The 72,089-nt window shown below is 32.3% G+C and overlaps 1 protein-coding gene and 1 long non-coding RNA gene across 2 annotated transcripts; one reads left to right on the forward strand and one right to left on the reverse strand.

Annotated features, from left to right (window-relative positions):
* The first annotated feature begins 2,846 nt into the window (after nucleotides 1-2,846).
* Nucleotides 2,847-28,988, forward strand: LOC129292179 (uncharacterized). The gene is made up of 6 exons (XM_054929731.1): nucleotides 2,847-3,380; nucleotides 3,869-3,922; nucleotides 5,840-5,920; nucleotides 7,043-7,112; nucleotides 7,216-7,304; nucleotides 28,601-28,988. Exons 1-6 carry the CDS (start codon nucleotides 3,210-3,212, stop codon nucleotides 28,733-28,735), a joined length of 600 nt encoding a protein of 199 aa, XP_054785706.1. The 5' UTR covers nucleotides 2,847-3,209; the 3' UTR covers nucleotides 28,736-28,988.
* Nucleotides 28,989-41,346: 12,358 nt separating this feature from the next.
* LOC129293736 (uncharacterized) lies at nucleotides 41,347-47,413 on the reverse strand. The gene is made up of 6 exons (XR_008589201.1): nucleotides 46,575-47,413; nucleotides 44,777-44,877; nucleotides 43,921-44,077; nucleotides 43,727-43,809; nucleotides 42,152-42,238; nucleotides 41,347-41,946 (listed from the first exon to the last, which is right to left on the reverse strand). It is a non-coding gene; the product is annotated as an uncharacterized LOC129293736 (long non-coding RNA).
* Nucleotides 47,414-72,089: the final 24,676 nt, after the last annotated feature.

The following is a 72,089-nucleotide window of genomic DNA, read 5'->3' on the forward strand; positions in this document are numbered from 1 at the left end:
TGACATGAAACATAATGTGTTATCACAATTGTCCAACTCGTTCTTTTTTCACTTTAAAAATCATTGAATCATTTTAGTATTACAATCAATATGCATGTTTAACTTAGAAGAATGCATTGTAACATCTGTATTCTTGAATTATCAAACATGTTTTATTGTATAAGATTTAGCACATCTTATGCCTATCACTTTTACTTCTCTCTTTTCTTTCTCCAAAGGCTATTAGACCATATCTTATGCTATCAGCACAGCCCATGGTCAAGTCTGTCTCTACAGTATTGGGCTTCAAAACTTAAAATGGTCAGTAACTTTTCGGCCTATATATCTATAAACAAGCTTTTCTATTTATGCTTTCTTTCACAAAAGACAATTATTTTGTGCGAAAGGGGGAAATCCAAAGCAATAGTATGCTACCAAATAGTGCTTCCATGCTAAGCGTTTATTCATTCCATAACTTACAGCAGCGAAACATTATAAAAAAACTTATATATTTTCCTTCACCTTCCCTTACTTTCACTTTTTCTCTTCATGTTACAAGAACTTCATGTACAACTTGTAATTAATACTTAATATTTATTCACTTTATTGCTTAATTTATTATAATATATATTATGAATACTTTTCATTAAGGGAAAATATGAAAACTTGTCATTTTTCATAACTCCCCTTCTGCTTCACTTTTATAACATCGCTTCAATCATAATTAGATCTTTGACTTCTACTTCATTCCTAAATAATGCAATTATGCTATTTCTCTTATTAGTTTATGTTCCTGCCAATATTGCATACAATGAATCTTTTTCCCTCTGAAATTTTTGAATCACGAACAATTATAAAACTCCGTGAATGTGCAACACTTTCATCATAAGCTCTCAACCATTTCCCATATTCAACTATCCTATTGAAAACCAACCGTGTCTAGACGTTGTTTGATCAACTAGCTTCATGATGGCACTGATAGGTGGACTATTTCTACTCAAGTTTATAGAAAGTGGAATGTTTCCACAAATTATCACCCAATGAGCTCTTCTGCATTACTATAGTCTTAATTGATGCTGAGGTTTTTTTTTTCAATTTTCCCTTTGCCTTATATAATAATAATAAACCATGTCATCCGTGTTGTTGGCTTTTATTTTTTTTTCTATTCTTTCATTAGGGAAACAAAATTCAAGCAAATGTCTCGAGTCAGAGCCCTTATGATTAGTTTAGACTCTTTCTAGTTAAAGGAAATACATACTTTATTGCTAACTTTGTCATCTAAAAAAATGCTAACCAGTTTAGAGCAACACCATATCCTTTATGATTACTTTCACATAGCAAACATATATAAAGGAAAAGATAGTTACAATATCCGACCTCTTCTCATTTTTTTATTATAAGTGATCTACTAAAGGTCACTGAGGAAAAAATAGTTAACCGCCTTTTTGGCAAGAATTGTAATGTCCGCCTTGACATTACCACGACAATACTCACACATCATTGTGATAACTCAAATTAAATAAAATCCTCAGAAAAAGTTATCATAACTCAAGGGTTTAAAAATAATTAGTTAAAATATTGGGATCCCAAGAAAACCCTTTTTAAAATATAGTTTGAGCTCAAACTATGGTCAAACATCGATTAAGAGTAAATATGAAAGCATGGGAAACAACTACAATAAAATTTAGCTTAAATGCCATTTAACATTTTCAGTCTTTTGAGGTGTAATCATTGCTTTTTTTTCAAAAGTGCTCCTATTAATGATGACTTTATATTTAATGTAGGGTGTTTAATAGGGATAAATATGAAAAACTAAGGTTAGTTAAAAAGTAGATAACTACTTAATTTGAGGGTGAGATTCGGTTAAAAATATTTTATATTTTTTAACAGAGGGAGTATATATATATATATATATATATAAGACAATATAATAATATAAATAGGTAAGTTTGATAAGCTTATAAGCTAGACTTTAAAACAAGCTTGATGGTAACCTTAAGTCTAGGTTTTTTTTTTAAAATAAATCAGGCTATAATCCTCTAATGACCTACTCTTATGATCTATTTTCATTCAAACTATCACTTATGGATAATTGATTACTATTACTATTACCTATTAACTTTAAAGGGAAACTTATAAGCTTTATATGCTTAAGGTGTTGTTTCCAATTAAATCAAAATATATGTATTTTTTAATAGATGATTTATTTTATAACAAATTCTTATTATTAATATTATTCATTAAAATTTATATGCATTGATTTAGTTGGATAAAAGTATATTAAACACATACTCTCTTTGTTAAAAATGTAAAACATTTTTGAAGGATTAGATGTTAAAAAATATAAAATATTTTTAATATTTTAAGGTATAATCATTATTTTTTTTAAAATGTTCTTAATAAATAAATTATTTTATACTTATTTTAGAGTCAAATATCTTATTAAATAGGGGTAAATATGAAAAGATATAGTTAATTTGAAAATAATTAACTATTTTATTGGGATATAAAATTTTATTAAAAATATTTTATATTTTTAAATAAGTTTTATCCTAACTTTAATATTAATTGCTACCTCTAGTTTCATTTATAATACAAATAGAAAAATTAATTTTAATTTCATTTATATGATGCTTCACTAATTTTTAAATTCATTTTTATATTTATGTTTAATTATAAAAATATTTTTTGTCTTTATCAAAAATAAAAACTTATAAAATTTAAATACAAGACAAAGTTAATAAAATTTATTTTTTTAATTTTAATAAAATGTGGTTACAAGTTGAATTATAAATAGGAAAATGAATATGCTGTTGGCTGGTAAAAAAAAAAAAAAAAAAATCGTATCGTTGTCGTACTTTGTCTTTCCCTCTCCTACTTCATGGGAACCTTCCGGAAACGGCTCTGCACGATCAATAAGTATTTTTTTTCCCTTTTTATTGAACGCCGCTTTTCCAGCTTTTGTCCATCCATTGGGTCTCTCTTTGTTCCTCCTCAACCAGACGGCATCAGGAGCTGAGTCTGCTTCGCGGTTCCATAGATTTTGAATTGAATTTGGATCTCAAACTGTTTAGGGCTACGTACTAATTGATTAATCCTGAGATTCACAATTATTCGCCGCTTCCCAAGGTGCAGTTTATTTGTTTGCTCTTTCAGGGGAAAAAAAGAAAGAAAGAAAGCAATCTGTTGATTTGTTTGGAGGAAAAATAAAGAATACATTGAGAAGTACAATGGAGGGTGGAGCTGCAGAGAAAGAACAGCAACAAGGAGCATCGTACACTTATTGGGTTAGGAAGATCACGGATGGTGCCGCGCCTATGCCAGTACCCCAGAAGCTAACACCCGAAGATGTCCTCTCTGGTCAACCTCGTTCAAACACAGTTGGTTCTGTCTGGAATCGCGTATGAGCTTATTCTCATTCCTGCATTTTCATTCTCTGTTGAACCAATTGAACATGAAGATCGGTGGCTCCTATTTATATCTGTTGATACATCTTACTTAATGTGATTATGTTTTCAACAATGGTTGATGTTCGCATCCATTTATTTAAGCTATTGAATCATACTTCATGTGATTTTGTTTATCACTGAATAAATGACCACATTCACTTGTCTATTATTTGTCAATGATATTACTTCTGCGCACTAAGTTTAACAAGTCACTTGACTCTGTTTAATCAGTGGTGATTCTATGACAAATATATTTTTTGCCTTCAAATTCTTTTTGTGGTTTTTCATTCTTGCATATAATCATGAGCTGATGGATTTATGCTTTTTTTCTACCTGCAGCTAGAGAATATTTCGTTTCTTGAAGAATATAATGTATGCTTAGATGTGGGGCTTACTTGTACCAATTGATTTTGAAATTGAATGTTGTAATATTAAAACAGGCTGGGACATGGGAGGAGAGAAGCCTCAACAGTTGGGCAACTCAAAGAATGAAGGTTTGAGTCTCTATATATCCCTATGTTCCCTTTTTCATTTAAGCCTTTGCATTTGGAGAAACTAACTCTGCAGGTGATTTGTTGGTGACTTTCGAAGGCTTCTTTATAATCTTGCATCAATCATCATGAACTTACAGCACCTACATACATGAATCCGTGCATGCATATATTTTTGTGCATGTGCATCTCCAATGTGAGGAGTAAAAGCCCAGAAAGTGAAATGAAGAAGGAAAGAAGGAAGCAAAAGTTTTGAACTTTAAGAAAGTAACGATGCCACTGGATTCACATCTGTCAAAAAGAATCTTGTGAAACTATTTTGGACAGAACGCCTAAATGAAGCAAGAAATACAACCTTTTCCCATAAGCCATTTAGGGTTAACAGGTTATCCTTGCAAAATTTAGCATTCCTTTACCACAGTTAAAACCGCACAATACCACTATTCTTTGCCCTCTTTATTTCTTTTCAAATGATTATACTTAATTAATAAAAGTTGATTTGAATTATATGGGCAAACTCTGATCTAACCTAATATTCTAAACAGCTTGTTCTGAAGAAAAGTAGCTATACTACAATGTTAGAACAATTGTGTAGTTGTCTGAGTTATCCCACATAAAACGGACAGTGTTAAAGGGAAGTGCCATATTTGTCCTTTGAATTTGCATCATGTCCCAAGGGTTGATTCTGTTGAGTACTGCTGTCCACTCAAAAGATTTCACTTTTTGAAGTGCTTAAGATGGTCAAATAAAATTCTTGAGTAGAATCAGTGCTGCCCTCACTAGATGTCACCATCTCATCCCATCATCCTCATCTACGGACCATGATGCCTACTGCTGAAATTATGGATGGACATATGATATTAAAAGAACTTGGGCTGTGGAGCAACATTTGAGGAGAGGGTCTAGAGGTTAGAGAGAGAGAGAGAGGATTTTGGAGGTCATTTTTCAATTGAATTATTCATTCCAGTGTTAAAATCCTCATCCCTCCCGTTTTTAGAAGGAATGGTCATTCCTAAATTTATGGGAACGCGCTCTCCTATGGAATGTGTATGGCAGCAGCCAAATGCACAAAATAACAGAATGGAGAGGCTTATCCCATTCATAGGACCCGTTCCCAGGAACTGAATGGGCCTAAAGAGAGACAAACACCACCTAGAATGAACATAAGACCCTCGAGTTCATGAATTTTTTTTTTTTTTCATCAGAGGTATTTCTAGCACAATGAATATTACAAGAAAACCACCCTTAGAAAGGCCTAAGGTACTAGAAATGTTAGTTATACCGTGAGGAAAGATGATACGAATTCCATAAAGCTTTACAAAAGAGAGCATTTATTCTCTATAGTTCCTGTCATCCACTTTGAAGGTGCAAAACAAGTAATTTTTTTTGGGATGAATAAATTTTAATGGACTAGTAAAGTAGCAGAATATGCCAGCTCAGCATCCCACTATCCCAGTACAAAATGTATCCATACAATTTGATGTTAAAGAGGACATGTCCTTTGTGGAACCACTATAGCCATTTACTATAAAAGAAACACTTTTGAGCACCAAATTATAGGCACAGTCCTGTTCCCTTCTTAGACCTACACCAAATCCCCCAACTTATAAGGTGATTTCTACTTAACTGTCCCCACACTTGACCAAAGAAAATCTCTCAAATTTTTCTTCAGGCAACACTCTCTAGAATTATAGAAAGGGACTGTTAATATAAAGGAATAGTTGAAGAGATTGTGAATAATTATTGTGGCCACCTTAGGAGAAGAAAGACCCTTCCCAATTGTTTTGATTGTTTGAACAGCTAGTTCCCAGAAAGAAAACACCTTTTCATTGTGCAATATTCATGTTCTCTGTTATTATTTTTGAGGCTACGACTGTTGCTTCATACATACATTATATTTTTCTGAATTTTTCCTTGCAGGAGTTGCTAATGTCAGTAGGTTCCTTGCAGTTTTCTTCTGGGAGAGCAGAAATAGAAGATGTAACTAAATGTGTTGGTGATGTGAGTGTATTCTATAATTTACCACTAAGCTTGTTTACTTTTTCAGTCTAGACAAATTACATCTAATAGAAGATGTAACTAAATGTGTTGGTGATGTGAGTGTATTCTATAATTTACCACTAAGCTTGTTTACTTTTTCAGTCTAGACAAATTACATCTATAATAATTTTTGGTAACTTCATTGTTTTCTGTACGTTCCAGGTGTGAATTTGTATTGGACATTTTTGCTTTATAAACAATTGGTTAAAAATAAATTTATGTCATAACTTATAATTCTTCTGCAGCGGAATTAATATAATTGTTCAAGCTCACTGTATTATATAAACAATTGTTTATTATTTATTTGAAAGCAATATATAGAATCAATATTAAACGATACTAATTTAAAGTAATAACAGTGCCCTTTAGGATGACAAGGGAAGTCTTTTACATGAACTAATTAGAACCAAAGATCTAACGAACTAACATCCTTGTGTGTATGGCTAGGAAAATCTTCTTATCCTTACCACACATCAATTTATTCATTTATTTTTTCTTTTAATCTTTACAATTTCTCTACAATAAAGCTGAGTCAAAACGATTTCAATTGAATTATTTTGCCAACCTCTTTTATTGATGGCTGTACATTTATTAAAAATATTGAATTTTTAAATCAATAAATTTAAAGAATGAAACAGAAAAAAATAATTCTGTATACAGTCTGAGAAGAAAAGTACCAAGAATCTTATCAAAAAAAAAAAGAAAAGTACCAAGAAATAGGTCATGTTTGGAAGGTTAAGGTATGAGGGTCTGGGATAAAAAATTACCTACTTTTTTGACAGAATGCATTGTTAATGAGAAAGGTGGCGGAGAGTGATTTTTTTTTTTTTTCTAAGTTTCTGTTTAACCTCTATTAAACATTTTTTTCTGTACAGTTTGGGGTATAAAATAGTAAATTATCTGCTTTTTAAATTAAAGATGCTGGTGCTGCCTCCTCCCTCACCCTGTTCCTTTTACTGCTGCTAACTTGGATGAAGCAAAGTTTGGATGGAGATATTGGACGATCTTGGATTTGTCTACAAACTATCGGTTTTATATATTTTGGATTGATCTTTTTATTTTTTTGGGTCATGCGCTGCTTAGGCATTTGTGGTGATTGTTCGAAACAAGAAACGTGTTGGGTACAACTACGAGTTAACCTTAAAAGTTAAAGGTACAATTCTTGTTGGGCATTTCAAAGACACACACATGTTGGCTATTCTTTCTCTGCACTCTAATTAAATTTTATAAATCATGCCACATTAAAAATGAAACAGGGGAATGGCTTGTACGAGAAGATAAGAAGTTGGTCAATGGCCAAATTGATGTCCCAGAATTCTCAGTTGGTGAGCTGGACGACTTGAAGGTAACTTTCAATATTCATTATGAATGTTTACATTTACAAGCTGTAAGGAAAGTGGATAGTGCTTTCCAAAGGTTTTACTTTTCTACTATGTTTCAGCCAGTCATTGCAGCATGTCAATTGGGAAACTCTTTTTTCCTTCTTGCTTTTTGTTTATAGGGAACTTTGTTCTCCTTTTCCCTTTATTTATTGTTTTGTTCAAAAAGTATTATTTTATCTAAACTAAAATTAATATCATGGGTTCATTCTTGGTTGCTCAATAGGTAGATTTCTGGTAATGATGAAGGATTTTAGATCCACTGGTCTTGTTTCTAGTGTGCATTCATCATACGAGTATGGCAAAACTAAAATTCTTTTTATTTGGCTGTGTGTGATTAGGTAGTTTAACGTTTTATATGTTCAACAAATTGGAAAATGTGTGATAGCGGGAAGGATGAAGAATGAAGTAACTCTAAGGGGAACTTAAAAAAATAAAAATGTTACATTTTGATACTTTTGTCACGTAGAGATCTAGCAAAAGAAATTTGGATCATTTATTTCATTAATTAAATGGTTTTTCGAAAATTGAGGGTGAAGTGTGTGGCAATGTGCAGCCTTTGCATTTTAATGAAGTATTTTGATTTGGAGGCTTGCATTTTCCAAACATGTCTTGTTGCCTCTTAATTAGTTCTAGATAAAGAAATAATTCTAAGAACTATGACGTTTTGTGTAAAATATGTTAGAATTCCTACCCAAATAGAGATGGGTATAGGAATTGATGGACTAAGGTACTACAAAATGTTAAATCCTCACCTTTAACAATTCTCCTACACATCTAGAAGTGATATGGTTCAAGTGAAACGGAAATTGAAACCCATAAATTCAAATTCACAAATTAATCATTGGGTTACTGCTCATTTGATAAGTGTAGAATTTTTGCTGAGCTTTGAAAAATCATAACTAAATTTAGAAAAATCATATGAGGATGCTCTAAATTTCTTATGAAATCTATTCAAGTCCTTTATTTGATAAAAATACATTTTAAAACCTTATGCAGTCCAAATAGCATAGTTTATTTGTTTACATAAAGCTTTCCAGCATGTCCTAAACCAGGTCATTTGGACATGTAAACCTTGAGTTATGAATTTTTGAAGTTATGGCACAGGTAGCATACTCCTCTTAATTTCAAAGGCCATCTCTCCCTAATCATGCTAAATTCTTGCGTCCCTCTCTCTGATCTGACCCACAAGTCCATAACCTTCTCGATTTACTGCTCATTACAGCCTACTCTCTCTCTCTACCTTATGCTTCATGTGATGGTTAATTACAAATACTCTAGTTCCTCTTTTTCCTCCTCAATAACAGATAATGCAGCCTTGGGCTTTTTCTCTTCTCATATGTCATAAGCATACTTGGCCCTGTAGTTATGGCTTCACAGATCCGTCATCATCCAGCCCTGAAAGATTCCTCTTGCCATCTAGATGAGAATTAAAATTTAAATCTAGGAGGTTCTTTTTGGCAAGAATTGTTTAAACTTAGTGAAATTAACTATGTATGAGCACAACGTTTCACTCTCAATCGGACGAGCAAACAGAGGTTATCAAGTGCTGTTTAGAGACTTACCTGTGATGTTTTGCCTATGAACGACCCCTTTCATGGCACAGATTTCTTCCCTTGGCTGAATATTCTCACAACAGCAGCTCGCGGTAAGCTATATTTTATTTATCTAAGGATCGAACGGTACAGCTTGTAAGATACACACACACACACAAAGAAATGATCTCATGCAGCAAGGAGCATAGATTCATGGCTGAAACACAAGGCTGAAAAATAGAACTCTGTAATAAACTACCATAAAGAGAAAATATATACAATAAGTAAAGTGTTGGACGCACTTCCTATCAAGTTACTTTATAGATACTAATAATGTTCATCAATTTACTGATACAATCTTCAAAATATTTTCTGTTAAAACCCTTTGGTGAGAATGACTATTGTTTGATACTTGATAGGAACATAGGTTATGTGTATGATTCCTTCCTCTATGTTTTCATTGATGAAATTCCTATCCAGTTCAACGTACTTGATTCTGTTGCCAATTAATCAAATGCATGCTACATTCCTCGACCTTTTGTGTGGCCAAAACAATGCTATGTGACACTTCTCAATCTCATCACATAGGTCTAGGAAGCTGAGCAACCATCATAGAGTAGATAGGTAACGAGCCCAAAATTGACTTTGAAAGTATATGTCTAGCCATACTCAAACAATTAGCTTCCCATCCTGACAATCACCTTTTAAATTGTCCAAAACAAACTCAAAGCTTCTATTTTTTGATCTCCCATATGCCAGAGGTACAAGTCTTAACAATTCATTTTTATGTATCACAAGACATATTGCTAGAAAAAATAATTGCTGACTTATCCTCATTCATTTTTGACCGGATAAAACACCAAAATCCTTTAGACACTTCAACATGCATCTCATTTAGGGAGTTGAAGCTCCACCGAATATTAATAAATCATCAACAAACATCAAGTGCCAATGTGATACCTCTAGACCATCCCTTCTTACTTTATAAGATTTCTAGACACCGTGTGACCGAGCCCTTGTTTGAACTCCGTCCAAGATGTCATTGAAGCTCTAGTTTCGGCTCATTGAAACAAGTTTATGGCTTTCCCTTCTAATCCCACCACCGTAGGATCCATCTTTTCTGATTCCGGAATACTATTGATAGAAAAATACCCCTCTAAGAAAAAGGCCCAACCAATAGGGTCTTCTCCCTTGAATAGAGGCATCTCAAGGCATTTATATTTTTGGCTGTCTTTATCTCCAGCCTCCCCAGCTTCTTTGTTTCTTTCCCTATGGTTTGGGTGGTTCTTTGCACAAGTATTCTTAAGGATCATTGTTTTGTTACTCGTAGTTTCATTGCCTCTAGTCTCTGGTCCAACTTCAAGATTCGGGTTTCTCTTAGGTAATCCTTTGACGGAGTAAGGTAAGAATATTAGTGTTTTGTTGTTGTAATTGGTTAATTGTTCTTCGCAAAGCAGCTCTCTCTTCCCTATCCTCCATACTGGTTCTCTGCATCTCATTCACTGAGTTCTCCAAACTCTCCAACCTAGCCTCCATTCTTGTACTCACCATCCGCAAGAACAACTTGGCTTTGATACCAAGTTGATGGAACTAGGAAAATATCACTGATATTACTTCACTAAATGCTAGTTACAACCCCTTATTTAATAGAGGAATGGAAGAGGAAAATGGATGGAGTAACTAACTACAACTGAGGCAATGAGACAAAATAAGTAAGATAATTGCTGAAATAAAGAGCTTAAACAATAAAGAACCACTTCCTTGATGTTTGAGAGGTTGAGAGATCTCCTACCAGCAAACTATTGTTTGAACAATCCCCTCTTGAGGGCACACAACCCTAGGTAAACCATTTGCTCACTACCCTCCACAGTGTTATTGGGCTTTGGACCTAATCCCACTACTTCCTTTGGACTCTTATTACTATTTTGGGCTTAAGTGTCTTTGCAAACTGATAGTCTCTTATAGACTCGGTCCAAGGGAGGGTTGGTTACATCATCATCTCCTTCAAGAAATTACTCCTTGTAAAACTTCACAATCATCCTTTTTTATAGAGTCTTAACTCAATCCGAACTTTACCATTTCCAATTACACAATCAACAATACAATTACGAATCAATATCAAAGTAATAGCCCTTTATTTGTTTTCAAATTGTGGGATCCTGACTAATTAAAACACATATTCAAATAAAAGGGCTTGTGGAAGCGCAAACACAGTCATACGACTCAACAAAATATAACATCTCTATCCTGAAAAAGGATCATGCGCCCTGGCTTGTATCACATGTGCTGCGGCATGTGGTACAAAGTAACGTGCTCTGTTTCTGTTTGTACCATGCGCTGTAGTATGGTACACCACGTGTTGTGGCACATTTGCTATCATATGACAGCTCGGAAGACGAACTTTCGCCCCTCACCATTTCTACATTCGACGTCCAATTAGAGTGATTCAAGTGTCACATGCGGCTTACAACATATTCTAACTAATGGAATAAGTTTAAAATCAATCTAACGGTCCGATTTTAAATTGGATATGCGGGTGCAAAAGTCACTTTTTCTTTCAAAACTTGCACCCTAAGTGCTTAATTCTCATTCCTTGTCCCATTAGATTAATTTGGGCCTTGAACCAAATTTAAGAGGACCACATACACCTGACTGTCACTGCTAACCACATATATCACATCATTTACTTAAATTGATCTCTCAATGCCACATTACACACTTGTGAACTTATATGAGGCACAATACATGCAACACATATATTAAAGTAGACTTGTTTCACTTTCAACCCTTTGACTCTTACATATGGGACTCCACCTCACCATATGGTCGGGAATTATAATATACTCGACTCTTTCGAATGGGACTTTGCTTCATCATTTGTATTAAGTTCTCACATAAATACACAATTCACGATCAATTTCACATTCAACACACACACATATATACAATTGAAACAAGTAAGATAATGACATACACTTGCTTGGTTAGCATTTAGGCTTACCCACGTACCCTTTCATCGAGGCACCTTTGGCGAGATTAAACATCATATATATATATATATATATATATAAGCAAGTTTTCACAACACAATTCATATGTACATTCACTCATGCATCTTAATTGGTAATTCAAACTCTATACAACTTTATACATTCATTTATACATATGATAGTCATACTATTATCAAATGAAGCTACTCTTTCCTCACTTTTTTTCCTAGCCTTCTCTTGCTCTCTTCACTTGTGTGCAAAAATAATTGAGTGAGACATATGTTCCAGTAATTCGGAGGTAACCCCAATTAACGGTTAGTAAGCAAAATCATAAACAATAGATAAAATAGCATGTGTTTCTGTAAAAGCAATATCATATGCATATATAGGAATTTATTTTCATCAATCTCATTATGTTCATGCTCATGCATTCGTGGTTTCACCTAGTGTAGTAATCTTTATGCTTAGACCAGGACTTCCAGTCACATGAAATAAGGCCCATCATACCACTGCTCAGACTAGGTAATCCTCTTCGCATATGGGTGGTTTTCTAGGTCTGTCATGGCGGAGTTAAACTCTACGTTTTGGATTATCATGACTGCCTAGCCTTATATAGAGTAGGACCACGACCCCTTACTTTACTTTAGGATAACCTCATGGATCATTTCATATCCTAGGTCCATCATGGTAGAGTTAAGCTCTACGCTTTGAACATCAAGATTCTCCTAGGTCCATTTTAACGGAGTTAAATTCTATACTCTAGATTATTAGGACTTCCTCATAGTAGGACCATGCCCCTTACCATAATTTAGGGTATTCTCATGGATGTGTGTAGCAAATAGACCGAAAAACTCTTATTATAGAATCCCAGAGTATGTACACTGATTTATACATGTGAGAAGATGATCAAATCTCCAAGAAATCAGGAGATGGAATCAGGAGAGGATATTCGGGAATAGGATATCTACAAAATCCCTATTTTTACTCCTCACAGTATCCCCTTTATTAATAAATAATATTTACATTAAATATAGGTCAACCACACTCCCCCTCAAGTTGGATCATAGATGCTAATCATGTCCAATTTGCTTATACAACTATCAAATGCTGGCTTGTGTAATCCTTTGGTGAGTACATCAGCAGCTTGAAGCTTTGTTGGTATGTAGACAAGGCACACAATTCCTTCTTCAACCTTTTCCCTTATAAAATGTCTATCAATCTCCACATGTTTGGATCTTTCGTGTTGAACTGGATTTAGCGCCATACTTATGGCAGCCTTGTTGTCACAGTACAACTTCAGTGGAAGATCAGTCTTGACGTATATCTCATCTAGTACTCGCCTTACCCATAGTACCTCTGATATACCTTGGGCCAACGCCCTTAGTTCTGATTCTGCACTACTCCTTGAGACCACTCTTTGCTTTTGACTCTTCCATGAAACTAGGTTTCCCCATACACATGAGCAGTAGCCTGACGTTGATCTCTTATCCTTGTATGTTCCTCCCCAATCTGCATCTGTGTAGATTTCTATTGATCGTAGACTTTGCTTCTTGAACAATAATCCTTTACCTGGTGTCCCCTTCAAGTACCTTAGGATTCTGTATACATCTTCCATATGCCTTTCTCTAGGGTCACACATATACTGGCTTGCACACTTACTGCAAAAGTTATGTCTGGTCGAGTATGAGAGAGATAAATCAGTTTCCCAACTAGCTTCTGGTATCTTTCTTTTTCCACAGGCTCATTCTTCTCTCCTTCTTCTTCACAATCATTTTCCTCAGGTTCAACTTCATCTTCTTGATTTTCTATATCTTTTATTAATTTCTTCCCCTTCTTCTTCACAACAATAGGGGTCTCTACAGGTTTACATCCCAACATTCCTGTTTCAGTAAGCAAGTCGAGAACATATTTTCTTTGAGACATAAATCCCTTTTTGTGATCTTGCAACCTCCATGCCCAGAAAGTATTTCAAGTTACCAAGATCCTTCACTTCAAATTCCTTTCCAAGAGCCTTCTTTACTCTATCTACCTCTTCCTCATAGTCACCTGTGACAATTATATCATCAACATATACAATGAGAATACACCTCTTACCACCTTCCATTTTTACAAACATTGTGTGATCAGACAATCCCTGCTTATATCCTTCATTCTTCAAGACTTCCGAGAATCTGTCAAACCAAGCCCGCGGTGATTGTTTTAGGCCATACAAGGATTTCTTAAGCTTACACACTTGATTGTTCTTTCCCGCCTCAAAACCTGGAGGTAGTGTCATGAAGACTTCTTCCTTAAGGTCACCATTTAGGAAGGCGTTTTTAATATCTAGCTGCTGGAGAGGCCAATCCAGATTTACAACCACAGAGATTAGGATTCTGATAGTATTAAGCTTGGCTACAGGGGCAAAAGTTTCTTTGTAGTCCAAGCCATATGTTTGGGTGAACCCTTTTGCCACTAACCGTGCCTTTAATCTGTCCAACTTACCAGCAGCATCATATTTTGGGGTGAACACCCACTTGCAGCCCACAACCCTCTTCCCTTTTGGTAGCTCTACAACTTCCCATGTGCCATTTTTTGTTAAAGCATTCATCTCCTCTATCACAGCATTCTTCCAATCTGGTATGCTAAGGGCCTCATATACATCATTGGGAATCTTCACTTTATCAAGGTTAGTTACAAAAGTGCGGAATTGTGAGGATAGAGTCTGATAGCTCACAAACCTTTGGATGGGGTGCTGTGTACAAGTTCTGGGTTGTTTTCTGAGGGCTATCGGTAAGTCTGTCTCCGCTTTCCCAGCTTCAGGAGCCTCTTGTGGTTCGAATTCTGGTTGTGCTTCAGGTATAACAGTCTCCCTTTCTCGCCATTTCTTCCTAGAGTAGACTATGGGTGTCTTTTCCAGTGCATTTCCAGCAATTTCAGTGCAATCTGAAAGACTTTTTACTTCAGTTTCTGGCCTAGGAGATTGGACCCTGAATTCGGTGGACTGTGGGTTTAAGAGTTCAGACTCTATTTGAGAGTTTGTTGGTGCAAGAATGAAGGGATCAGAATCATGAATGGTGGTGATTTCTTTACCCCTTTGCCTCTCACTTTCACTTTCCAAAAACTGAAAGTCACTCCCCCTCTCCCCCTGACTTGAAGTGTTTGGGTAAAAGGACTCATGCTCAACAAAGCTAACGTCTCGGCTTATGTAAAGTTTCTTGGTATGAGGATCAAAGCATTTATACCCTTTTTGTGTAGAGGAATAACCAAGAAAGATACATTTGATGGCTTTAGGGTCCAGCTTTTGGGAGTGATGGGAGTGAACATAAGTGGAACAACCAAAAATTTTAAGTGGTAGGTTGGTGTCAAGATGAGTAATGGAGTGAGATTCTTTTAATTTCTCAAGAGGTGTGGTAAATGAGAGGACACGACTTGGCATGCGGTTGATTAAATATGTAGCGGTAAGAATTGCATCTCCCCAGAAATATTTGGGAACGTTATAAGTGAAGAGCAAGGCACGTGCAACTTCTAAGAGGTGTTTGTTTTTCCGTTCCGCAATACCATTTTGTTGGGGAGTGTTAGGACAGGTACTTTTATGGACAATTCCATGTTCTGTGAGGAACATATCCATGGTTTTATTAAAGTATTCAGTGCCATTGTCAGTATGGAGGACTTGGATTGTGGTGTCAAACTGGTTTTTTACCATTGTATAAAATTGAGAAAAGACAGAGGGCACAGCAGATTTATCTTGTAATAGGTAGACCCAACACATTCTAGTATGGTCATCAATAAATGTAATGAACCATTTAGTATTTGTACGATTAGCAATACGAGTAGGACCCCATAAGTCACTATGAATAATGGAAAAAGGACGGGTAGATTTATATTCAACAGGTTTGAACACAGATCTGTGATGTTTAGCAAGTTCACACTCAGCACAGTGAAATGAAGAAATTTTATTAACTTGAAATTCAGGAAACAAACGACATAAGTATTGAAAATTTGGATGACCCATTCTCCTATGCCATAACATAAGATCATTAAAGTCTTTATTTGCAATGTGACACTGGATTCGAGACCAAAGACTACTCACGGTTGATTCATCGAGATAGTAGAGACCGTTATGCTCCTTAGCACTGCCAATCATCTTCCCCGATAAGAGGTCCTGAAAAATACAATGAATAGAACAGAAATGAGCCCAGCAATTTGCCTCTTTAGTCAACTTACTTATAGACAATAAGTTACAAGCCAAGTAAGGTACATGTAAAACATGATTCAGTCTCATGACTTTAGAAATAACCACACTTCCTGTTCCTGCTATTGACGAGGAAGATCCATTAGCTGTACTTACTGTTTCATTCCCAGCGCTAGGAATATAGGTATTGAATAGTTTAACATTTGAGGTCATATGATCAGTTGCCCCAGTATCAACAATCCATTTGGGGTTACTATTAGAAGTAAGTAAGGCACATTTACCTTTGTGAGCCACAGATGCAGTAGGATTCAGTTTCTGGTTTTTCTCATTCTTCTGCAACACACTAAGCATCTCAAGTAGCTTACCTAGTTGCTCCTTATCAATTTCAGGTATTGAGTCTGGTTTATCTGGCGGTACATCATGAGAAGTTTGATAACTTCGTTGCTTGCCCTTTTTCGGCTTCCAATCGGCTGGCTTTCCATGTATATCCCAACAAGTGTCACGGGTATGCCCAATCTTCTTGCAATGTTCACAAGTGACCTTCCCCTTTTGGTTCTTATGATTTGAATCACTGCCCTTGCTCACAAGTGCAGCAGTGTCCAAGGAAGAAGTTGGTGCAGAAATAGCTCCAGGAGTCATTACCTTGCGTCTTGAAGCCTCTCGACGTACCTCTGAGAATACTTCTCTAGTGGATGGAAGTGGCATACGGCTCAGAACGCGCTCCCGTACATCATCTAGAGATTGATTCAGTCCTGCAAGAAACTGAAACACCCGTTCATTCTCGACTTGCTCCTTATAACGGATTGCATCATTACTGCTAGACCATTCCACTTCTGTCATCAAGTCTAATTCCTGCCAGATGGTATTCAGCTCCAGCCAGAAAGCCGTGACATCACGTTCTCCCTGCTGCAGTGACCATGCTTTTGTTTTAAGCTCATATATTCGCGCCAAATCCTTCCCATCAGAGTATGAATCTCGCACAGCTTTCCAGATTTCATGAGCTGATGGAAGAAATATGAAGCTCTGTTGAATTTCCGGAATCATGGCATTGATCAGCCACGATGATACCAACGAATTTTCGGTATGCCATCGCTGTAGCTCCTGCGTTCTGGACTCTTCTGGAATTTTTGATGAGCCATCGAGGTAACCCATCTTCCCTCGGCCTCCAATCGCAAGTCGCATAGCCTGTGCCCATACCCGATAATTCGAGCCATTGAGTTTCATGGTAACCACGAGCACCGATGATCCGTCATGACCAGTGATCGACCCGAGGGGACTACCGGCCTTATCTGGATCGATTTGCGAGGACCCATCACTCTTCGACATTGGAGAAGTGTGAATCGGGTGCAACTCTTGTGTCTCGTCTTCGGTGCTTTCTGTCTCAGAGTTTTCGGCGTCGATATCTGCTAGTTGCTCTGATACCATGTAGCAAATAGACCGAAAAACTCTTATTATAGAATCCCAGAGTATGTACACTGATTTATACATGTGAGAAGATGATCAAATCTCCAAGAAATCAGGAGATGGAATCAGGAGAGGATATTCGGGAATAGGATATCTACAAAATCCCTATTTTTACTCCTCACAGTATCCCCTTTATTAATAAATAATATTTACATTAAATATAGGTCAACCACAATGTGATACATGTTAATGCATATACTATTTCAAATTTATTTCAATCAATACTCACGCACCTGAATGCATATTCTTTCACAATGCTATTACTCTATCAATTCACAACACAATGTATATAGTTGTATAAAAGTACTTGTAAATAATTTCATAAACAAACAAGTAAAAGGGTAACTCTAATTATTTTTAACCCTTGCTACTAAGGGTTACCAATCACTATGGACTTCCAAGCATGTAGATTCCTACAAGCGATGTTACAGGTGCTCAATTTACACAAAACAGTGTCCCTTAGTCAATTCTTAACATTCCACATAAGCATTAATTCAGCTAAACCGAATCTCTTAATACATAAAACAGTTTAATTAGAATCCCTTTGAATCCATTTATTCACTATCTATAGTCAATGGTTCTATGGGCCATTCAAAGGACCATAACAATCTTTTAACTTATTTATTCAACTAATTTTCACCATTTTAACCTAACTTCTTAGGTTAAATGAGCCTAACTCCTCAAAACTTAACCATTTAATTCTATACTAGTTACAAAACATTATTTTCATATTTAATAGCTTGTTTTAAACCTTTCTTTTAAATTCCAATACCTTAAAACTTCGTGATTCAATTTCTCAACCGATGAAATTTAACAAAAATAGGATAGTAATAAAACTTAGGGTTGCGCGTTACTTACCCAACAAGTTACTAGTGGAAGCAAACTCCCGAGCTTCGAATATTGCTTGCCTTAGCAAAGCAAAACACCTCCTCCTCTCCAAACACGTTTTCCCCTCTTACTCTTTTTGTTTTCACAATCTGACTTAGCCTTTAAGTAATAATTCTGCAGAGTGCGCCACGGCGCATATAGCTTCTGCCGTGGCGTGTGACACAGTGAGCTTAATCTCACATATGCTCACGCATTATGCCTTAGATTGTCGTTCTACCCTTCAATCCTATCAATACAACAGTCAATCCACATGAGACATTAACTCAACATCCAAACCATAATCAATCCACTAATTACTAATTTATCTTTGATTAGCAATTAGTTTCTTGGATTAAAATTCAGGATGTTACATCTTCAACTCCTCTTAATCATCCACCCACTCACCACTTCCATCCTTCAACATTTCCACTCTATTCTTCTTGCTCTTTTTGATTGTGTTCAAGTAGTAATATCAAGTATTCCTATCACCATCCCTTATCCAATTCTTTATTGACCTTTAGAACCATAACATTTTTTCTTACTTCAGTGTATCTTCAAGCTCTTTATGGAATTGCTTTTTTAGCTTGAAGGAATGGATAAGGCCGAGACAAAATACATATCTTTTGCAATCTATCTAGCCTCTGTAACAGACTTCTCTTCCTCGCTTCAATATTTCTAAAACTCTCCTTGTTCCACTTACATATATCCAACTATAATCTCCTCAACCTTTTGCACATATCCCTTTTTGAATGCCACTTCTCTACCACAAATCTACTAAAGTCCTTGTGCAGCAACCATGCACCCTACACAACCTTGATACTAGCTTTATGAAATTTGGCCAACCATTACATAATGCTCTATCTAATCTCTTGGAAACTTGTTGATATCATGGGATTAAAGGGCCCTTCCAAGTGAATTGTTGTCTATAGCTATGCACATCCATTAGTGAACATGCATCAATTCTTTCTTGAAACAATACATTTTACAATATTGATTGGTGGACCTCCCTCATTTCTCCTCTTCTCCTTTAATATCATTAAGATCACCAATTAATAACCTTCCTCTTCCATATTCTTGGCCATCTCCAACATCTCACCCCACAATTCTCTTTCCCATCCTTTTGGCAAAACATACACAATTATAATCATCCACAGCCTCTTATTAGCATAAAAGATCCTAAACTACCCCTATTGCATATTCGATTTAACCAACCCTACTATCACCACATCCTCCTCCTATCCAACGCAAATGCCACGATCAAAAGCTTTTTCTTCAATAGTAACAACCTTATCAAAACCAAGCCTTCAAAAAAGAGCATTAACTCTTTCTTTGCTAACTCTATTTTCAAACAAACCTAGCAAATCAACCCTTTTGTTTGCAATACACTTCTTTCAAACTCCCTCCCTGTGCGCCTCTACAATTCCACCCCATAAAATTTCATTTTTCCATATTCATAGAAAAACCATATCAAATTAGTCAATGGTTTACTTAGCCTCAACACCTTCAACAACCACAAACTTCTCATTCTCCTCTCACTTTATCTCCATGTGACATGCATTGAAAAAAAAAAACTACTATTAGGAGGCCTCATCCTAATCGTTCCCTCTAAACTAGGAGGAGCAGACAGGGACTTCATCACATTGGGATCCAATTCTACCAATACTCTTTGCCCCTCACTACCATTGCTCTTAAATCCTTCAACATCACTTATTTGTAGCTCTTGGCTTCATCTATTCAAATCCTTAGCCAGAACCTTATTAGACATTGCCAAATTAATACATTCTCACCTTGTTAGTGCTTGGTAGATCCTTAGAGAGCACTAAGGCTCTTGCTTCCAACCCCTTCTATAACGTTACATGTACATCTTTGCTACTCCTTTGCTCTTTTTTCCTCTACCGGTCCTTCCTCAAGTTACTAGTCTCCACTTCCCCTACATTAGTATTCATTCCCCTTCTTCCCTCAACTTCCTTGCCATTTTCATTTTGAACTTCATTCACCAGCTCTTCCTTATGTGTTAAACTTCTAAATCTCGAGCCATCAAAACTGTTGTTTCTCCCCCTAACCTAAAAGCTATGACTATCACCTCCTAGCCTTCTCCCTCTTCTAACATTTTGAGCTAGTGACCCTTTGTCAAAGAACAACTCACCCCTTTCGCTACTTGAGTCTTCTAATAAAGCACTCCTTGTTAGCATGCCTAAACTTTCCACAATCAAAACATAGAAGATGCAGCGTAACTCCTACTTGAGCATATTGTCCCTAAGTCAACAATGTGGTAGAAAAATCCACCTCAATTGTCTTATTAATCCTATCACCCCTGTAAGATAGTATATCCTTATAATAATATTCAAAGATTAGGAAACTGTACCTAGACTAGCAGCTCTTCAATCGTTGGCTTTATAGGATCAAAATTCGGGTGCCACTGCTTGATCACTAGATAGCGATCCATTACCATCCATGGGTCTCCCTTCACAATCACATCATAGTTGTCCATATTGGAGAAGGTAACAACAAAGAAATCATTGCTCAAATTCACCACAAAAACTACTCCTACCTTCATCCACATCTTCTAAATCCAGTAAGTTTCACAATAAGACTGATTAAATGGCTTATGGAATCTGCTCTTTCTCCTTTTCAGACAGTACGAATTTTGGAATCGACCAATTACCCCTCTTATGCTCAACAGTTTTAATTTTGATCATCTATTTGCCCTTAACTCCATCACCTTCACCCTTCAGTTAACATTCCCCTCTTCCTAGTAGCACACCTTTTAGCATATGACTATACAACCTTGCCTCTAATTCCATAGTAGAACTATCACATAATAACTTCTTACTAGCTGCATCTGCCTCGTCCTTGCACCTTCCTTCATCCTCCTCTTACTTTGATGAAGAAAGACCTTCTTCCTCCGACGATTGTCGACCTTTACGAAGCACAGGAAAATTAGGAGCCAAGAGCATTCTCGAAGCTTTGACCCTTTGTTAATTTTAATGAATTGACAAATAAAGGTCATTTTCTCATTTATTTGAGTACTTGCTTCATATCCTTAGGTTTAGGATTTGTCATAGGTTTTGATTTTCTTGGTGCTTCAAACCCAAGGTTTTGTTCTTGATTTGGTTTAACTAGAAGTTCTTTGTCTTTCTTTTGTTCTACATCTACCCTTAAGTTTGATTTGCCTTCTACTTTAGGCAATTGAGGCGGTGTAAGGGAATCTGAAGACTGGGTAGATGTGGATGACAAAGGTCTATGCTCAATGGAGTCAATGGGACATCACTTGGGCTACTATTTTGCCTTACAATATTATGACCTTAACATGTATTAGGGATGTGGGCCACCTACAAATGGATGCTATAATTGTAGACGATGCCCTCATTATGTGTACAAGTTGGATCACACTTTTAGGTATTACTACATGATTGTCAAGCGAGGGCCCATGTTACCTTGATTGAGAATGTCGCCATCTCCTTAGGGATGGTCCTTCCTTAGTTACTGTGTTAGAAGCCAAGCACAATGCCCTCTTGTAATATCAAGCGCCCAAGCATGCTGTCTACTTCTGTTGTTAAGTGGTAATTCAATAATTTATCTCACTCAATCTTCATATTTTGGACCTTAGATCCTTGGTTCTAATACCAAAGAAAGGGCAAGAGAGTGAGAAAGAAGAGCAAGAAGAGAATGGGAAATGTAGTCAAAGTTTTGAGTCTCTTATTTATAGTGAGGGTACAACACATAATAATGACTAATAACTGCCAAATAATTAAAGAATAATTCCTCATTTATTACAAATCAAATCAATTAGCTAATTGTTCACAATCAAATCAACCTAATTAACCAATTGACATCATCTATCATATTTCATCAAAAAACATAATCAATCATAATCAAGTGGCTGGATGTAAAGTGGCAAAGCGATTGATTGGACTTGTAACCTTGCTTTGATATTTCTTGATGTAGAATAAAATAGATATAATAGATAAGAAGGGGTTGGGGAAGAAATAGAAATAATAGAGGGGAATGGGGAAGAAAGGGTGTGGATGTGGAGAGAAATAGACGGGGAAGGAGGAGGGCAAAGAGATTGCTAATCAGCTGAGATAACCTTGTGACATTCTGGATCAAGAATTCCTCAATAATATTATTTACATGAGACTATAAATATATATACAAATTACAAGGATTCCTATATAGGAAATAAAATCAAATGAAATAAAAATATTAACTCCTATAATCTCATCTAATCACATCCCAATATCTAAGGAGTAAATCTCTCTATGATAAATGCATTTAATATTAGTTTGACTATTTTCACACTCTCCCTTAAGTTGAATCATAGATACTAATCATGTCCAACTTGCTCATACAACTTTGAAAAGCAGATTTATGTAACCTCTTAGTCAACACATCTGTTACTTGAAGATTTGTTGGTAAAAAGGTTAGGCATATGACTCCATCTTCCACTTTTTCTCCTATAAAGTGTCTATCTATTTCCACATGTTTAAATCTCTCATGTTAGATGGGATTTAAGGCTATATTTATGGCAACCTTATTATCACAATACAGCTTTAGTGGTAAATCAGGTTGGAGATGGATCTCTTCCAATATCCTCTTCAACCATAGTTCTTTCATTATACCTTAAGCAAGGGCCCTTAACTTAGAGTCAGCACTACTTTTGGAAACCACCTTTTTCTTCTGACTCTTCCACGTAACAAGGTTTCCCCATACAAATGAGCAGTAGCCAGATGTCGATATCCTATTTGAGCGGTGTCCACCCCAATCTACGTCTATATATATTTCTATAGTTCTTTGTTTATGCTTTTGGAACAACAAACCTCTCTCGGGTTTACCCTTTAGATACCTTAGAATTTTGTATGTCGCTTAAGTGTGTTTTTCCTTTGGTTCACACATATACTAACTAGCTACATTCACAGCAAATGCTATCTCTAGTCTTGTGTGTGATAGATAGATGAGTTTTCCAACAAGTCTCTAGTTTTTTTCTTTATCAGCTGATTTCTCTTTTCCCTTATCATTTTCTTCCTCAATAGTGTCATCCTCTTCCTCAGAGCTTCCCTCCTTTCTTGGACTTCTGCTTCTTTGGAACAACTTTAGGGGTTTTAATAGGTTTACACCCCAACATGCCTGTCTCTTTTAAGAGATCAAGTACGTACTTACTTTGGGATACATAAATACCTGCTTTGATCTTGCAACTTCCATTCTCAAGAAATGCTTCAAGTGTCCAAGGTCCTTGACCTTGAATTCTCTTCCCAGAGTGGCTTTTACCTTTGTTATTTCTTTACTATGATCACCAGAGATAATTATATCATCAAGCTACATGATAAGGATACACCTCTTACTTCCCTCTGCTTTGACATAGTATGATCCAATGGTCCCTGTTTGTAGCCTTGTAGCTTTTAGACCTTTGAGAATCTATCAAACCAAACTCTTAGGGATTGCTAGGGGGTAGAGTCATATATACCTCTTCTTTCAATTCTCCATTTAGGAAAGCATTTTTTATGTCCAATTGGTGTAATGGTTATTCAAGATAGGTTGCTATAGACAACAGCACCTTGATAGTGTTCAATTTGCCACTAGTGCAAAAGTTTCTTGATAATCAATGCCATAAGTCTGTGTGAATCCTCTTGCTACTAAACAGGTCTTCAACTTATCATGACTCCCATCAGCCTTATTCTTTGGGATAAAGACCCATTTGCAACTTACTAGTTTCTTGCTCCTTGGCTTTTGCACAATCTCCATGTCCCATTTTCTTCTAATTCTTTCATTTCCTCTAACACAGCCTCTCTCCATCTTGTTGTTTTTGGTGCCTCAGAGATATTTTTAGGAATACTAACATCATCAATATTAGCAATAAAGGCTCAATAACTAGGAGATAAAGCTTCATACGACAGGTGTTTTTAAGTGGGATGTTGTGTACATGATTAGGGTTTTTTTCTAAGGGCAATTGGCAGTCCCAAGTCATCTTCTGAAATCGTCCCTATATCTAGATTTTCATTAATAATCTCATCTTCCTCTCTAAGACTTTCTTCCCCAAAATCTTCCATCGGTTTAGATTCTGGTCCTACCTTAGGTACGAGGGCTTATCTACCATGCTTAATCTTTCGTGTAAACTTTGATCTCTTTACCTTTAGCACCCGTGTTCTTGTCTCCCCCCAAACTTGCATTTTCTCTTTCTTCTGGAATAAAAGAGACAGACACGGGCTCAAGTCAAGTAGTTTTAGGGTGTTTATGGTCAAGAGAATCAATAGGAGAATACTCGTGGTCATGATCAAGGATTGATTGAAATTCACTCCAGCTCTCCCCTTGAATTGAAGGAGAGGGATGAAAGGATTCATGTTTAGAAAAGGTAACATCATGACTAACAAATAGGCGCTTGGAAGAAGGATCAAAGCACTTATAGCCTTTTTGGGAAGAGGAATAACCAAGAAGGCTCAAGTTTGGAAGATAAGTGAAGGTGAATGAAGGCAGAACACCCAAAATTTTTTAAAGGAAGAGTTGTCTCAAGATGGGTGAGAGAGTGTGTTTGACGAAGGCACTCAAGTGGGGTAGAGTCGGATAATATTTTAGGGGGCATGTGATTAATAAGGTAAGTAACTGTGAGAATGGCATCCCCCAAGAAGTATTTAGAGTCATTTGTGGTGAAAAGGAGAGCACAAGCAACTTCAAGTAAGTGTCAATTCTTTTGTTTAGCCACCTCATTTTGTTGGGGATTGTTAACACAAGAAGTTTTATGAATAATTCCCTTAGACTTAAGGGAAGTCACCTAAAGATTTGTTAACATATTCAATGCCATTGTCAGTCTAGAGGACTTTGATGGACGTATGAAATTGATTTAATATTATGGTGTAGAATTCGATAAAGATAGTGTCACATTAGACTTGCCTTTCATTAAATAGACCCAGCACACACGAGCATAGTCACCAATGAAAGTAACAAACCACTTAGTGTGAGTTTGATCAGGAACACGCAAATGACCCCACACATCACTATGAACAATATAAAAAGGTTGACAAGACTTAAGACTCCAAGTGTGGAAAAGAACAATAGTGTTTGGCCAATTTACAAATATCACAATGAAAACTAGAAATTTTATTAGATGAAAATTTAGGAAACAAACAACTTAAATACTAAACATTGGGACCCATGCTTTTATGCCATAAAAAATATCAACATTTCTAGAAGTAAACATAAGGTTGTAGCGGAAATGAGACCAGAGATTACTCACGGTTGATTCATCTAGGTAATAAGGCCTATCACACTTCTCAGCATTGCTAATCATCTTCCCTGATGAGAGATCCTGGAAAATGCAATGAGTGGAAAAGAAGCGAGCACTACAGTGAGCTTGTTTAGTTAAGTTGCTTATAGGCGACAAGTTAAAAACCAGATAAGGAACATGAACAGAATCCAAATGCAAAAATTTAGAAATAATAATATTGCCCTTTCCAGCAATAGAGGAAGAGGTACTATTGGCTGTATCAATTTTCTCCCACCCACTACATAGGAAATATGATGTAAATACTGTAGAATCCGCAGTCATATGATTCGAGGCTCTAGAATCAACAATCCATCTAGACTTAGTGGAACAAGCATTGATTACATAATGAAAATTACCTTGTTTAGCCACTGAAGCATTATGAGACAGGGAAGGTGATTGCCCAGATTGTAAGGACTTGAGCATGTCCATAAGTTTATTTAACTGGTCCTTATCAATAGCAGGTAGTGAATCGGCTTTGTTAGGAGGATCAGAGGTAACTGGTAGCCATGGGATTTACCCTTATGAGGTTTCCAATTAAGAGGCTTCCCATGAAGATCCCATCGCTTGTCTTTTGAGTGGCCTGTCTTTTTACAATGGTCACACACAATCTTCCCTTTTGCATATTTATGGCCCTAGGCATAATGCCTGCTTACTAAAGTAGAAGATTCAGATTGAGGAGTAGCAAGAGAAAGGGTAGATAACAGCACCTTGTGACGAGAGGCCTCTCAGCAAACTTCAGCAAATGCATCACTAGAAGGTAAGGGGGAGTGAGCCAATATGCAATTATGAACATCATCCAAGGATTAATGAAGACCAGCCAAAAATTGAAAGACCTACTCATCATTAATTCATTGCTTATACTTTACTGCATTGGTGGCACATGACCACTCCTCTTTTCTGTTGAGGTCAATTTCCTGTCAAATAGCAACTAATTTCAACTAGAATTCAGTTAACTTTCGATCTCCTTGTTTAACCCCGCCAACTTCGTGTCTTAAGATCATAGAGTCGTGAACCCTTTTCACCATCTAAATATGACTCCTTGACTGCTTCCTAAATATCTCGCGTTGTCGGAAGAAATATGAAGGAATGCCAAATTTGTGGTGTCATAGCGTTGACTAGCCATGAAGCTACCATAGAGTTCCCACTTTATCATAGCCTTCGAGTCTGATGCGTCTAGAGCCTTTAAGTGGCTAGTAATAAGACCTAGCTTGCCTTGCCCTCTGATAGCAAGTCGGATTGCCTGGGCCCATTCACGATAGTTGCAACCATTAAACTTTTCTAAGACGAGGAGAAAAGAGGATCCTTTGGTAGAACTTGACCCTTAAGGAGCTCCGCTGTGTGGGTGTAGGAGTGAGTCACCCTTTGCTCTAGAACCAGAACCCATCGTTGAAGGCTTAGGTAGGCACAAGGGCAACTCTAGAGGTAGGTGTGAGTGCAACTCTGGACAGCCACAACTGTCGCCTTAGTGCAACTCTAGACAATGGTCGTGAATGGCCAACTCATTTTTGTGCGACTTTGGACAGCGGGAAGCGTTGCCTACGTGCGACTCTATATAGCAGGAAGTGTTGCCTATGTGCGACTCTAGACTGTGGTCGTGCAACTCACCATCATGCGACTCTTGAACATACGACCTTGACATTGTGTTGTTGTCGTGCGAGTTCAATGTGGGTGAGGTGTTGATTGGAGAAGCAAAATAGAAGTCGTTCAAGTTTGATGCTGGTGTTGGATCATCGAAAGAATTTTCTAGCTCAGGTGTGCAAGGTGTTGATACCATGTGACATTCTGGATTAGGAATTCCTCCATAATATTATTCACAAGAGACTGTAAATATATATACAAATTATAGGGATTCCTATATAGGAAATAAAATCAAATGAAATAAAAATATTAACTCCCATAATCTCATCTAATCATATCACAATATCTAGGGAGTATATCTCTCTAAGATAAATACATTTAATATTAGTTTGACTATTCTCACAAACTTCAATAATTGTAAGGCTCCACACGTGTCATAGTGCTTCACCATGACGCTACTCTCTGAGGACATGGACTAATTGGAGCTATTTTTCCTAGAATGATTAGAATTTGATTGCCTATAGGCTCCATTAGTTCCCAAAGAAAAAAAAAGGAAAAAAAAAAAAGAAACTTCATTAGTAATCAATCCAAAGGCTTCCCAAAGCTTAAATACTAGGAACTATATTGCTTCCAAGAGATAGCTCCATTAAGATAAAAATTTTTTTTTTTACCACCATTAAGATAAATTGTTTTAAAATTTTAAAAATAATTAACAAATAGAAACCATTCGCCTTACAAAATGGTGATTGAAAAGATAATTACTAAAGACTAACAAAGCAATGATTGAATCCAAAATAAAACCAATTAAATATTAAAATAATTGATAATATATCCCCTATATTCTCTTTCCACTCCATTCCAATCTTGGGGAAAGGCGTACTTAGACTTGCTATTTTTGTTAAAGTTTCTCATCACACGGTGGCTGCCTTTTTCTTTCTTTCATTTTTAGAGACACTTAGAGGGACTGAGTAGTTTCATTGTGTTAATATTATTGTCTCTTATGGTTGTGGATTTTTTCCCCCTAAGGGAAGGGGGCGATGCCCATAACAAAAGATTTGCATGTTTGGCTGAGAGTGCATCGACACTTAGTGCTCTTATCATAATATAGAGGCCACCATGCCTGGTTGCTCCTAGAGGAACAAAACCGGAGGCAAGGTGACTTCCTCGTCAAAATCACTCCATCTTACAATTCTAAATGAGAGCACAAGTTTAAAAGAAAAGCTCATATCAAAAGACTAGCCTATTTAGAAAGAGAACCTCTTGAATTTAGAAACCTTGCTTCACTTGTGAGACTTCTTGGTGTGAAATTTAGACAGACAGTGACTTCTAATCGTATATGCTTGATTAGTTGTTCAATATTGATTTGGATTACTTACTATGAATTTCTGCCCTTTTGCAGATGGAAGTGAGGCTAAGCGAAGTGCCTGACCTCTTGCATCAAGATAAGATACGGATAGAGGAGGACTTGAAGCTATTTTTGCAGCCTGTAAGAGAGAAGTTGCTTCAATTTGAACAGGAATTGAAAGATAGGTAGAAAGAGATAGCTCCTGTATTTGTGATGAACTATATGTAGTTCGTCCCCATTTATTTGGGACTACTATTTCCGGTACGCATCCGTTTGAAAATATCTTGTTTCAATACTTCACCCAAAAAAAATATTAAAAGTCCTTTTAGATAACCAAGCACCATGCATGGAGAGGCTTAAGAATTCCTGGTCAATTATTGGGATTTATTGAACTTGAAGGTGTAACTGACTTTAGTGGACTATGGATCATGTGTTTTGCGGACCTTGGATTTTCCTTTTAACAAATTGTATTTCGTGTTGTCTAAAAGCAGATTTAGCCTACCAACTTCTTGTTAGAACTTGAAAAAGAATTGCATCAAACAGAAACTAATCACTAAAGCCTGAATCCTGTTCACTAGTGCAGATGTTCTTGCAAATCTGGGTCCTCCATAGAGTAATCATTAGAAATAGCAGCACGCTTATAAAGACGGTAAATTGAGCGTTTATCAAATTTTTAATACTTTTTTAAACTTCTCTGAAAAATATAATATACTGTGTGTTTGAATAAATTTAAGTTCTAAAATTTGTTAGCATGAATGTTATAGTTAAAATTAATTTACAAAGAAAAATTTTGAGCAAGAGCTTCTAAAATACTTGAAGTTTGGCTTTAACACAAAATAATGTACAAAATAGAATTGTTGAATGTAAAGAAATAAGGATAGGAAAAAAGTGTAAATTGGGATCCATCCCAATTTAATTTGTTTTTTGATTGGTTTTAGATATTCTTTTATTAAAGATAATCATGTTTGAGATACAGTCGGGTATTAAATGTGAGTACATTTTTTAATAAATATTTAAATTTTAGGTTGTCACATTGTAAGAGATTAAGCTCTTTTGTTAAATCTAATTCCCATTAGTTAATTTAATTCTATCTAGTTGAGCCAATGTCCATTTCTCAATAATTTATAAGTTTGAATTTTGCACTTGTAACAATTGTTGCAACTTTCATTTTCACATAAAATTTTTCTCTTAAGAAAAAAGTACTAAAAAATTAGACTGGTCATTGAACTAGTTAAGACAATGTGGGTCAAGGGTAGTAACACAATTAGAGATCAACTTGGAATCAAATTGATCTTAATTTAAATAATATAATATAATTTATATACATAAAAATATTCACATTTGAATGTGAAAAAAATAAATATTTAAATAAAAAATCTTTAGTTATGCTCAAAGGGTCATTGGTTTGGGGAGTTAAATGTTTGTAATTAAATTAATATATTTTTAATTTTAAGTTAGGTTAGATTATTTTAAATAAAGGGTTAAGGGACCCACTATGCAATATTTTATAATAAAAATATTAAAAAAAATCAAATATGGGGACTACATAATGGGAGAACATCAGAAGTATTGAGGTAGAGAATTTTTAATGTTGAATGATAATATTAACCCATAATTAAGTTTAAGATCTCCACAAATCCTTTGAGTAAAATTGAGAGCAAAATTGACCCTTAAATAGAAAAGCTAAAAATGATAATGTAAAACTCCAACAAATTAATAAAAATAATAAATATTCATTTAAAAAAAGTACAAATCTACCTTGACCTTTTAAAAAAGTACACTTAGTATTTTAATATTTAAAAAGGGCACGATATCACCCTCACCTTTTTCAAATTGGTATAATGTCATTTGATGTGACGATTTGATCATAGTGATTATTAGTTGATCATTTGTGCTTAAGTGGCATGCCCACATTCTTCCTCCTCTTGTCTTTCTGTTCTCAAGAAATCTTCATCAAATTTGGGCTTGAAACTGAAGAAATCAATATCTCATAATTAAATTGATGCTTGCAAGATTGAACTAGCAAGCCACGAGTTCAATAATTTCCCTAACCTTGCCATTAGATTTGAACAGCTCTTCCTCCCTCCTTTCTAAGTGCCTTGACCTATGCTAAATATAAATTGGAGTTAGAAGGTCAAGGCACCACTCTAGGTAGTAATTCAAGGGTCACTTGTTCAACTGAAGGTCAGATTAGAGTCAAACCAAACTCAATTCAAATAATAAAATTTGATAAATCAAGTAAATAATAGCTCAAGTCCAAAGGAAGCAAATTAAAATGTCTCAAGAAAAATAGGAAAGAAATCACAGAATCTCCATCTCAAGCCGTCATGATTCAAACTCTCCTTTAAGCAGCCCAAGAATCTCCAATGAATTAGAACAACGACAATCTTGAAGGTGGCTCCAAATATCCCCAAAACCCTTTTTTTTCTTCTATGACAAAATAAAATGAGACGTCTTGCTATGGTGAAAGTTGCAATTTTAGAGTTCAATCCACCTTCTATCCACCTTTGGAAGCCAAAACCATAAATTTAAGTGATTCTATCCACCTTCTCATTTTTGCAAAAATTGCCTTCTTTGTATTTTTTTTTAATTGAACTTTCTCATTTCTAAGAAGGGCTTCCAAAGCTTCTCCAAATGTTTAGAAATAAGATAACAACAATTAAACCTAAAATACCCAAAACCAAAACCTAAATATGTGAAAAGTAAGTAATGGTGGGCAATCCGAAACGAAATGCATGCATATATTCCTAACTCTTGAATATTTAAAATATATAAAAGTGTACCAATTAATTGTCTAAAAAATTCTAAAAAAATGTGTTGAAAACAACGCAAAATCCTAGATGTTAACAATATTGTATCTCTGGCAAAAAAAAAAAAGTATCAGTCCATATATGAGATAAGTGCTTAATTTCTAACTATGATTTGAAAACAGAGTAAGGTATTGGTGAGGAAGCAGGCCAAACAAAAATTGGGATTGAACAATAAACTGTAAATGAATAAAAATAAATAAATACAAATCATGAAAACTACTTTTTGTTTTCATAGCCTCTCTCTAGCAAACAATATCGATATTTCCAAAAAAAAAAATTAGACTTAAGGCATTCATATATTCCAACTAATTTCTCCAAAATTAATTAATATGAGAAATGCGGATATACAAAACAAATTTAAGTACATACAGTTGAGTTGAATTTTAAATAAACCCAAAAAATGCAATGTGAAAGCATGTTTTATCTATTGAGGTTCCCAAATTCTATATATCATAAATAGTGCTTCTTCCTTTTTAAATTTTTAAAAACTTTATTCCAAATCTAGCCTTTTATTATAGAAAAGGGAGACACACGCATTCACACACGCACACAAGCATGTCAATGTTAAATTTAAATTTAAAATCTCTTTTAAGTAAGGAATGTAGCACTGTCATTAAAATAAATGACAATTGACACCTACTTTTTAAATAAAATATTTTGCATTGTACATGTAAACACATGTCTAATCAATTTGAAATCCCAAAACAGTTCTTATAGTGCATGTGCGACTTTTGATTTTGTGATAAAACATTGACTTCAACTTAGAGTTATAGTGACAATTTTGCTTGTTATTAATCTCATCTTTGATTCAAACTGAAGAAACAAAAATACTATATAACTATCAATGTTTACGCTTAAATTAAAATTAAATCCCAAAAAGAGTACAATGCAATACATTAGATACTATAATTTTAAAATGTTAAAAATAAGTGAATGAGGCTATAAAACATTCAAAACATTTTAAATTTAAAATAAATATATTAATTAAATCACATACATATATAAACTTTTATCAGTATCTTTTATGGGTTTAAATATTATTTTTTGATACAATGGGTTTAAATATTTTGAAGTTGAGAACCCGTGGATTTCATAAATTTTACCTTTTAAATAAAGAATACTAAGATTTTATGTTTTTTATAATAAAAAATAAAATGAGCTAAAGTATTAGAAAGGAAATTTTCACATAAATTCACAAATAACAAACAATTTCATAAAATTTAAATACATCTTTTTTATTATTATGACTTGTACTATTTATTGAATATATATATATATATATATAATAGAAGAATAATAAGCATATGTTTATGGATGACATGTGTCCTATTTTTTCAAATATTGCTATTTCGTGAAGCCACTTAGGATCAGTTTAAGAAATTAAGTTTAATTTATATTTCTATTATATTTCTCAATTATTTTTTAATTCTCACTCTCATTATCTCCACTATTAACTTCCATTATCTTAACTCCCTTATTAATTTCATCATTTATCTCTAAAATACTGCTATGTTGTGAAGCCACGTAGGATCAGTATAAGAAATTAGTTAATTAAATTTTTAAATATAATTAAATATATATAACTTCCCAAATTATAATTAAATTTTAAAAATTCAATTTGAAACAATCAATATATCTTCTATCTATAAATCTCTATAAGTTATACCACTCCACGTCACAACCAGAAGAAGGATTTTATTGTGTGATATTAATTTTTTCTAATTTATAAGATTATAATTTGAAAATGTAACTTCTCTCCCATTATCTCAAAATCTCAAATATAATTTCCCAACTAATTCACAAGTTAAAATTTTATTTTTAAAAATATTAAATATATCTATATAAATAGTACATATTCCTATATAAAATTATTATTTTGAGACTCAACAAAAATTGCTTTTCTTTATCCTTAATATTCTCTTTCATGATCTCAAATATAACTTCCTGAATACTGTCATTTTGTGAATAACTTTGAATTGGCATAATAATTTTGTAAATAATGATTTAAATAATTTTCTTGTAAATTAAATTATATAAATACACAAATTAAAATTGAATTAAATTATTTTTTATTTTTTATACCAATGGTATTATAATCGTGTGAATTAATAGAAGAATTTTGTGACTAAATATGAATTTTTTTTCCAATTTATAAGATTGTAATTTGAAAATATAACTTATCTCCTGTGATTTGAAAATCTCAAATACAATTTAATACCTATTCCTATATAAAATTATTATTTTCAAAATTGACAAAAACTAATTTTCTTTATCTTTGATATTCTCTCCCATGATCTTAAATATAACTTCATGAATATTGCCATTTCGTGAATAATTTTGATTGGTATAATAATTTTATGAATAATAATTTAAATGATTTTATTACAAATTAAATCATAAATAGAAAAATTAAAACTGATTTATAAACGTATGAATTAATAAAATAATTATATTAAATTCTTTATATGTTTTAAATTAAGTAATTAATAGATATTAAGTTAAATTCTAATGTTTAAATTAAATATAATAACATAATTTTCTTGATACTCTAATGTGCCATCTTGTGCAAACATGTCAAGGATAAAATTAAACTGTTATTTATAATTATATTATCTAAAAATTATGAAAAAATTCTAGAAGCATAAAAACTGAAACATCGTTTGGGGTTTTTCTTTTAACTATCTCACCCCATGTTTTCACCCCCACTTTTCCCACTTCTTCATGCCTCTTCTTGCTAAACATGTAGTGTTGCCTTGAGATCATGGGGTCGTCCTTTCTTTCACATGTTCTAAACTTACATAGTATGCAAACTAGGAGAGGCATGTATAAAAATTGCATCACCACACATTGCAAGGCAAACCCATTCATTTGTAAAATGTCCAACATGATATTGTTCTTTCAAATGGCTGCAACATTTAATTGCATGTGTTCCATTAATTGATCTCACGAGGATTGGAAGATCAAAAGTGCGCATTGTTTGACTGTGGTTCATTGCTCCTCAAGCTATTCCAAACGAGCCTACATCACTTGAGATGGTTTTGTAGGATGAAGTTGTGTTGCTGCATTCTAATGTTTTGAATATTCTATGATTTATTTAATAGACTAATTGATTCCTTATAAAATCATATTTTTGTATTTTCTACTTGTATTTTTTTCAAGGTAATTGAATTGGAGCTTTTGTTAGGAAAGGAGTTGTTCATCACCATTCTCAATTTCTTGTTGAAGGTCATGCCTTTGTTCTTACCCAATTTGGCGTTGTTGAGAATTTTGGATTATACAGGACCAAATGCCATGCTTTTAAGGTTATGTTTTAGTATTCAACTACTGTGCGACCTGTGATGGATAATAAAAAGATCCATTCTTATGGATTCTGCTTTACCCCATTTGGTGATATCATCTGTGGTGATTCAAGGGAGGAATATTTAGCCAATAGGTCATTCTTTTATAATACATTAATATACATTCTCCTTTGTTTTCATTTTCATAATGTAAAGTTTATTCTTTTTGAATGTAGATATCATAGGGAGACTTGCTGCAGTCGGGGAGACTCAAAAAGTTCTTGTCAATGGACAACATGAGTAAAGGCTTGATATACTATTGGATGATGATAAGTATAAAAATATGCTTACCTTTATGTGTTTTTAGTATTTTGCAATGATTTTAGAGATTAATTTGATTATTTAATTGTTTTTGTGTGAGAATAAACAAGAGAAATTATTGAAGTTACTTTGTAGGGTGCCCTTGCAATGATAAGTATATTGTAATTATTTACTGTCTATTTAAATTTATTCACTACTTCTTTGAGTTTAGCCTTAAAGCTATTGGTGTCAAAATTGAGAAGAGGCCTATTCACCTTCCTAATCAACCTACTTTAACTGTTGAGGATGATATCCTACATTGTCCAAATCATATATATATGTATATATATATATATATATATATGTGTGTGTGCCAGCTTTGTGGAGGGCCACTTGTAATTTATTTCTCTCTTTTGTGTTGTATGAGACTTAAGTTTAGGGTCATCAACTAATAATCTTAATTTTTGGTGAATAATAGGATGTTGATTGTGTTATCACTGAGGTTGTTAGTGTTGACACCGACCGGGGATGATACAATATCAACTGCCAAAAGTGCACAAAAAGGTTCTTCCTGATGGTGATGGTTTTTTTGTGACAAGTGCAATGTTTGTCAAGTCTGTGTCTCCAAGGTATAAAGCTTATGTTACTTTCTATTTGTTTTATTGGAGCAAGTATTTTTGGTGGTTGATGTATTTAATGGTTGTTTATATTTTATATTCAGGTTTCATGTGTGGTGTCATGTTTATGATGCATCTGGCTCAACTGATGTTCTTATCTTTGCCTTTAGGAAATGCTCTGCTGCTAAACTACAATGGTCATGATTTTTTGGTTTCTAATTCTTATATATATTTAATTATATTACACATTACAATTTATATGATTGTGCACTATAGATGGATGTCACTAGTGTATTTGAAGGTAATGGTTTTGACAAGATAATAGGAGAAACGTTCCCTTTTTGTGTTAAAATTCTAGAAGATTATGCTAAGGGCCTCCCATATGGTATTATAGTAAATGGAACGATTGTTGATGAAAACACTGTGAAGAATTTTCTAGATGAATGGGATCAACAAGTGCCTTCACCTAAATGTGCATCACAAACACCCTCAATTGAGGAAACTCTATGTTTTCTTTTTGCTCTAAATAGAGACAATGAGATTTTTTTTTTCTTTTTTGGTTTCTCATGTATCATATCCATGCTATTTTTATTGAAGGAATCTACTGAAGATAGTTCCTCAACCCTTACTCCATCAAAATTCATTGAAGTGGATCTGCCAATGGTAGTGAGCATGTTGAAAGTCTCATATTGTGTACAACTTGCGCAAGGGGAAGACTAAAGTGGAGGCAGATGAGAAGTGATAGAAAATTGCTAATTTTGTGAGACTTTAGTTAAATTTTTCATTGTCAGGCTTTCCTTTGAACAAGCTTATTATTGTTTTATTTTATGCTGTTGAACTTAGTTTTTTTACATTGATTTTTTGTTTCTGATTTATACTTTACTTTAATGCAGTTTTTGGAGTCATATGTTATGGCATTGATTGAATTAATTTATTTTGCTCAAAATCATGTGGCCGTTGTTCAATTTTCTTTTATCTCAGCCCTTAGTCAATTTATTATTGCCTGTTATGTGAGGTTCTTAGTCAATTTATTATTGCCCATTATGTGAGGTTATTATATTATAATTTATCTTAAATATTAAACTTTGCACATTTTACTTTTGTACAATAATTTGAAATTTATTTTAAAACAAATAACTTTCACAGAATAAATTTAGGAATTCCGAGAGTGAAAATATATTTAAAAAAAATTTGAATTCATTGGATTATAATATTTTAAAATAGAAATTTTGGATAAAATTTCATTTAATTAATTTTAAATAAAATTAATAACTTAGGGTTTTATTTTCGTGTAAAATAATATATGATGAATATATATTGTATAAATTTTTATTATTCAAATATTAAAGGTCTTTTGGATATTGTATAACTTAATTTGAATTTTATTTTATTAAAAAATTTTAAGTATATATTTGAAATAATTTATCTCCTTTTTCTAATATATATTAGAGAAAATAACAGTAAAAAATGCAAGCTCTTATTATAATTTAACCCTTTTGTTAATTTATACTAGACTCATTAACTATAAAAAAAATATTTTCCAATTCTTTTGGGGTGTGAAAATAATCATGTTTACAAGATTCCTATCATTAATTTCTTCTTTTTTAATATTAATAGTGAATAAAATGTTGTCTACAATTACTTAGTATTATAACTTCCTCTCCATGGTCTACTATGATGTTTAATTTTTTGACCATGATGTTTTATGACTTTTCCATTTCCATAATATTGTCTATTACATCATTCTCTTAATTACTCCTCTACTCACGAATTTTAGATTTATATAATTTTGATTTAAATTATATTTACATTTCAAAAGTTTAATGAATTATTCACGCTTTAAAATTCCATTACCCTAATTTTTCTCGCATTTCAAATAGTAACTTCCTAACTCTCATTCCTATCTACATATCTATGTATTTAGGAAGAACAACAAGCATTTTTCTGTGGATAAATACTGCCTAATTTAGAAATATTTCAAATACCTCGATTCCATAAAGCCACGTAGGATTCTGCTTCCAAAACTAATTTTAGCTGTGAATGTAATTTTATTCCATTAATCCTTCATTCCAATAATATCCTACTCTGATGGTTATTTAAACTTCGGTTGGTAATATTTCAATCAATTCCTAACTCCACAATTCATATAGGATTTGGCTTAATTTAATTTTTAATTCTTATTTCATATATATGACTACATTTTATAATTTAATATATGAAGTTCTTTTTTAATTAATTCAAATTAACTTGAATGGATTCTATACTTTAAGTAGATTTAAATGTTAGTTGGTAACATCAGAATAAATTTGTTACTCTACAATGCAAGTTGGAGTTATTTTAATTTTTTTAATTTACATATATAAGTGCATTTTATAATCAATTAATGTCGGGATCATAGTGTTAAATTTTTATTAAATTAAATTAATTCAAATCACTTTGAATTATTGATTCTAAATTTTAGATTTTGGTTTATATGCGGCTGGTTGAATTCCAATAACTTCCTAGACTCCACGATTGATGTTTGATTCAATTTGGAGTTTTCCAAATTCATACATATTATCAGTTTTTATAAAAAAAAATTATCAATTTAATTTTATCTATTCCCTTCATTTAAAACTATAACGCATTTTTTGATGAGTTAGATGTTAACAAATATAAGGCATTTTTAGTCTTTTGAGATGTAATCATTATCTTTTTTAAAAAAATACTTCTATTGATAATGACTTTATATTTATTGTAGGGTATTTAATAGGAGTAAATATAGAAAGATAGAGTTAGTTGAAAAGTAGTTAACTACTTTATTAAAATGTAAAATTTAATTAAAAATACTTTACATATTTGAACGGAGGGAGTATAAAATTATCAATTTGGGAGTCAAATATAATTTATTAAATTAATGTATTTTATTAAAAATAATATAATACCATGATCTCCATGTTACTTGATTTAATATATACCATACCCTCCTAATAATAGTTATCCATATATTTGTGGAATTTAATTTGAGAAAGATTTTCCTAATATAAATTCGTTGTAACGACTAGGCTTTGGTGTAAATTTAAATTTTAAAAAAGTTTTATAAAAAAATTCTACCCATGTCATTTTAATATTGTTCAGAGAGAGTGCAATTATTATATCAACTTTATCTTATATAATTAATTAATTAATTAACTGTTAATAAATGCTTTTTTCTAGACGTGTATTGACATTTCACTAAAATTGGGTAGTTACATATTTATTTGATTATATTTTAAATTTTTTCCATTTTTGAGTCAATTATATATTTATTAAACGTGGTGCCTAATAGTTATTAATCTTATTAAACATAGTTTTATATACATAATTTATTTCTAATTTTATAATTTCTTTGACAAATATTTTTGACTATATAATTATATTATTTCTCATCATCAATCAGCTGCACATTTAAATAAAGTAAATTCCTCATGTTCCATTATCTCCCCACTCTCATATAGTTGTAAATAGGGGTGTTCACAAGATAGAATGGGATCAGGACACCCCTGTCCCATGTTCCATCTCAAAGAAAAGATTATGACTGAATATTTGTCTTGTGTCCTGTTCCGTCCTAAAAGTCCCATTGGAAATCGGGATGGGACTAGGATAAGATCAGGGTGTCCCATTGTACCGATAAATTGAATAATATTGAAGAAAGATATGGACAATAACATAAGTTAAAATTTTAAATCATATAATTTATTGAGTCTAAAATCAAAACAACACAAGTACATAAATTACAATAATTTAAAATTAATTATTGAATTACATTAATCAAAACTACACATTATAATAGTAATTACAAGTGAACCCTAGGCTATAAGAGCAGCAACAAACAGGTCAAACCAACACAACATCAAATCGTTATTCTTCTATTTTAGTTAAGATGTGCTAAGTTAATTACTCTTCCAAAAATAAAGCAAGAAATACTATATAAATAAAAGTTATTAAATAGATAGATATAAGAATAAATCATATTAATATAATTAATATATTATAAAGAAAGACATCGCCCTATTTAATCTATATATTAAAATTACCAATATAAAAAACTTTAGTTTTAAATAAGAATTTCATGTATTGAAATTATAATTGATATAATTAATATAAGTATAAATCATATTAATATAATTAATATATTTAATGTCTATTTTTAATTAATATATTTAATGTTTATTTTTAAAATAAAAAATAACATATATATATATATAATATTTGGGACGGGACAGAACGTCCCAATGGTAATTTCATGTTTCATTCTGTCCTAAACCCTTTTCCTGTCTCATCCCGCAAAGTCTCGTCTCAATTGTTTTTAGACTCAGACGAGATCCGTCCTGATATGATCAGGATGATACCGGGCCAATTGGCACGGGTACAAACTAAACACCCCTAATTGTAAACATGGGTGAATATGTGATCGTGTAGGTTACTAGAGATATGGATAGCAAATCTCATGTACAAAAATTGAGTGAGTACACTAATGATGACAAGAACTTATTATTCCTCAATCCTCACCATGAATCTATCATTTTTTGACATTGATGAGTTATTCGAGAAAGCTGCCTTGCTCGCCGTTGAATACTCCAGAGCATCTACCATATGGTGGTGTCCTCCCCCAAAATCTGTTGGCACTGTCATTGTGAAGAGGTGCTTAAACCAAAGTCAAAGACAGATTGGCTTCTCATCTCTTATAGCATCTAATGGAGTGCAGAGTGAGGTGGTAGAAGCAAGCAATGAACTTGACGATATTGGTGGCCTTATAGGATCTAATAGAGTGAAGAGTCAGGTGGCAGAATTAAGTGAGGAACTTGATGACATTGGTGGCCTTATAAGATCTAATACAAGCTGAGTTAAAAATTATTATAATTCTTATAAGAGGACCCATGCATTACATGGGTGAATTACTAGTTGTTTTTAATACTTGTGCTAACACGCTTAGGTGTTTCAGAAAAGATTGAATAAAAAATTAACAACATCAGTATTGCATTATATGATTATAATATACTCCTTCTAAACCACACTATTTATCATTATTAATTAATTCACGATTTATAAAAAATATTAGTTGAAATCTTATTTTCCTAAATATTTTCACATCTTTCCATTTGTGCTCTTAAATTTTCCTAGTGACATGTGTATAGTCTTTAAGATAGAGTTTTTAAAGACAAGAAATTAAAAAAAATAAATAGAAGCAAGGGTATAAATAGGGAAAACATAAAATTTACCCAACACTTTATATTTTGGACTAGGGTGCTTTTAGAAAGCAACTTATATTATAATTCGAAAGAAATATCTTATCAGTATATGCATGGGCAAGGTGAGGAGTGGGATATAGGTGTTTTGGCAACTACATTGATGAAAACAAGAATAGAATAAAAATAAAAAATAAGAACAAATAATTAATAATAATAACAATATATAATACCTCAGAAGGTGACATTTGAAGAGTAAAAGAAATGATTGGCATCATAACCCAAAAGAGGAAGCCTTTCTAAGCGAACACAAGACTTGAGAGCAGTGCACATAACATTGTTCATGGTGGTTTGAACAATTACCAAGTGTGTCAAAAATGTAAAGTTTTAAATGTAAATAAAGGATTCATGAGTTCTCTTAACTCAGTTTATCCAAAAGCGAAGATGCAAGAATGAATTGAAAAAAAATATAGTTTGATTATTGAAACTAAGTTACATTACAAGTATTGTAAAGATTACAATAGAATTGAAAAAATAACTATAACTAAATATGGAATACAAAGTAAATTTGAATAAAAGAATGGAAGTTTGTATATCATGAGCTTGCTGCTGCGATTTTCATCTATTGGCATCTATTTGTAATGCTTGTTTGAGTCTGTTGGTCCCACAGCATCCAAAGCCCATATGTCGAAATATTTGCTATACATGGCATGATCTGGCGAGATATGGGACATGCTGAGGTAATGGCCTCACGTCCAAATAAAGACCTTCCACGCTTAGTCATTTCGAGTCTTAAGGCTTTACTCTTGCCAACTCAGCACATGCTTAGCTTGGAAGCTCATCTCGAAGTGGACCAGGCCTTGTCTTAAATGGTGGCTTATTGGGCTTGACATTTTCTCTTTTGTTTCTTTGGGCTTCTATCAATCTACAGTTCATTTTAGGCCCAAACCAAAAAAAAAAAATGACATCATCTTCGTTCACCACCTCAAAGGTCCTGCGCTTCCCAAAATATTTACTCTGATCAACACTCTTCTTCCTTTATCAACATTCTTCTTCTTCCTCTGAGTCCCATATAGGGGAGGATAGGTTCCAATGTGGAATTCTCATTGATCTCAAGCTCCTCAACCTCATGAGCCAGCTTTTAAAGTGTGGTTCTTCCAACGTTCCGATTATTTATCTAGTCAACCACTGAAAAGAATCAACTATGAAAAACAAATATCTAGTCTAACTAATTCATTCAATATTTTAGAACATTGAGATGAAACTCAGACTCTTGAGAAATAGTCTAAACCCCAAACTTTTTATGACATGTAGAAACCCAGATTTCAAATTAAGAACAAAGTAAAAATTATCTGATATATTTAAAAAAAATATATCTGATATATGCACTGACCTGTCTTTTGGGAACTGATTATGCTGGTTGGCTTCACTAAGCTCCTATGAGCCATGCTCTTTCAGTATCAGCAAGTCGTGCTGCTATCTGTTTTGGGGGAAGAAAAGACAGATAAAAAGTAAAAAAAATATACAACAACAACAACAACAACAAGCCTTTATCCCACTAGGTGGGGTCGGCTACATGGATTGCAAGACGCCATTGTGCTCTATCATTTATTAAGCTTTTAGAAATATTATTAATTAAGAGATCACGTTCAACAACTTCCAAGAGTGTTCTCTTAGGCCTTCCTCTACCTCTCTTAATCGGACTCAAAGTTATATGTTCCACTCTTCTCACTGGTGCCTCCCTTGGTCTTCTTTGTACATGCCCAAACCATCTCAACCGATTTTCTACCATTTTTTCCTCAATAGGTGCCACCCTCACTTTTTCACGTATGTGCTCATTTCAAATTTTATCTTTACGTGTATGTCTGCACATCCATCGTAACATTCTCATCTCTGCTATTCCAACTTTATGCTCTTGCTGTCCCGTTAGAGCCCCGCATTCACTACTAAAAAGTAAAAAAAAAAATATAAAAGAAAAAAAAAATAAAAAGCACAATCAGGTATGTTGTGCATAGGAACTCAACCTTGTGAGAGGAGCTATAGATTCCTACCGTCTGCCCTTGCAGTGGACAGTAATAAAAAAAAAATTTAAAAGAAGAAAACCAAATATAATAATTCTCGTTATTATAGTCAATTATGATCAAGATATGGAACCCTTTTTTTTAAAAAAAAAATAAACATTTTTTGCACATTACATCAATATTTCCAACTGATTTTCCTTATTTTGTAAAGTGAAGACCTAACAAATGGCCAATGCAAGAGAGCCATCTAAAGATTACTGATGGATAATACATCTCAAAGTTATGCACTTCATGTCCTCGATTAGAGTTGCCCTCTACTTCAACTTTACAATTTACAGAACCCTGTGGACTAGGAGCATATTATAGATGCATCAGCTTTCATACATAAGATAACTAACGACCTTTTATTATATACATAAACAACACAAGCCATGAATGGAAAATGATTCAAATTTCGAACAGAAGTTAAAGTAATGATTTTTTTTTCCCATGGAAGACCAAGAGGCTATCAAGTGAAATTCAGAATTATTAGAGGCTTAATATGGTAGTAAAATAGAACTGAGAGAAGCTGAAAGTGATTTTAAGAATTTTAAGATATAATAGTTCCTGAGGAAGGAGCTGAGAATCATGTACTATATTCTGATATATATATTTTAACAAGCAAATGGTAAATCTATTTGTAGGCCTATAAGTAGCAGTAATTTACAAAAAGAACTCCATGAGAATGTTAGGAAGTTATCTAAGGCAATTAGTCCCCACTAATATACTAAAAAATTATTAAGGAAATTATTGGAAATTCAATAGCTCCCAGAAGTAGATTGACAGGAACAAGACAATCAATTAACAACACTTCCTTGCAAAAAACTTGAGAGCATCTTTGCAGTTAATTTGCAGTCATGGGATTTTCCTTAGACAATAGACATCCATGTATTAGGAATAGAAATTACCTGTTCTCTTGTCAGTAGTTGTGCAAAAAACTTTTCCTTGTGCCTGCAGGTGCATCCTCATCTTCATCAGAATTACCTGCAGACTATAGCCATGCAGACTCAGCCAAACTAGTTGCCATAGAACCTGCTCTACAGAGAAAAAAGGGACCCTTTTGAACATATTACATTAAATATTGGGTAGGAAGAGGCCAAACCTCGATAGCTGAACCTTGAACCCTGGGCAACCATAATATAAAACATTCTATGAGTGTTTTCCCCATCCTGATGTTCTTGAACTTACTAAAACAATATTGCTAGTGGCTTTGTTTCCAGACACAACACCTACTCAGACATTGATGAAGATCATAGTACCTATCATACAGCACCAGAGCATCCCATCAAACAACATATCAATATACTATAACAAAACAGAATCCTATGTTGTTGATCTGCTTGTTTAAATTCAGATCATATGCATTGCACGGGAATAATGCTAGTTAGACTAAAAAAACCAGAAGTTAGCAAACTGAAGATAATTAACATATTATGTGCAGCACCTTATAATGGTTGTAGAGTAAATAAAACAACCAGCCATTTAAAATTTCATATGCTCGCAACTAAACCAACTAAAAGAAAGGTAAAATAGATCTCAGAAAAGAGAAAGAAGAAAACCACTCATAACTAATGTAAAAATTGAAACTTTCAATTCAAGAGTTAAGAGATTTATGCGCATAATAGCAATCATATTTAAGGGGTTGAGCCATTTGTCAGCAATGATAACACAATTTGTATGTTCAACCCTGATCATCCAGGGGGGAAAAAAGCGAAAACAAGTATTAATTGGAATCCAATTGAAAACCATTTCATGTTGACAATAAGCACGTGAGAGACCAAAAATATCTGACTTCATTGCCAAATCCCAATAACAACAAATAAAGATATCAGCAATTGGCACAAGATTAGCAACACACACAATCACTTACCCTCAAAATCATTAAAAAAATAAGGGGAAAAGATTAGCATGGATACAAAAATTGTACTTTTCAAGAAGCACCATGTACAGAGCTTTACCAAAAGCAAGTTCCCAATTTTCTTCTAGATATTTTCCTTGAATCAATGTCCTTCTGCATCTTTCTAAACTGCTTCGGTGCATCGCAAGTAACAAACTCCCCCTGCATCACAAAGACATACAATATTATTTGGATAAATTTTATTTATATTTTTTAGGTGTTTGATATTATGCTCTACAAAAACAGAAGATGCAGGCATTTTTAATAATTCAATATCATATAATTGTTTATTTCAAAAATTCAGTAGCATGCCTTGGCCATTGATCAACGTTTATCACCAAATGAACCAGAATATTCCTCCTGTAACAGCAATCTTTGAGACAAACATGAGTTAGATGGTTTTCAAAACCCCCCTGCCTAAGACGTTTTTTCAGACTTGAGATTAATCAGGGGGGCTATATAATTTCACAAATATTCGAGGTGTGACCTGAGGGAATAGAATTTTCATCACCATATATAATCTCTAAAACATAGAAAATATGAGGGAAAATATCTCTACACCCTGTGCTACCCCTCCTATAAACAACTACAACTAGTGGATGTTTGAGAATAGCACACCACTATTCAACTATAACTATCCCATAAACAACTATAACTATCAATTAAACTCATAATCAACCACTATTCAACTACTAGGCCTCTACTATCCTTCATCATCCTTCAATTATCAATATTTGTCCATAATACTCACTAATTAACAACTGTTCAGCCACTAAACTTCAATTATCCTCAAAAATCCACCATTCCTAAATATACTCCACCACTGTTCAGCTAAAAAGCTTCTACTATGCTTAGTCATCCATGAACTATCAATATTTATCAACTATAACCCACTAATTAACAACTGTTCAGCAGCTAAACTTCAACTATCCTCAAAAATCCACCATTACTAAATATACTCTACCACTATTCAGCTACAAGGCTTCTACTATCCTTAATCATCAATGAACTATCAATATTTATCAAAAATACCCATTAACACTAGTATTCATTAACACTTGATTTCTTAGCCTCTATGCATCCGAATAGGGGGGTTCAAATAAAAAAAAATTTGAAATTAAGAGAGTATAATATTTTTTTTGTGAAATTATTTATAGAAAACACAATGATAATAAACTTTCTAAATCTCAACCTGATAGGGGAAAAAACTCAGAACCTCCAAAATTTGAAGCAAGAAAACATGAGTTTTAGTTGGAAGAAGATGTGGGTGTTTTTTAAGTGATAAATAAACAAGAAAATTTTGGTGTGAAATTATTTTCAAAACGTAACGACATTTTTAAAACCTCCACCTTCTGATTGGTGAAAACTGACAGGGAACCTCCAAAATTTCAACGAAAAAACCGTGAGTTTTATTTGGATGAAGGTGGAGTGTATTTATAAGTGATAAATAAATCGAAAATTAGCTATTAGTAAAATAATATTAGTTGAAATAAAATTGTGATTTGGCATTTTTACCACTTAAAAATAGAATAGTTTTAAAAGATTAGACCCCCTAAATTTAAAAATAGGCATTCATGAAGCAACTTCATATCAAACATAGGACACCTGCTGAACTAACTTATAATCGAAAGGACAAAGAAACAAAATTACTAATGCAACATTAACGGAAGACTCCAATAAGTCATCGTCACCGGCATACTGCATATCAACATTTGAGGCCTTGCAGGTATTAAAATGATGTAAAAACTAAAAAGGATAAAATATTGTAAGCATTAGCTTAAGGCCAAGTTCAAGAGATCAACAAGAAGAGCTAGCGCAATTGGTAAAACGATGCTGAAACATAAAATATAAAAGTATACCAGTAAAAGGAAATTCAGCCTCTAACTCATGGTACCATATTCAGCTGGACGTACCCGAAAGAAATTGTGAACTGTTGGACTTCCACACTCAAACACAATTCGAATATAGCTTTAAAGTTTGCGCATATTCTAGTGATCACATAAATGAATACTTGAACGCAACAGAAGGACTGATGATGGATGAGGTGAGAATCCGAAAGGCTCACTCAGCTCATCCAGAGGGACTTGTAACGGTAACGACATGGCTGTATTGGTGTCCCTGAATGTGGCAAAAACTATTATGGGCAACCCCTTTTTTTATCTCAATAAGGTAAAATGAGAATCCAAAAGGCTCACTCACAACAACCTACGGAGTACCGGAATGGTGACAAGGATATCCTGCCCCATAGCTACGACGAAGACTTTCTTCCTTTGTCTCGTTTTTTTTTTCTTTCTGTGCTGAAACAAACAAAGATTTGATTTTGTTGTAGTGTTGACCTAGTGAGACTCCAAAAGGCTTACTCACGCATGGTCAAGAGAGAATCGCAAGGGTGACATGGTCCAACACAGATTTCACGATGCCTAGCTACCTGCCCCACAGCTGCAATGAAGACTTTCTTCCTATATTGTCTCACGATTTTGTTGGCCAAGTGAGATTCCGAAAGGCTTACTCACCTTGGACCAGGAGAGAATCGCAAGGGAGACATGGTCCAGCACGGATGCATGTGCTACCTGCCCCATAGCTGCGATGAAGATTTTCTTCCCATATTGTCTCTCATTTTTTTTTTTTTCTTTAAGGCCGCGTGAGACTCCAAAAGGCTTACTCACGTTGGGCCCGGCGAGAATCGCAAAGGTGACATGGTCCAGCACAGATTTTGCGGTGCCAAGCTACCTGCCCCACAGCTGCGATGAAGATTTTCTTCCTATATTGTCTCTTCAATTTTATTTTTTTTTTTGACCGAGTGAGACTCCAAAAGGCTTACTCACGCACGGTCAAGTGAGAATTGCAAAGGTGACATGGTCCAGCACAATGTTTGCGGTGTCTAGCTACCTGCCCCACAGCTGCGATGAAGACTTTCTTCCTCTGTTGTCTCCCATTACACTAAAACAAAAACAAAATCATTTGATGGTCCAGCTTTGGCCGAGTGAGACTCCAAAAGGCTTACTCACGCAGGGCCTAGAGAGAATCGCAAGGGTGACATGGTCCAGCACAGATTTCGCGGTGCCTAGCTACCTGCCCCACAGCTGCGACGAAGATTTTCTTCCAACAGTGTCTCTCATGAATTTGACCGAGTGAGTCTCCAACCGGCTTACTCACGTAGGGCCAATCGAGAATCGTAGCGGTGACATGGTCCAGCACCAAATTCCGGCTGGCTTCGCCACATTGTCTCCTCTATGAAAATCCAAAAGATTTTGCCCAAAACAGTTTAAGCGAAACAGGAAATTTAAGCACCGCCTGCCCCAAATTACTTTCTCCCTGTAACCTTTGATTTTCTATTGACGTTCTATAATATATAAAGGATCATAAGACTCGCATCAAATGTCAAAGCCTTATTCAAACTCAAAGTCAAGCAGGCCATCCATCAGTTCAAAATATAACGCTTATATAATGTTTTTTTCCTCATAAAACGCCACAGCACTATTTTACCCGTAAGTATAATTGCACTTCTTGCTGTATTAGGATAAAAGGCCATTAAGCTAATACTTTTTTGAATGTATATTATTGAACTTGCAGTCCATTTTCTGTCTTTTGTTTTAAAAAAACGTGTGTGTATAAGTCAAACCTGCAGGGTCTCAAACCTTGATATGTTACTTATGGAGCAAGTATCTAAAATGCAAATCCTATACCATATTCTAGAAATACCTATTCAAAAAAAAAATTTTAATGGAAAGTAAAACCCTAACAAGGAAAGCACTAAATGAAAAGAAGGTTAAAAATAAATATGTATAAGTCAAGAACTCAAATCTTTATGTGTAACTTTCAAACCAGACGCCTAAAACTCAGAATGTATATATTTTAGAAATACCTAGTCAAAAAACCTTTTTTAAAGGGAAAACAAGACTCTAACAAAAAAAAAACACTAAATGAAAAGAAATGTTAAAAATGAATACGTATAAGTCAAATACTCAAACCTTAATATATAACTTATGGAGCATATGTTTAAAACAAAAGACTTATAATATATTCTAGAAATACCAATTCGAAAAAAGGACAATCTTTTTCAAAAGGAAAAAATGACCCTAAAAGAAAAACACTAAATGAAAAGAAAGGTTAAAAATGAATACATCCCATCTTGAATACAAGTTAATGAAGAGTTCCATTATCCCAAATTAAGTCATATGTAAAATGTCTGGATCATTAAATGATTTTTTCTCTTCAATACTCCTCACTAATTAATGAGAGACTAAAGACAAGAAAATAAGTTAAAACACTTGTTGGGAGCAATTCAGGAAAATAATTGTGATTTGGGGTAATTTTAAGAAGTTAACTACCATTTGACAGTTTTTGAGAACAGATGAGGTAATTAACTTTGACTTGTATTCAAAAATGGAAAGAAAGTAAATCACTTACCTTTCTTGGCGAGCACAATCCAGTTACGTGAGGACAGATTTTGGTTCAGTGACAAAGCATGATTTCCACATGGACAACTTATGCTTATGGTTATCATCATCTTTATCAGCAACGTCCAGGTTCTTCTTTATCATTATGAAATCTCTTGCTCCACAAGATCCGATGGTTTCCGTTGGATTCAAACCTGCAAAAACACACTTATCATCTTCATCAAATGTTTAAACTTAAAAGTCATGATTAATGAATAAGGCATAAAGGATCACAGCAAGCGTGTAAAATAATATGATACAATTAAATGCATTAAAATAAACATTCATACATGGTATTAACTTGTTCATAATTCATAATAGATATCAGTTTCATCGTTTTTTCTATAAAAGAAGTTGTTTATAATTCATAATACATATCAAATTTGTTTATATTAATATAATGAAAATTTTGAAGGAAAAAAATTGGACTTTAATATAAGACTTAAAGTAAGTAATTATTTTTTGGGAGACTTGTAAAAACTAGCTAAATATTTTGAAGTCTCATGAAATATATAAATATCACTAAAATCTCAACCCCTTCATATATTTTTATTTAAAAGTCACTTTGTGGGGTAATTTGGTAATTATATGTTCAAACTTATGTAGTTACATATTTTTTAACAATTTTAATTTTAATTATATAACTATCAAATTTTTTAATAAGCATAAAATTTATTAAGGGAATACATGATAAAAAAAAATATAGGCAATTTAAAATAAAAAACTAGATTCTATCAATATGCATATCTATCAGAAAATAAAAAAACAATACATGGATGAAAATTCAAAAAACATAAACTAAAAAAAAAAAACTTGAACGAATACCTTTCAACTTAGTAGGACAGTAAAGGTAAAAATCCCGATCATCAAACCCTAGAACAGGACGTCTTTTTTGACGAGCATAAAATTTGAGAGTGGTTTGGATGACATTAGAAACCAGATCATCGTCCTTCACCAAGAATCTTAAAGGCCCTGCACTTCCATGGACATTCACTGTAACCAAGATTAAATTCTTTGTCACCTTCTTCTTCCCCTTAAAGAACTTATGCTTTTGAGTGTCATCATCTTTCTCAGCAACATTTAGGTTCTTGTTTATCAGCACGAATTCTCTTTCTCCACAAGATCCTATGGTTTCCGTAGGACTTAAATCTACAAAAACACGCTCTAGAACATCATCATCATCATATGTTTAAACGTAAACATCATGATTAATCAAAAAGGCATAAAGGAGCATAGGATGCGTATAACGTAATGTAATACAATTAAATGCATTAAAATAAATATTCATGCAGGTATTTAATTTGTTTATTGGGTTTTGTATAAAAAAGTTTGTTTAATTATAATTTTATTTCAGGCTGTTTCAAAAGATATCAAAAAAATTTAAAAAAAACTTTTAAATTAACAAAAACGGATTGTATCAATTCACATATCTAATAAAAAAAATTTAAAAAAATAAAACATGGATGAAAGCATAAAGCTAAAAAAAAAAAAATTAAACGAATTACCTTCCAGCGTGGCTGGACAGTAGAGATAAAAATCCTTAGCATCAAATTTTAGAAGAGGATGCCTCTCTCGACCAGCACAAGATTCGAGCGTGGTTTGAATGACCTCAGAAACCAGATCATCATCATTGACCAAAAACCTCAAAGGCAATGCACTTCCATGGACGTTAACTGTGATCAACAGCCTCATTGCCATCTTCTTCTTATCAGACCTCTTCTTAAAGGAGGAGGAGCTCATCTTATGAATTGAGTTCTTTCCCAACATCTTGCAAAGTTGAAATCAGCTGCAAATTGAAGTCAAAATTCAGGATCAAGGCCGACAATGATAGTACCATTCCCTTTTATGGGATGTGAATACATGTGTATGCATGCGTCTGCGTATAGGCATGACTATAGATATCAAAATTAAAATATCAACTAGATTTTATGTTTAATATAGTGAATAACTAATTAATGGAGAGGAGAGAATATTTTAATGAATTCAATTTTTAAAAATGAGCAGAAGATTAAAATTGTTAATATAGATAAAATGCAAAGGAAATAAGTAAATAAAATTACTTACAAATTTGAAACCATATTTATCTATATAATGATAAAAATTACTCAAGGCCTTCCATTTCAAATCAAGAAAGGTTTTTAAAAGATATTTTGATATTGTGATTGGGAAAAAAATATATTTTAGTATTGATTCCATATTCATCTACCTTATTATAAAACATTTATAATCTTGTATTTTTATTTACTATATCATAATTTCAAAGTTATTATAATATATGTATATATATATATATATATATATAAAAGAAGTCAGACTAATGTAGCACATGTTTCAGGTTGAACGAAAAAAAGCCATGTGGCTTTTGAACTTGATGTCTATTAAAATTTAAATGATCCTATCATTAAAGTTTTAAAAATTGAACTGATCATCAAATTATTAGTGATTGGAGTTCACAGTTTAGTAGTGGAATTAGGATCAAACCAATTAACAATAAATTAGTATATTTTAAACAATATAGATTTAAAAACTAATAATTAAATTACCATATAAGCATAAAAATGTTATTTAAAATTAAAAAATTAAAAATATCAATATCAAATCCATAATGTAACAACCAAATCCATAATATAACAATCCAACATCATAAATTAAAACTCTCACTTACAGATAATAACACTTACTAAATCCGATAATCCATAAATTGTGATGACCAGAAATTATAAATAATCACTAAAAATTTAAATTTAAACAAATAAAAATTCAAATAACTAAATGAGAAATAATCAGAATCAACCACAAAGATGGAAGAATGGACTCTGTACAAGCAGACATTTGTGTAAGTGAAGGCAAGTCAAGGCAAGAATGCAGATTAAATGAAGCAAATAGGCAATTAGAAAGACGAATCTTGGGAGAAAAGGGTGACACTGTAAGAGACGAGCACGGATAGAACAGGGGAACTTTTGGGGGGAGGGGAGAGAAAGACATCGATAGAGAACACCGAGCTCGACCTTGGGAGGGAGAGAGCGAAAGACGACGATAGAGAAGGGAGAACTCAACCTTGGGGGGGAGAGAGAGAGAGAGACGACGATGGAGAAGGAAAACTCAACCTGGGGAGAGAAAGAGTCGATCGAGGTGCTGAGGAGCGGAGTCCAACAATCTCTGCAGAGTTCTGGGAGCAAGCCGATGACGGAGGTGCCGAGGTGCCTAGAGCTCTCGTGAACGTGGCCAATTGAAGAATGATGAATGAAGACTGAAACGAAGGGGTCAGAGATGCGATCGACTGGGAGGGATATAACGAATATAGGGGAGAGAATATTTTAATGAATTTAATTTTTGTAAATGAGCAGAAGATTAAAATTGTTAATATGGATAAAATGCAAAGGAAATAAGAAAATAAAATTACTTACAAATTTAAAATCATACTTATTTATATAATTATAAAAATTAATCAATGCCTTACATTTTAAATTAAAAAAAATTAAAAGATATCTTTGATATTGTGATTGGCAAAGAATATTTTTTAATGCTGATTCCATTTTCACCTGCCTTATCATAAAGCATTTATAACCTTTAATTTTTATTTACTATATCATAATTTAAAAATTATTATAAATAACTATATATATATATATATCAAAATTAAAATATCAACTAGATTTTATGCTTAATATTGTGAATAACTAATAAAGAGGAGGGAATATTTTAATAAATTCAATTTTCAAAAATGAGTGGAAGATTTTAATATAGATAAATGCAAACGAAATAAGTAAATAAAATTACTTACAAATTTGAAACCATATTTATCTATATAATGATAAAAATTACTCAAGGCCTTCCATTTCAAATCAAGAATTTGAAATGTTTTTAAAAGATATTTTGATATTGTGATTGGGTAAAAAATATTTTTTAGTATTGATTCCACATTCATCTACCTTATTATAAAATATTTATAATCTTTTATTTTATTTACTATATCATAATTTAAAAATTACTATAATTAATGTATATAAAAGAAGTCAGATTAATGTAGTCCATGTTTCGTGTTGAACGAAAAAAAGGTCATGTAGCTTTTGAATTTGATGAATATTAAAACTTAAAAGATCCTCATCGTTAAGGTTTTAAAAACAAAATCAATTGTCAGATCAATCTATGTCGGAGTTCACAGTTTAATGGTCGAATTAGATAGAACCCGTCAACAAGAAATTAATATATTTTAAACAATATAGATTTAAAAACTAAAAATTAAATTACTATATAAACATAAAAATGTTATTTAAAATTAAAAAAATTACAAATATCAATATCAAATCCATAATATAACAACCAAATCCATAATATAACAATCCAACATCATAAATTAAAACTCTCACTTACAGCTAATAACGCTTACTAAATCCAATAATCCATAAATTGTGATGACCAGAAATTATAAACAATCACTGAAAATTTAAATTTAAACAAATAAAAATTAAAATAACTAAATGAGAAATAATCAGAATCAACCACAAAAAATGGAAGCATGGACTCTGTGCAAGCAGACATTTGTGTACGTGAAGGCAAGTCGAGGCAAGAATGCAGATTTACTGAAGCAAATAAGCAATTAGAAAAACGAATCTCGGGAGAAAAGGGTGACACCGTAAGAGACGAGCGCCAATAGAACACCGAGCTCAACCTTGGGAGCGAGAGAGAGAGAGAGAGATAGAGAGAGACATCGACGGAGAACACCGAGCTCGACCTTGAAAGGGAGAGAGAGAAAGACGACGATGGAGAAGAGAGAACTCAACCTTGGGAGAGAGAGTCGAGAGACGTGCCGAGGAGCGGAGTCCAACAATCTCTGCAGAGTTCAGGAAGAAAGACGATGACGGAGGTGCCGAGGTGCCAAGAGCTCTCGTGAACGTGGCCAATTGAAGAATGATGAATGAATACTAAAACGAAGAGGTCAGAGATGCATTCGACTGGGAGGGAGAATGCGTTCGATTCGGTCTTTAATATTATTAATTAAATAATAAATTAATAAAAATAAAAAATATTATAAAAATTACCTAATATCTTACATTTCAAATAAAAAAAATTTTAGAAGATATTTTGATATGGTGATTGGGAAAGAATATTTTTTAATATTGATTCCATATTCACATACTTTATTATAAAGCATTTATAACCTTTTATTTTATTTACTATATCATAATTTAAAAATTATTATAAATATATATATATATATATATATATATATAAAAGAATTCACACTAAAGTAACCAACCAACGCAAAAATACAATTGAAGGGAGAGGGAGAGGGAGAGATGGCACACCGAAAAAAGGCATAAAGGATCATGGCAAGCGTATAAAATAATGATACAATTAAATGCATTAAAATAAATATTCATAATGATATTAGTTTTTTTTTATAATTTCATAACATATCAAATTTTTTTATATTGATATAATGCAATTTTTGAAGAAAAAATTGGTGTGTAATATAAGGCTTAGAGTAATTAATTATTTTTTTGGGAGACTTTTAAAAAGTAGCTAAATATTCTGAAGTCTCATCAAATATATAAATTTCTGTAAAATCTCAAACTTTTTATATACTCCTATATATAAGTCACTTTAAAGGAATGAAGAAAAACTTTAAAAATTATTAATTTTATTTATAAATTTAATAATTTTTTAATTAATCCCTATTAAATATAGCTATTTGCATATTTGTATATTTCATAAAATTTTAGAGTATTTAACTAGTTTCTATGGATTTTAAAGAAATTCTTCCTTATTGTGTTTTCTAATTTTATCTCTTATTTATTGAGAAGGTTTAAATTCAATGAAAATAATTTAATATAATTATTAATTATAAAGAAAGAAAGAAAAAACTAAAAAGTTACATATTTTTTAACAATTTTAATTATATAATTTTTTAATAAGCATAACATTTATTAAGTTTGTTTTATATTAAGGGTAAGAGAAATACATGATATTAAAAATAAAGGAAATTTTAAATAAAAAATAGAATTAATCAATACATATGTCTAATAGAAATTAAAAAAATAAAACATGGATGAAAGTTCAAAAACCATTAAAAAAAAAAAACGAATACCTTCTAGCTTAGTTGGAAGGTAGAGGTGAAAATTCAGAGCTTCAAATCCTAGAAGAGGATGACTTTTCTTGGCCAGCTAAGATTTGAGGGTGATTTGGATAATATTAAAAACCAGATTATTGTCTTTCATAAAAAATCTCTGGGGACTAACAAAGGCTATAGCCCCTGAAATTTTTATTTTTTTGATAAAATATAGAGGTTATATATTGTTTGCCCTTTTAGATTGGCACATTGTAGAAATCTTGAGAAATTAAATTTTCATTTCAATTCTATAGTAGCTTGAAGATATAATTATTATAAGATCTACTTATTTTTAATAAAATAATGTTACAATTGTTATTAAAGCATCGATATTATTTTATTTTACTTTTATTTTATATATGATGAAAGAAATTAAAAGAATTATTACTAACAAATTTTGTCATGCACTGCAATAAAAATCTCAAAATATATTAAATGTTATATGCTTAATATCTATCATAAAATTACTTATCTAAAAGTTAAAAGGTTATGGTAATATTAAAAAATTATTTGAACATTCCTTCAATATCTTTTTATTTATGTAATATCTTTTGATTATTGTGATCTTACATATTTTATTTTATTTTATTTGTATATCTATAGAAAAAGCAACAATAATTTGGGAGGCTGAACAAATTTATTAAAATAACGTTTTTTTGGTTATATTTTTTATTTTTAAAAAATAATCTTATTTTCTAAGAAAATAATGATATAATAATTACATATAATTATGAAAAATAAAATAAATTAAAATATTTGAATTAAAATCATATATTTAATATATTAATTTTAAAAATATAATTTAAATATGTTTTTATATTTCTTTGTAAATTGATAATTTAAATAGAATATTATGATAAATATTTAAATCTTATAAAAGTATAATTTAATTTTTAAATACTTAAACAAACATTGATCAAACTAATTGAATAGAAGATTACGATAAATATTTAAATCTTATATAAATACAATTTAATTTTTTAAATACTTAAATAAACATTAATTATATATACTAGCTGCAAATCAAATAATGAAAAATAAACTTTATAACCCTCCAATTTTATAGGGCATATGCAATTACTTTATAGTTAAAAAGAAGAAGCTGGTTAAAACTTTGATATTTAAAAAATTTGTATATATTTTCTATTATACCCTTATTAAATGTCATACTCCCTCTGTTTAAAAATATAAGATATTTTTTGAGAAATTAGATGTTAAAAATATAAGGTATTTTTAGTCTATCAAGGTGTAATCATTGCCTTTTTTCAAAAGTATCCTTATTGATAATAACTTTCTATTTATTATAGGATATTTAATAGGGATAAACATAAAAAGATAAGGTTAGTTTGAAAGTAGATAACTATTTTATTGAATGTGAGATTTTGTTAAAAATACTTTATATTTTTGAACGGAAGGAGTGTATAAATATAAGTACTTTAATAATAATTGAAATTTTAATTATATGTTAGTTGAATATTGAGCAAATCTCTATTAAATATGCATCACTCTTGTTTATTTTATATGTTACTAGTAAAGTACTCGTGCAATGCACGGGCCATATACAATAGTTTTTTTGTTAATAAGTGATATATATATATATATATATATATTATTTATGATGAATTTTCATAAAAAAATATTTTATGAACACATTCTCCATATTATTTTGTATGTAATGGGGGTGTTTAGCTATCATTCATAATAAGTCTTGTTTAAGATTAAAAAGTAAGTACTTTTTTAATGTTTTAGCGATTATATATATATATATATATATATGTTACAAAAATCTTATAAAAAATAGACATTATTTTATATTTAGTTACAATAATAAAAAAATAATTATTAATTTTTTATTTTTAAATTTTGTGATATCCTTCTTGATTTCTATTTTATAAAAATAATTTTGTATTTAATTATTTTATAATTTTATAATATCTTTGTATATCCTGCATTTTTAAAACATTGTATTTCATCTATTACTTTATATTATTTTTAAAAATTATTCAAAATAGCTTTTTAAAATAATCAAAAATATATTTTTTAGATTTTAATTAATTTTAAAAATTGAAACAAACATAGTAAAAACTCAAAAAATAAGTAATTTTTCATAAAATAAGATAAAACAAATGGGCTCATTATGTCAATTATGCATAAGTAGAGTACAACAAAATAATTAAAATATACATTGTAAATAGATACAATGTGAAGTAAATTAAGAAAAATTCATAATTTTTTATGTTGAGTTATCCAAGACTTCACTATAAACAACATTTGAAATTCTCATGGTGGAGAGACCATATATCCTTATCAAAAATCAATATTTTCAAGTATTCCATACTTTGAACACTATAAACAACAACACACAATTAGTTGTGGGTCAAAATATGACAAATGTGTATGTACAATCTAACATTACGCAAGCTTTGATCATAGTTTTATTAATGGTCATGAAAAAGGAAAAATAATGAAAACTCCCATCTCATGACAAATCACAATATGAAATCAAACGAACATATAACAATATGTGCTATACATATTTTTATCCCTTTATTTGATCTAAACATTTATTGGGCCACAAAAATATGGTTTCCAATTTGTGTAACTATTAGATGCATGATATTGCACAACTTCATAAATTTATTAGTTTTTTGTATTAAAATAATGGGGAAACCCATTTCGATCCTTGTTTCATGATTCAAAAGGCTCGACTTTGAAATGAAATTTAGATAATCCATAGAGTAAAGGTCTTTAAGTAAATTCATATTTTCATCATTTTCCACGATACTATTAGACCTCAAATGTACAACTTTATCATCATAGAACATGGACAATATATATATATTTACTTTCATATTTATGTTCTTCAACCACAATCAGTGCATGTAAGAGCTAATATACTTTTATTCCTAAAAATATAAAGAATTATAGATATTAATATTATATAAATATAGAAATGTCAAATCAACAATGAACTTCATCAAATCATTTGAAAAATCCAATAACAAATTAGTTGAAATCTCAATATCCACATTTCTAGAGTTGGAAAAAATACTCCCAAGCTCATTTAAATTTAGGTGTGTTAATAGGTAATCGGATTTAAATTGGCCTTCTCTAATGGGCTCAAATTGTGTATCAACCTATTTTAAGTACAAAAAAAATTCATTAATATTTAATAAATAAGGCGAGAGAAGATCTAGATATAAAAAGAGTATAAACATTTGAAAATTAAAAAGTAACTCTAGCCTGAATGAAGTGCCAACTCATAGTAAAGTGTTAACATCTAGAATTTTATATTATTTCATCATATCTTTTTAGATTCTAATTCATTTTAGTTCAATTGTCTATGTTTTTATTGCCCAAATTAAAAAAATGTGTATTTTATTTTGGGTTTGTATTCTTAGCTTTGATTTGATATTTTTGGCCTAATTTTATGTTATTTTAATTGAAGATTTGATTAGAAGCATTTCTGGAGTTTTGTGGATATTTTTGAAAGGCTTTTGGATGAAGAAATCAAGCACAAAGTGAATAATTTTTATTAGCTGTAAAAATAGTGTAGAACTGCTAAAGTTGTCCTAAAGTCATGACTTTTGTTCATGACTTTCACCACTGTCAAAAAAATGCTGTATTTTATTAAGTCTTAAATTGGTTAGGTAGGACACTTATATTCAAATAGCTCTACCCAGAAGGCATTTTACATACTTGAAAACACTTTAGGAGCTTTATTGTGCTAAGGTTTGAGCTTTGGATGAGTTGGGTTCAAGAGTTGAAGCTTTAAAAAGATTTAAAGCTCCATTTCTTTAATTCCTTTGTTTCTTCTCCATTTCTCTTCTTGTAATCTTGTAATAGCTATGAATATCTTATGTATTTATAGCTTTGTGATGTTTATGAATAGCTAAACTCTTTGCTTTAGGATTATTCTGAACCCTTGTATGCATTAAGTTCCTCCTCTCTTTTTGTGATTAATGATGTGTGTGTGTGTGTGTGTTTTTTTTTTTTTCACTCTTTCCTTAATGCTTCCAAGTAATTGGCCACCATTTAGATTTAGGTTCACTTAATTGATGCTTGAGAGGGCTAAGTTAAATGTAGAACTTGGATAAAATAGTGCAAGAACTTGATATTTGCATGTTGAATTGATAGTTTTGCTAGTAAGATAGAAATATACTTGCTAGCCTTGCATAGCCACATTAGGGTTGGTGTTTAAAATTGAGTTTTATTAATTGTAACAAGAAAATGGGCAATTAATTTAACTAAAAGCTTATTCATGACTTAAGAGAGCTTGTTCAAGTATTTTTAGAACCCTAGGTTAGCACCTATTTTCATTATAAGCATTTATGAGAGGAGGTAATTTTGGTGTTATGAAATGCAAGGAGGATAAATAATCCTAGGTCTTAATTTGTCTTTGAAGTTTGTGAATCAATTACTTTTCTTTATTTTTTAATGTTAATTTAGTTTTAAAATCATTTTCACCTAATTATGTTTGGCTCAACTTAGTTAAACTTACTTAATTTTTTGTTTAATCATCATTTTTAAACAAATCCTTGAGGGAATGATACTTTACTTTCATTATGTTACTTGCTATGACCCGTGCACTTGTGGTGAACAATAAGTTTTTGCCATCGTTGCTAAGGATTTTCTTTTAAAAATATTTTGATCAATCTCAGACTAGTGATATTAGATTTCGCTTGTGCTTTGTAGATATTAATTTTAGATTTTTGTTTTGTCTTTGTTTAGTGTTTTTGTTTTAGTCTGATACTTCTTTAGTTGTTTTCTTCTTCAGGTACCCATCTAGCATATGCAAGCCATAGGCCCAGAAGGATTGGAAGTTATACTTGAAGGATTAACAATCTTTGAAGAAGCTGAGTCTCCAAATTCTGAAAGAACTCCTAAAACTTAGCCTGAAAACATGGCAAAAGGCAAGTATGACACTGCCTCAATTAATAACCTTGCCAATCAGAATCTGAGGGCTACTCAATCTTGTATTCGGATACCAAAGTTTCAAGCACATACTTTTGAGATCAAGCTTGCCATGATCACAATGCTTCAAATGAATGGATGTTTCATGGTCTATTCAATGAAGATGCAAACAAGTATTTGATGTCTTTTGTAGAAGTATGTGATTCTTTCAGACAAAATAGGGTTCCTAAAGATGTCTTGTGCTGCAATTGTTTCCTATGTCTTTATAAGACAAGGCTAAAGAATGGTTTAACAATCTTTTCGAAGGTTTTATTAGTTCATGAGAAGATCTTGAGAACAAGTTTAAAGCTTAATTCTTCTCTAATGATAAAACTGTGAAAGCAAGAGATGAATTTCTTAGCTTTAAACAATATCTAGATGAGCATCTCTATATAGCTTAGGAGAGATACAAGATGTTGATAAAGAAATGCCCTAATCATGGGGTGGATAAATGGGTAGTGATTCAGATTTTCTATAACAATCTAAATCCATCTTCTAAGACCATGGTTAATTCTCTCACAAATTGGGAATACCACAATGTGCCTGTTAATGAAGTTTTTTAACTTTTGGATCAATTGTCTACAAACAACACTCAAAACACAAATAGATGAAATACATCAATGGTAACTAGTACTAGAGATGATTCTTCTTTCTAAATTATAGCCATCTTAAATACAATGAATTAATGTTTTGATGTGTTGGAGTCTCAAATGCAAATGGAAAATTCTCAGAATGTGCATTCTATTCATGCCATTCCAACTATGTGCAATCAATGTAATAATGTTCACATGCCTAATTAGTGTCCTCTCTACATGACCATTGAAGCTATCAATTATATGGGCAAGTTTTAAAATTCTCACAATAACCCTTACTCTTAACCATACAACTCAAGATGGAGGAATCATCGTAACTTTTCATAGAGTAAAGGAAATTCTTCAAATCAACCTTCATCTTCTAATGTCAAGCTAACTCACCTTCCAGGATTTCAAGCTCTACCAAAGCCAATGCTGGTGAAGGAAGAGGAATCTAGAATAGAGAAGATGTTATCACAAATCTTGAGTAATCTAGAGTCTACAAGAGTTGAAACTAAGGAAACTCTTTCTCTTCATGAAACCTCAATTAAGAATCTCAAAGTACAAATAGAGCAATTGGCTTTACAAATGAATGTTATGTCAAGAAGCAATCTCCCCAGTGACACTATTCCAAATCCTAAAAGGGATGGTAAGGAGGAATGTAAAGCAATAACTTTGAGAAGTGGGATGCAATTACTAAAAGTTCTTATGTCACGTTCAAGTGGTATGAGTAATGGTACTACTAATATGGTTATTGATGATGAAGTAGTTAATGAAGAAATTGTGGTTAAAGAGTGTGACAACTCAAAGAAGAATCAGGAAAAGAAAAAGAGTGATGATAAAGCCAACAAAGTTGGTAATGAGAAGAAGTAATAAGAGGCTAAGCCAAAATATGTGCCTCTACCATCTTTTCCTCAAAGGCTTAGGAAGCAATAAGAAGATAGCCAATTCAAATAGCATCTTGATATGTTTAAGCAATTGCATATCAACATTTTTTTTGTGGAAGTCTTAGAGCAAATTCCAAAATATGCTAAATTCATGAAAGATGTGCTCTCTAAAAAGAGAAGGTTCAATGAGTTTGAGACAGTTGCTCTAACCAAGAGTTGTACAGATACTATCAAGAAACTACCTTAAAAGATAAAGGATCCCAGTAGTGTAATAGTCACACCCCCCGAGCCCACTGCTGCGAGTGGTGGACTGGGCCGTGCCACCTCACAGCAACCAAGCCGGCTTTTCCCATAGTAGTTCATGGGTTATTCCCTACACCCACTGCGCTGAGGGAGCCTCCCCAGGTTCGATCCTCCAACCTCTCCTACATAGCAAAGTTGAGGCTGAACCTGGTACCATTGAGTCAACTCGGGGAATAACCCCTGAACTACCAGGGGGAAAGCTGGTTGGTGGTTGCCGTGAGGTGGCACGACCCAGTCCACCACTCGCAGTAGTGGGCTCGGGGGCTGTGACTGTTACATAAAAGGCGCCTTTTATATAACAGTCACACCCTCCCGAGCCCGCTGCTGCGAGTGGTGGACTAGGCCGTAACCACCTCACGGCAACCCAGCCGGCTTTCCTCCTGGTAGTTCAAGAGTTATTCCCTGCACCCATTGCGCTAAGGGAGCCTTCCCAGGTTCGATCCCACAACCTCTCCTACATAGCGAAGTTGGGGCTGAACCTGGTACCATTAAGTCAAGTTGACTCAATAGTATCAGGTTCAGCCTCAACTTCGCTATGTACAAGCTTGACTCAATGGTACCAGGTTCAGCTTCAACTTCACTATATAGAAGAGGTTGGAGGATCGAACCTGGGGAGGCTCCCTTAGCATAGTGGGTGCGGGTAATAACCTATGAACTACCATGGGGAGAGCCGGCTTGGTTGCCGTGAGGTGGCACGGCCCAGTCCACCACTCACAGCAGTGGGCTCGGGGGGGTGTGACTGTTACAAATCCTCTCCCACAATAAAATTGGGAATATGGCTCAAAGCAAAGTATTTGGTTGGCTCATATAGGTTGGAGGAAATATGAATTGGATTGGATTCAACTCATTTTCATATAGGTTAAAAAAATTCAAACCCAACCCTTGAAGGTTGTTAGGTTAAAGAGGCTAATCCACCAATCCATTTATTATTTTTTCAATTTATTTTTTTCATGAATTTTTTTTTAAAATACATCTAAATGATGACCTTCAATTTGATATTTTTTTATGATTCATTCTAGATATACCAAAATATTAATATACATAATATTTATACAAAATATATGAATTAATTCAATTAAGTAAATCATGCCTAATATGATTTATATCCACAAAATTTTTCTTTTTTTTTCTTTTTTTAATTTTTTAAAAATAATATAGGTTAAATAGATCAACCCTAACCTATTAGGGCTAATCCATATGATTCACAACTTATATGATCTGGGCAAAAAAAAACTCATTGTTATCTGGGTCAATTTTATCTTAACCTAACCTGACCTTTATAACTGAACATTTGGGCCAGCCCATATAACTTGACTCATATTTGTAACCACTGACATGCTTGGAAAAATTAATTCGTGGGGGAAAAATTTATATTTAAAAATATTATATTTTTTAAGAAAAGTATATAATTTTAAATTTTTATTAACTTACATTAAATATGAAATTTATTAAAATTAAATATTACAGAAAAATTCATAAAATATAAAACTATAATAATATAAAAATAGTAATGTCTTTATACAATAATGATTTTCATAAATATTAAAAACAATATTTTATTTAATTGTATTATTTACTAAATAAATTTATTTATTTCAATTTGTACATTAGAGAAAAAATTCTAGCAATTTTTCATTTAAATAATTAAATAAATTTATTATTTGAATTATTCTTCCCTCCATTCTAAAACTATTTTTATTTAAGATCATTGTACGTAAATAATTATCTAGATCAAATGATTATTATAGGGGTCAAAATTTGTGAGGCAAATGATTTATTTTTTAAAAAGTGAGGGTAATTGGAAATTTTCAGGGGGTTCTAGTTGAAATTTTTTGGAGTTCAACATATAATTTTTCTCCTTATCTAGTAGGGGCAATTTCCCCCTCTAGCTAGTATGCAGGTCCGTTCCTGTTCTTAGAATATATTATACGTGATTCATCCAACATATTTATACCATTTGATTGCTCATTTGGTATTTTAGCCATAAGAGATCAACGTGCAATCCTAATATTTTTATGTTTAGCTTCTACATTCTTATTATCATAAGGATACATATAGTTAATTTTTATTTTAAATATAAGATTAATATTATTAACTCATCATACTCAAATTATAGTATTTTGAAAATTTTAAATATCTATGGAAGGTATGATTAATTTTGAAAAATTATTTTTTTTAAGATATGTAACTTCGATAACTTTTTACGCCTTTAATTAGCTGATATTTTTTGCACATTTAACTTATTTAATCATCACCCAATACTTACTAATTAAATTAAATTATCGATTAGAAATCATTAAATTAATTAATACTATTATTTTATCAATAAATATAAAGAACATTATTTAGTCATCAAATTTGAATTAAAATTGTCAATCATATATAATGACAGGGTGTTAAAATGGTCAATAATATATTTATTTACATATTTAATTTTTTTCTCATTAAGATTAATATATTTTACATTAAAAATTACCAATATCAAAAAAAAATTCTATTTAAATTCAAATGCATATTTTAAGACAGTTCAAGTATGATTATTCATTGATTCAGTAACATACTAATTTTTATACAAGAATTTTTGTAAACCAATATCAAGCATGATCATTATATTAATATGATTTTTTTATCTCAATTAGATTAATCATGTATTTACAAATAAAATATTAATTTTTATATATTTTCAATTAAATTTAAATTTTTTCATTCCAATCCAAATTGAATTTTTATTTATGTTATATATTCACAAAATAAAACAGATTTTTAATAAGTTATATGTTTTCTTCAAAAGAGAAAATTGAATATGAGAAGTTATACATCCTTCAAAAACACTCTTTTAATTTTTATCTTTAAAAATTAAAAATACTATCCTGGACCAACCTAGGAATCAACAACCATCCTTGATTCTTGAATCATATAGATTATAGAGAAAATAGTCCAAAACACAAAATCATAGAAAAATCATCAAAGCTAATTCTACATTTAGTTTTATATAAACAATATGATTAAATAAGATAAATTGATTACATAATATAAAAATAACTAAATAATAGGAACTTTTTATTATTGTTGACAAATATAAAATAATACGTTTTTTTATAAAGTCTTTATAAAATATATCTCTTTTTAAAGATGGCTTGATTGCTTCAACTTATTTTATGAAAAACTAATTTTTTAAAAAACACTATTTTATAAGTTTCTATGATGTTTGTTTCCTATATCGCCAAATTTTATGATGTCAATTTAAAATTTTAAAAATAATCAGAATTAAAAAAAGTAAATTTTTAAATATTTTAAGACCCTTTTGTTTTAGATTTTTTTCAAGACAAATGTTTTATTTTTAAAAAAATCTATTATGTGAAATTTTATTATATTTGTTTAAACTTTTAAATAATATATTTAAAATTCAAAAATTGAATTTCATAGTGTTTGGCTTTGAGTTTATGATGATATTTTCAAATAAATGAATTTAAATTTTAAAAATTTAATGTTAGTTGAGTAAAGATAAAAATATTATATTATATTTAAAAGATATACATATTATAACAACTCCTTTAGTTTATATGTATAAATTATTAAACTATTAGTTTGAACTTCACCACAAACCAAGATCCAAGCTTGACTCCTGGAATACAAAATCATAGAAAAAGTACCTTGGAACATAGAATCACAAGAAGGAAGCACATATTTAGGCTGGTGTTAGAGAAATTTTGAATATGAATTATCAATAAAATAAAATTTAAATTAAGAAATCTAAACAAAATAACCATTTAAAAACTAGAGTATGAGAAAGATGATTAATATTGATATATACATAAATTGAAATTCCAGCTATCAACTTATCACTTTAGACACCAAACTTTAAAACTTCATATCTTTACCCATTGTAGCCTAATGAAAATTTCATAAAAGGCTTCCAAAACAACTATGGCAATTCGATCATCCTATAAAAAGGGAGCACACACATAAGTTAGTTAATAATATATACAAATGAAACTAACATTATTTTTAGGTAATATCATGGTCACAAATATTTAATTGACATCATGAAATATCAGTTCAATACCATTTGATTTGTTCGATCAGCTTAGACCAAGCATTTTTTTAGGGATGAATTACCCAAATTGTGATTTTCCATTCTCGACTAGACAAGTTAATAGCATGATTAGTGTGAAACCTGTAACATCTTAAGTTTTTCATTTGTAATTGTCAGTGTTTTCAAGGGGTAAATTGGTCAATTAAGATAAATTGTTGATTTAGTGAGGTTTATGGGAGACTAATATGGTTTTTGAATCCTTGGACAATCTTAGAAGAGGGTTAGATCGATGTTTAAGCGAGCCATGGCACAGAAGGGAGTTTAAAATTTTGTGGGATTTTATCTGCCATACGCCGTGGCAAGCGTGTCAATATGCCACAACCCAAGTGCAAAATCTACACTTATTAAATGTGAAAAACAGATTGGAAATAGAAGAAGAAAAGAGGAATAATAAGAGAGCAATAGAGAAGAGCTTGTGGTCTGCTAGGGCACAATCCTAGGCTATTTTGGAAGCATTTAGAGCTTGAATCACCATTGGGTAAGTTGCACATTCCCTCTTCTCCCTCATTATGCAAAAAATATGGACATTTGGGGCAGTGGGGGCTTTGATTTCGATTCTCTTAGGTTTAGCCCAAACCCATTGGTTTATTTAAGGTCTTGGGGAGTTAAATCAAGCCTCTAACCCTAAGTTTATGAGTTTTGTGGTGATTGAGAATATTTGGTAAGGGTTTGGATGAACCTTAGGCATAATTGAAAGATTTTGAGATAATATGGGATATTGGTTAGTGATTTTAGTGTGTGGGGATGTTTAATAGGATGGTTAGAGTGTTTGGGAATGGTTGATATTGTGAGAAAAGAAAATTGGGTGTTATAGGTACTTAGAACTTAGTGAATTCAGGGTTAACCAAAGTAATAATTGATGATTGTTACTTAGTTGTGTAGATTGAGCGTTACTTGAGCTTTATCGTGCATATAGAATAGGTGGAGCTAATGTTGAGCTACGATAATCCTTTTATGTGACAAAAGGTTGAGGTAACCATATAGTGTATTATGTTTATTAACTATTATAACTGTGTAGAAGTAAATATAAATGATAAATTTATGGTTTTGAAGAGTTTTGTAGATAATTTGATATTGTAAATGATTTTAGCATGAAAATCGATTTATAAAATGTTATTGAATTTGATTGATATGTATGTACTAAGTATATAAGTTTGTGATGTGGAAATGTGAAGAAAAGTGATGGAAATTATAAAAGAGCATGATCAAAGAGGGTAAGAGTTCACCCGAGATATATGGAGATATGTGTATGTGGAGATATATGAGTGAAAAATCTATATAGTTGAGCTGACACCATGGGATATGTGATGCAGCATTATATGAGACTGTTACCACGAGACATCTGGACAGTCTGGCAACTCCCTAATACCCGTTAGGGTGTGGTTAGGAGTCAACGACGTCTCTATCATAAGTGTGTGAAGAGGGAAAAACCATAGTCTATAGGTGGGTTAGATTACCTTTGGCTAGTGTTTCTACAACCAAAAGTGTGCTCAGGTGATAGAACACATTTGTTATCCTTTTTTATTTGTCAATTAAGACGTTTTTATTAATGATTTATCACCTTCAAGTACATACATTGCATTAGATTTGAAATTTTGCCTAAGCTTCTAAGTTTAGTGTACTAGGGGCATTTTGGTCCAAAAAATAAAATTTTGAGAAAATATACAAGAAAAATTGAAAAAATCCATTTTATGTATAGTTGATAAGTGGTAAAATTATATTTTTAAAATTTATTTTAGTTTGGGAGTAACTAAATAAAAAGTCAACGCTTTTTTTAGTGTCTTAGTTTGACCTAGTTTTTAGTTTGCCTTTATGTAAAAATTTTTATATAATTTTGTGCAGTCTAAAATTTGGTTATTTTAATTAATTCTCCCTTATAATTATGAATTTAATTCTGGACATTAATTAAATTTTATTATATCACATGTTATTTAATTGAATTATGTGATTTATGTGACATAGGTGACATGTGACTTGTGCATTAATTGGGCAATTGAGGTCAACACTCCTTGAGGTCAATAACTGATCATTTTCATGTAAATTATGATTATTTTGAGGGATTAAATCAGCTTAAGTGATGTGGATGACACATGAAAAGTTAGGCACACATTAGAATCATCTACAAACTAATAGGAGGGTGCTACCTTGCAAGTGTGACAAGGCTCCCATTTTCTTTTTATTTTCTTTTCCTATTTTTTAATTGAGTATTCAGCTAATGAAAAACACTTAGGAGCACTTCCATTCAGCCCCAATTTAGATCTAACACTCATCTCATTTATCTTCCACATTTTTTCTCTCTTGTTCATAGTGTTCTTCATTTTTTAGTACTCTAACCTCCATTTTCAGTGACTAAACCTCCATAAAACTCACACCATTCTTCTCCTCTCTTCATTTTCATTCCATCCCTTCCTATTTCACAAGGTTCTAAGCTCATTTTCTTCATCCCAAGTTCCATGAATTTCAGTCAACAAGCTTCTAACTTAGGGTTCTTGAAGATGATGAAGATTGGCTAAGTTTCTTGGTAGAATCCTAGAGATATGAAGATGGAGGATGAGTCTTGAGCTTCAAATTGGCTAAATTCTTTTATTTCCTATCCTTTTCTCTTTTTACTAAATGGTTAGATTCCTTAATATAGGGTTTAATCATCTTAGCTTGTAACTTCTAATTTGAATTTGATGTTGATGTAAAGAGAGAGGATTGTTTCATCTAATTGCTTCCTCGGACAGCCATGACTGAATTTTACCACTCTTTGTTTGGCACATAATCTTGTGTTTTTCAATTAGTGAATTACTTGTGTTAATATTGCATAATCTTGTAGTGTTAATGCTTGTGTTGTTGAGTAGCTTGACATAATCTTGTAGATACTCACATTGTTGTTTTGACTGTGGCTGTTGAGAGAAGATTTTGAGTGAATCACTTAGCTAATTTCTTCACCAGTTGGTTAATTGAAATAGGGACTTTAATCTAAGACCTAGGGAAGTTACCTAATTAGGTTAATTGGCTTAGGATAATTTTCTTAAGTCATGATAGTTTTAATCAAGAGGAAAGGGAAGCTAAACTTAACCTAATCATAAGAAGATAATGAGTCCAAAATCAACTGATCTCTAAGGTTCCATTATTGTGAAAAGGGAAGTTCATTTCACTCACTTTCACTAGCATTTTAATTACTTGCACATTAGGTAATTAGTTTAGATAATTAGCTAGGTAACTAAATTCTCATAAACTTTGGTTGATTTATTTCACTAGATAACTTTCAATTAGACTTAAAACCATTCCTTGGGAGATGACCTAGGGTTGGCCTTATATTACGTTAGGGTTATCTTTAATTTAATTTTGAGAATAAGCAACTAATTCCTATCATTGGGTCAACAAGTGGTTGATTCAGGAGAACCTATGGTTTCATGCTAGGGAGCATTGAAAGTTCGGTGGTTAGATGATCATGCTAGTGTGAAATTATATGTTTTGTTGTGAAAAGATGCACTTATCTCATAATTATGATATACTTGTTATTACTATATTTTTGATACTTTTTCATGGTTATTTGTGATAATAAACATTTGATGAACTATATTAGTTATTAAGATGTTTATCTCACCCCATGGTTATATTTTACAAGTGAGGGCTCCGATAGGGGAAAGGGGAAGGAAGGGGCGTTTGAAGAGTGAAGAATATAGTTGTATAGCTCTTCCCTTTCCTCTTTTGGGTAATGTAATGAAGATTGTTAATATATAATGCCAACTTAGTTACATAACATTATTTTGGATATCACTTGCATGGGCTTTTGTTATAAATATGCATATCTTGGTCCAAAGATAATGTGTGCATTATGTGTGTGCTGGGCCAAGTTACAATTACAAGTGATGAATTTGAAGTGAATTATGTGCCTAAAATGACCAAGATGTGTGTGTGCTAAATACAATTCACCCCTTTGTGTTATTATCAAATAGGGGTTAGGTGGTCATTTTGAGTATGACTGCTTATTTGTATGATATGAATGAATTGTTATGTGATATGTGGTCCATTTGAGGTGGTCAGAGTATCTCTGGAGCTAATGGCATTTGATTTTGTGAGTTTGGACACCTCAATGCGTGTTTTGTTATGAAAACAAATCATTTTAGGTTCAGGTATCTATATTTTAAATAGATGATTGTTTGAGTGAGAAACTAGTGCTATTAGCTAGCAGGCTCAAAGAGTTTCGTGTGGACACTTGAATCGCCCAAATCGAATATCAGATGGTGAAATGACGTGTTCCAGAAGTTCAAAGGGCTGTCATGATAGCAATATACTGTCATGACAATAGGTGCGTGCTGTGACGCGTGGTTGTTGCACCGCGATGCATGGGGCCTTCAAGGGACTCATCCCTTTATGCTATCTGCTACAGCGAGCGTGGCTTGCGCCACAGCAGACGGACCAGAATTTACAAAAGAATGGCGTTTTAACTTAATTTTGACATGGTTTGTTTCTCATGTTTTCGTATTTATTCTAAATTAATTTTTAACCACGATTTGAGCTCAAACAATATTTTAAAAAGAATTTTCTTGAGATCTCAATGTTTTAAACTAATTATCTTTAAACCCTTAGGTTATGATAACTTCTTTATAGAATTTTATCTAATCCTAGTTATCACAACGGTGTGTGAGTATTGTCTTGGTAATGTCAAAGCAAACATTACAAAACCCATAAACCAATGACAATTCTATAGTAGAATGAAACATTAAGGTAGACTTGCAATAAAGAAATGAAAGACAAAATAACCATTAGCGATGAAAATATACGAGGGCCACTGAAATATAATTTTCATATACTATTTGCATAATGATAGTCTCATGAATGATACTAAAATTAATCAAAGCTGGATGCATAGAATGAAATTATAGCCAAGCACGTTTATTTATAATCCATATTTTATATAGATTGGAGGGAAATTTGAATTTAAATTTTCAATCTAATTTAATTGTTAGATTTTAAAATTTAAACCAATCTAACTTAAAAAATTTGGAATTTAAATTAATTCTTTTTATTTAATTTGACTTTTGGAATTCAAATCAATCCTTTTTATTTAAATAAATTGAAATAATCTAAGTTAAAATTTAAAACTCATGATTTCATTTTTCGGAATCATGATGGTATATTTAAATACTCGAATACAGATTCCTTTTTTCTAAATATCTAAACATATAGATATTAATTTAAATTTGAATTTCAATATTTTGGATATATTGTATTTATTGTAAATATTATTATCTAATTATTAGGGGTTAAGAGGATTTATTAGAATTATTAGTATTTATTGGCCATTTATTTGCTTGCCTCCTAGCTTTATGTATATATAGTCTCTTGTATCTTGCTATTATAATCAATGGAAAATCATATTTCTCCTCTTAAAAACCAATATGGTTTTTTATTCTATCACATAGCATAGTTTCAGACTAACAGCTAATAGACAAAACCCTAATAGAGGACGAGAGGCACCGTTGGATCTCACTGCAGGCCAAGGAAGGACCAGAGACCTTTGATCGGCGCAACCATGAAGTTTGGCATCCATTGGCGGTGCATGGCAGTCACACACACTACTTGTCTAGTCTGTGTCAAAGGGAGAGTCCGAGTGCGTGGCGATGTATGGGGAGTTGTTTCTAGCAATGACGACTTGTTTTGGCAACGATAGACCATTTCTGACATGGTCTCAGCATTTTCCTGTTGTGGGTCTTCCAAGCCTTTGCCTTGTTCATTAAATGTGCATACTGTCAGAACAAATTAGACCTAAAGAAAACAAATCCTAAGGGAAATGGGGCTTCTAATCCTAGAAGTGGTATGTCTTAGTCTTCTTGATTTGATTTGTACTCGTCTTCTCATAAGCTTTCGACTATGGGTGATGAAGCTTACAAAACTGTCATCAAAAGTTGTTGAGTCTGATGCACTATGTGTCAGTCATATTTCACAGTCAGTCTCTATCTTCTTGGCACAAAGAGGTAATTTTCTTTAAGCCTTAAAAAAAACATCGAGGGCTGAAAC

The sequence above is a fragment of the Prosopis cineraria genome, unplaced genomic scaffold, assembly GCF_029017545.1.
Source record: "Prosopis cineraria cultivar Desert tree isolate PC_DT_omini unplaced genomic scaffold, ASM2901754v1 PC14, whole genome shotgun sequence".
In the NCBI taxonomy this organism is placed as follows: Eukaryota; Viridiplantae; Streptophyta; class Magnoliopsida; order Fabales; family Fabaceae; genus Prosopis; species Prosopis cineraria.

Excerpts from the sequence above, each read along its gene's own strand:
- LOC129292179 (XM_054929731.1), top strand. The coding sequence starts at position 3,210 with ATGGAGGGTGGAGCTGCAGAGAAAGAACAGCAACAAGGAGCATCGTAC. Across the intron at positions 3,923-5,839 it reads GGGCAACTCAAAGAATGAAG|GAGTTGCTAATGTCAGTAGG; the intron begins GTTTGAGTCTCT and ends TTTTCCTTGCAG. Across the intron at positions 7,305-28,600 it reads GTGAGCTGGACGACTTGAAG|ATGGAAGTGAGGCTAAGCGA; the intron begins GTAACTTTCAAT and ends GCCCTTTTGCAG.